This window comes from Dromiciops gliroides, chromosome 5 (genome assembly GCF_019393635.1).
Source record: "Dromiciops gliroides isolate mDroGli1 chromosome 5, mDroGli1.pri, whole genome shotgun sequence".
NCBI classification, from domain to species: Eukaryota; Metazoa; Chordata; class Mammalia; order Microbiotheria; family Microbiotheriidae; genus Dromiciops; species Dromiciops gliroides.
In genome coordinates, this window is record NC_057865.1 from 240,323,577 (window position 1) to 240,379,733 (window position 56,157).

The 56,157-nt window shown below is 39.5% G+C and overlaps 1 protein-coding gene across 2 annotated transcripts; it reads left to right on the forward strand.

The window, feature by feature from the left end:
- Positions 1-25,034: 25,034 nt before the first annotated feature.
- On the forward strand, positions 25,035-48,457 carry LOC122729658. 2 transcript variants are annotated; one of them, XR_006353347.1, is made up of 7 exons: positions 25,035-25,345; positions 31,445-31,529; positions 34,553-34,670; positions 37,626-37,724; positions 38,429-38,524; positions 40,918-41,535; positions 45,188-45,289. XR_006353347.1 is itself a non-coding variant. In XM_043968627.1 (7 exons), exons 1-7 carry the CDS (start codon positions 25,047-25,049, stop codon positions 48,410-48,412), a joined length of 846 nt encoding a protein of 281 aa, XP_043824562.1. In that variant the 5' UTR covers positions 25,035-25,046; the 3' UTR covers positions 48,413-48,457. The 2 variants fall into 2 exon arrangements, 1 of the variants encoding a protein (XP_043824562.1); XM_043968627.1 differs by lacking the exon at positions 40,918-41,535 and adding an exon at positions 48,366-48,457.
- The last annotated feature ends 7,700 nt before the right edge of the window (positions 48,458-56,157 follow it).

Below are 56,157 nucleotides of genomic sequence, written 5' to 3' on the forward strand. Positions count from 1 at the left end.
AGAGAAAAGTGGGAAAGCAAAATTTCAAGAAAATATGCGTCATGGGCTCCCACCCCAAGGAGCTGCGCCGGGACCCTGGCCTTTCCCCTTCTTACCTGCGTTGAATTCTCAACATGCCGATCCAACTGGTGAAGAAATTTAAAAATTGACCTATTGTCATTCTCCCGCTGGAGATTGACTGAAAAAGGGCTGGGATCGAAGAGAGGAGGAGGTGGGTAGAGGTGGGGATCAGGGGAGGAGTGGGTAAGACTTCCCAAAGCGGGAAAACTATCAATTGCGGGATATGTAGAATACCAGCAAAAGCTGACAACAAAGTAGCGGGGAGCGGGGAAAAAGAGCTGTCTCCGACACGGCAGCGCCAGGACGACTGCTGCCTCCACCATGGTCTTAAGGTGAGCTTTGATAGCAACTAGGGAGGGGGCTACTAATGGCACAGTGGATAAAGCACCGGTCCTGGATTCAGCTGGTCTCAGATACTTGACACTCACTAGCTGTGTGACCCTGGGCAAGTCACTTAACCCTCATTGCCCCACAAAAAAGAAAGAAAGAAAGAAAGAAAGAAAGAAAGAAAGAAAGAAAGAAAGAAAGAAAGAAAGAAAGAAAGAAAGAAAGAAAGAAAGAGAGAGAGAAAGAGAGAAAGAAAGAAAACAAAAACTAGGGGTCCAAGATAAGGAGGTGAAGGGGGAGACCGTTTTGGTCACAGGGGACAACATGTACAAAAGTAGTAGACAGAATTTAGCAAATGGAAATCAGTGAATAGGACAGTTTGGCAGGAGAATGCATGAGCATCCCAATATGTAGTTAGCCTAGAAAAATAGCCTAGACTCTGATTGAAAAGGGTAAAGGGCCACATAGGCAGCTAGGTGGTTCAGTGGATAGAGTGCTGAGCCTGGAGTCAGGAAGACCAGAGTTCAAATCCAGTCTCAGACAGTTACTAGCTATGTGATCCTGGGCAAGTCACTTAACACACTTTGACTTAAGTCACTGGAAAAGGAAAAGCTAAACGACTCCAGTATCTGCCACAAAAACCACAAGAGCAATACTGGCATATGATGGTTCACAGAATCATGAAGAGTTGGACTCAACTGAATGACTAAACAACAAGGTGTTAAGGGCTAAAATTCTAGCTAGTCTGTCTAAAATATCTAATGAGTGGTCGCCAATAAATTATAAGCTTTAGCAAGAGTTAGACTTTTAAGCATTTATTAAGGAGAATAAGAATTTGGTAAAGAGAGAGAAAAAGGCCTAGATTTCTATCTATTAAAGGGAGAGCACATTTCTAGCTCCCTTCTCCACCAGAGTCCAGAGGAAAAGAGAGCTAGACTGAGCGCCAGTCTCTTCCTTCCTCCTCCCACTAGCCCGCGTCACTTCCTGACTCCTGGTCTTGCCCTCAAAGACCTTCCCTTCATGGGCAGAACTCCTCTACAGTAAGTATCCAGCAGGTGGCGTTATTCCAATCGTTACAAAGGGCCACTCACAGGAGTTTGTATTTCCCACTGGAGGCAATAGGGAGCTAGTAAAGTTTCTTGAGGAGAAGCATGGCATAATCAGACTTGTGCTTTGAAGAAAAGGAATTTGGCAGCTGTATTTACTGCAGATTGGAGAAGGGGGAACATTGAACACAGAGAGACCAATTTGATTGTTGCAAGAGTCAAGGCAAATATAGGGGCCTAAGCTAGATTAATTGTGGTATGAGTTGAGAGAAGGGAACAGATATAAGAGAAGCAACAGAAATAGAATTAGGAACACTGAGAAACTTTCAAATATGGTTGCTGCATATTGGTGTACAGAATAATACAGTGTTGGAGTGTGTAATTTAAGATTCTAAATGTGGATTCTAATGTGTTCCCCCAGTTTGGGGGAAACTGACTAAAAATCACTGATAAAACGAGTTTAGGTTTTTAAGGGTTTATTGGAAAATAGAAAGAAAAAGATTGAGAACAGAATTCTAACAGTCTGGCATTCCTATCTTTCCTCAAATCTCCTGTGAAGTCCTCTGCCGCCCCCACCATCAAGTCCGGAAGCCAAAAAAAAGGCCCGCGCTCTCTGCGCAGGCTCCCTTTCCTCCTACCTGTCTCCTCCCAGACCATAGGAGGCTCCTCCAGTTGATTGGCTGGTAGACTTGATAGACAGCACCCATGAGCAAGCGTCATTTCCTGACGCCAAGGAAAAGCCACAATGCCTCTGAGGCATTTTCCTCATGGTGGAGCTTTCCCACAGCAAGTCTCCAGTAGGTGGCGTCATTCCAATCATTACAGGAGAGAGGTTGACATCTGCATAGGGAAGACAGTGTTGTCAAATAGCTGTTCACAATTGTGTGGGGCTTTTTAGTTAAATTTAATTTTTTCATCAATCAACAAAAATCTATTTTCCCTCCCTCCCCCCTCCCAACCTCTTAGCAAGCATGTAAAAGAGCATCAAGATTTTCTTTGGATTTAGGTAATGAGTGGAGCTGTTAATCCTTCATTTTCAGGGGACCAATGATATCACAGTGTGATGACTTCTTGGATTTAAGTGAGGCAGAGTTGCACAAAGTTGTCAGCCTTACTCTCTCTTCTAGACTCATTGATGTCTAGATAGATGACTGGAGATGGCCAATGATGTATTATTGGGTGACCTAGGCATCTCTGATGTCTCCTCAAAGTCTAAGCACTCCAGAAAGCCTGCTTCAGTCATCTTCATGGCAATTGGAACGAGTTGTTCTCATCTGCCCTTTCCACCCTGGGAGAAGTTTTCACATGCTTGGGGTGGACGTGCCCCTAACTCACTGTGGCATTTCCAAAAGATTCAAGAGAGAATAATTTTTCAGTAATTTAATCATTTTATTAATAATACCATCATTTTAATAAAAGGATGGTTATTTGGCCCTCTCAGACCAAAGACAATCATACTGGTGGACTTGAGGCTAATATTGTCTTTTGGAAGAGGAGTGTTCAAAAGGATGGCAATGAACTATGATTGGCTAATAATGAGAGGTGAACTTTCCAATGAGGGGCTCCAATAAGGGGCTGAGAGTGACATCATGTCACCCCTTGGACGGAGTGACTATCTCTATACCCAGACTACCCTCAACTTTGGGCAATTTAGACAAAAAGGTCTGTCTCCACCCAAGCTTGATTGTATGGGATGTACCTTGACATTAGAGATTCTTTCTAAGCTTAGTTGGAGCTGAATAGAGGAGAAGGTTAGCTCAACTTTTAGAGACTGAAGTCTTGAAATGAGTATAGAAAAAAAGGGGGGGGGGGGGACTCTGAATTTCTCCAAACAATGGTTCTTAATAATTATTCCTCTCATTTTCCCTTTTCATTTTATTGAGAATTGCAACCTCCTCAACAAATTGCTAATTGATATGACAAACACTTCATCAAGAGTTTCTAATTGTGGGGCCTATAAGGGGAGAAAAATGTGAGGGGAAAAGAGAAAGATGGAAAATCTCTTTGACAAAATCATAGGGGGCAATCCCCTTTGATAAGTAGATCTTACAGATACAAGGCACAAAGTGAAAAAGTAAACGGTAAAATAAAAGTCTTATTTCTCTGGTCCTTTGGAAGCATCTGATGCCTTAGTTTGGGTGTGGTCTCTGAGCAGTTCTTCTCCAGTTTAGTCACTTGTAGAAATTCTCTTCTCTACTAAAAAATTCCTATAAAATTCATGTTAGCATGATTTTAAATTTGCTTTGCCAATAATCAGACCAGATAAGGAAAATTAACTCAAACCTTATGTCTCCATTATTAGAAAATAAAATTTGCATCCTTTAAGACAAGAGAACTTAAGATCTTTATGTTAGCCAATTTTCTTGTTTATTTTATCTAAGAAATTCAAATACAAACTGAAAATTTAAACCCAATTGACACTGACACTGTTCATTCTCCCCATTAGGAGGATGAGACATTGCTAAGGAATTCATAACAGAACATTTTTTTATAAAAAGCCGGTTTCTAATACAAAAATGGATTTATCTAAAAGTTTCAAGATTAACTTCAATTTTAACCAAAAGTTTCCAGGATCAGTTATAAAATAGCACATATCAACTAAGTTATTTATAATAAAACATTTTCAACTTCTGCCCATGTTCAAATGAATAATCCCTAGTAAAAGTGCATCTCTCTTTAAGTCATTTACAAGAAAAACCACAAGCCATTCTCTTTTGAGATAACTAATTGTGCTGCTATTCTTTTCATTAACACAGAACTGAGACAGTTATAATATTAACTTCACTAAATAACAGATTTATATCCTAGTTTCACAAGTCTGCATCATTTGCCCAATTATCCACATACCATTATGAGAAATTAAAAAACCTTCACTTAGACAGGAATACATAACTTGTAACAACAGATGACAAGGTGAGATAATTATTCACTTAGTTGTTCTGAAGATAGACTTAAAGTCAGCCAGGTGGGATATTTTCCATTTAAAAGGAAATGTCCTAGAGTGGAAATTGAGCCTATGCCAAGAGCCTCATGGGATTGCTGGCATCATTGATTCAGTAGCTCAAAAGCATTCCTTGAGTGTCATACCTGAAGTTAGACTTAGAACCCACGTAAATTCTTTATAGGTATTATCATTAGAACAATAATGCCAAAATAAACTTGGTTAACAATCTCATAATTTTCATAAGTGATAGCCAAATAATTTTAAGTGAAACTTCCTCTTACATACAGGCAAAACCAGAAGTTTTAAGTTCTTCATTATACTACTTCAGAATATAACAGCATGTGTTCAGCAGGGCTGGTAAAGTGACCTAACAGCTTCCTAACTCATTCTTTTTCTTTTTTTAACAGTACAATTCTTCATCTAACAACATCTAGATTACTGTTAGGGGCTAACTAAGTCCCCCTTTTACTGTTCGAGCAAAGCTCACAGACAGAAACCCCCCTTCCAGAAAACATGCACTGATTCTTAGTTAGCCCTTGATAAGAGGGCTGTAAACCACCATGATCCTTCCTGGATGTGGATGCATTTGCTGGGCACCAAGGATGATGCATTTGCATAGGTGCCAAGGAAACTTCAAAGGACAGAAACATGCTCCTTATCATAGATAAAGCCTACATGGCCCAAGGTCTAGGAACCAATCCCCTCATCCCGCTCTTTTGGCTGGAAGACATTCCTTTTGCTCACCTCAGGTATAAATATGTCAGACTGTCCGAATAAACCTTGCCTTTTGCCTCCACCTGAGTGCATGGGGCCCTTCCAATCCCATCCTATGTCTCTGTGTCTTTTTTCCTTAACATCTTACCTATAGCGGCACCGGAACCTGTTCCAGCAGCCTACCAGATCCCAAACTGTCAGATTACAAGAGAAATTGCTGATAGTTAAGCAAATTATACAATATAAGAAAATTTAGAAATATAACAATACTATAAGCAAAATATTACGTATTTGAAACAAAACCCATTACCAATCAGTTACCTTCAATTCGGGTCGATACCTTTTCAAATTTCAATCACTCATCTCATCACCATTGGCAATGCATACTGATCACATCTAAAGACCCATGTAAAGATATCAAGTATAAAGCAATTCCATCTAATTTAAGAAATAATAAAAAGTTACATAAGGTCTATTATTCCAAGCATTTCGTGTTATGGAGTCACCATTTCCAATTAATCCATCGCAAAATATTTTAAAAGTGGTCGTAGATCATGAATTTTGATTATCACTTAGCAACATCTTGCTTATCAAATTTTTCCCAACTTTATGTATTTTACTATATTGCCTTTTAAATCGAGTTACAAATTTTTTCCTAAATCATCTTCTAACCACATTCCAGACTACAGCTTATTTTAGTGATACTAATATTTCTCTTATCTGTCTTCCTCTCATCTGCCTCTCCATCTTTGGCCATAGTCAGAGGGGAGAAGAGACTCTCCTTACCTGCCCCTGCCTCATCTCACCCCACCCAATTTATAAAAGCATTCTGAGTTCTTCTTATAGAGGGGGCAAACTTCCACATGGTAGGGGTGGGAGGTGGGGGGCTGGTTGGTCTTCTTCAGCTCCTTTACAGGTTCTTCTAAATCTCTCTTAAAACAAATTCTAAAGAAGTTACTGCAACCCCCAACCCAATCACAATTCAGGGTTGTGAAAGGAAAGGAAGGATTTTTTGAAACAATGAGGGCAATATGTCTTTGAAAGCCTTGTCACCAGAGCAGTTTTTAGATCTGCAAATAAAGTTTAAAATGCTCACTGGGGGTAGCTAGGTGGCACAGTGGATAAAGCACTGGATCTGCATTCAGGACGACCTGAGTTCAAATGGGGCCTCAGACACTTGACACTCAACTAGCTGTTTCACCCTGGGCAAGTCACTTAACCCTCAATGCCTTGCAAGAAACAAAACAAACAAAAAACAGAAAATGCTCATCTGGCTAAAATAACCAAAATCTTATCTCTTATCTGGACTTTTTATAAAAAATGTATTTAGACAAATGCATTTAAGGCCATCACTCAAATGTCCCACACTGGCTCTGGCTTTTTTTTCTTTGTGCACAGAAAAAACCAATCCCTTTTTTGGCTATTTAATTTCACTTTAGATGAATTTGAATTTCACCTCAATTGCCTACTAAAAATATCAAAGGGCTTTCTTGCAGCCCTTGCAGGCTACAGCTCTGGGACCCTTGGTTAAAAACTGGGCTTTTTACTTCAAGGAAGTGCTCAGAGAGAAAACCCCTTTGCTGAATCCACCTAGGCAGGCTATATCTTAAAGACAAAGACAAAAAGACAGAAATCAAAGTTGAGAAGTAAAAGCTTCCTTCCTAGTTTGCCCCCAGGACTAGTAGCCTTTCAGAGAGTTGGTACACTCTTCCATGCAGTGACATGGCCTCCTGACTGTTCCATGAACCAGACACTTCATCTCTCAGTTCTGGACCCTCTCTGGCTGACCCTCAGGCCTGGAATGCTCTTCCTCTTCCACTCAAAGTACTGACCGATCTCCCTGGCTTCCTTTAAGTCCCACCTGAAATCCCATCTCCTTCAGGAAGCCTTTCCCAGCCCTTTTGAATTCTAGTGCCTTCCTTCTGTTAATTATTGCCTATCAACCCTGTATACAGTTTGCTTTGTACTTATAGAGAATTGAGAAACTAAAGGTAGCTTCTCAAAGGGTAAAAGAGATTCATTCTTCTCTGAGAGGCAGTGTGGCTCAGTATCTGGCATACTAAACTCAGAATTAAGAAGGACTGGATACAAATCATTCCTTTTGTAATGGTGGGAAATGGGGTACGGGTTGAGTTAGGGGATGGGGTTCTTAGGAATTCCTCTTTAAAGAATTACACCCTCTTGCATACAAAAGTAGTTAGAATAAGGTGATAGTTTATTTAGGAGCAAGGGAAGGGAAGGATGAGGGGAGGGAAACCATGAAAGAAATCCTTGGACTTTTCATGGGGAGACAGGCACAAAGCACATGGCTCAGAGGTACCAAATCTCCTCGAACAGGAGACTGGAAGGTACTTTTATAGAGGACTGATGGGGGTGGACCATCTGCCCCTAAAAAGTTCCTTTAGTAAGAGAGGACCATCCCCCACTGGTGGTAGCTGGGGGAATTGGGTGAGGAGTGGAGGACCATCCCCCACTGGTAGTGACTAGAGGAATTGGGTGAGGAGTGGCTACAGATCCCACTTCGGAACACAAAGGCCGCAGCCACACCCAAATTTATCTCCCCAGGGTAAGGGAGACCAGAATGAAGGGTAGGAATCCCAAGCTAGCTCAAGTCCTATTTGGTTCAGTTTATCTCTCTAGGCCTTATCTGTCCTCTGGTTTAGTTTCTCAAGGAGAAGATTCCTTGGTGTGCCCCAGAGAACTTCTAGGGTGCTCTGCACCCCATGACATTCCCCACTTCTCTATATATAAGGAAAGGGGATGAAGAATCTTCTGAAACTGCTTCATGCTGACCGGGGGTTGAAGAAATCACGGAGCAAGGGAGGGGGAGGGGAGAGAAGTGGAGAAGGCCTGGAGTGCGAGGAGTTGTGAGGGGCCCAGAGAGTCCAGAGGCAACACGTAGGCACAAGGGTATCTGCCATGAATTCTTGAGCCTAGATGGAACAGACTTAAACAAAAAAATTAAAACTGACCAGAGCAAAAAACGAAAAGGGACTTTATCAGATCAAGAGTCAAGTGGGACCTTTTTGCAGGACAGGGTGTGGCCTGCTTTACTGGAGTTAAGTAATCAAATCAAGCCTAATTCTGTGATAGGCAGTGTCTGTCTACATTAAGGGTCCTTTTATCCCATCCCCCCTTTGTGCCTTGATTGCATGCTAGGACCTGAACCAGAGAGTAAGACAGAGGTCGCCCCAAAACCATTCCTAGGCTTGCCTCCTATGTCCAGCTTTGCCACAGGCCTGACAAGGTGCTGACCAGGAGAGCAAGTTGCAGAGCCCTGGATTTTCGCTAAGCCGATCTCTTGGGTGCTGCCCTGGGGACAAAGAGGTAGGAGGGCAGGCCTCACCTTCCTGAGGCATCCCCTACCTCTGTGTCCCGGTTTACTGCAGCTGCCAGAATCTCGGCCAGCCGGAGTTCTGCTGGTAGCAGATGTGGTGATGGCTGTTGCTTGGTCTATGGAGCGGGCATGAGCCATCTTTTCTCTCTCTTTGGCTACTGCAAGGTCCCTGTTATTAAAAATCTTAGAAGCAATGTCAAGTTGTGAGGATGGGATCTGGGGACCCCAGTCTAACTTCTGGAGCTCTCTCCTAATGTCAGGAGCAGACAGACTGATAAAATGAATATTGAGGACAGTTATACCTACATCTCTTTGGGGGTCTAGGTTAGTATATTTCTTCAGAGAGTCTGCTAAGCGGCTCATGAAGACAGCAGAATTTTCATCAGAACCCTGTGTTATCTCCCTCACCTTTCCATAATTGACTTGTTTCTTAACACCCCTTCTCATTCCCTCAACCAGGCAGGTGACCATATGATTCTACAAGCCCTGTCTTCCCTGTTATCATAGTTCCATCTTGGTTCTACAACTGGGACATCTGTAAATCCAGGGACCCCAACCCAATTTCCAACCTGCGAGTGTTCATCCCCAATTTGTACTGCCAGGTCCCACATCTGTTTTTTCTCGTCAGGGGTACAACAGCTGGCAAATCGGTCCAGGAAAGGTCAAACTCCAGTGTCACAGACTTAAAGCCATCTATGAACTTTGTGGGGTTCTCTGAGTAACTCCCCAATTTCTCTTTAATCTGAGATAACCTGCTTATAGAAAAAGGGGCATGCCTTAATGTTGTGCCCTTCCCAATGGGAAATTCCCTTAATGGAAGCAGGGAAGCAGTGGGAGATGCTGGTAAGGACCTGGGTTGGGGAGATAGCTCAGGTGGAGACAGAGGATTGGGCGCAGGGCCCAGTGGGGGAGGGGTGACAGCCTTTGGCTGTGGAGTAGGTGGGGGAGGGGAAAGTCTTTGGCTGCAGCATGGGTGGGGATGGGGAAAGGGAGATAGCGGTAGGTGACTGCAGATTAGGTAAAGCAGATGGGGTCGGCTGAATGGAAAAAACAGGAGAAATGGGAACATATTGGAGTTCCCCCAGATTGTAAATGGGGTAGAGCAGGATAGAAGGAGACTGATATCCACTCCCCTTGTGGCACAGGGAATTGGTTCTGAGATCAGCCGGTGGGCAAGGAGAGGTCTCAGTCATGGAGTGATATGACTGTAATTGACCCATAGGAAGCCGGCGGGGAAGAAGGAGTGGAACGAGAAACAGGTAGGGAATGAGCTTGAGGAGGAGGGGAGGCTGAGGTGCCCGAAGGGTTAGCTAATTGCTTGGACTTTCGGTGATTCTCAACCGGCAAGGGGACCTCATCCTTTCCCTTTGACTTCTGTTCTCTGGGGCACATCAAGGAACCTTCTTGAGAAACTAAACCAGAGGACAGATAACGCCTAGAAGAGATAAGCTGAACCAAATCGGACTTGAGCTAGCTTGGGATTCCTACCCTTCATTCTGGTCTCCCTTACCCTGTGGAGATAAATTTGGGCGTGGCTGCGGCCTTTGTGTTCTGAAGTGGGATCTGTAGCCACCCCTCACCCAATTCCTCTAGTCACTACCAGTGGGGGATGGTCCTCCACTCCTCACCCAATTCAGGGGCAGATGGTCCACCCCCATCAGTCCTCTATAAAAGTACCTTCCAGTCTCCTGTTCGAGGAGATTTGGTACCTCTGAGCCATGTGCTTTGTGCCTGTCTCCCCATGAAAAGTCCAAGGATTTCTTTCATGTTTTCCCTCCCCCCACCTTTCCCTTCCCTTGCTCCTAAATAAACTATCACTTTATTCTAACTACTTTTGTGTGCAAGAGGGTGTAATTCTTTAAAGAGGAATTCCTAAGAACCCCAACCCCTGATCAAACTCGTACCCCATTTCCCACCATATCATTTTCATATTTAGCATGAACATAAACAAGGCATTGAACTTCTCTGAACTTGAAATAGGTAGTTGGAGGCAGCTAGGTGGCTCACTGGATAGAGCACTTGGGCTCAGGAAGACCTCATGCCCACCCCACCTCCTCCTCCTCTCCTTAATCCCTGCCCCAGTCTTGATTTCCTGACCCTTTCTTTTTTTACCCCTCACCTGTCATTGTCTATTATCCTTTGAATCCTGCACCCACAGGCTTCTAGAGCCTCTTATCAAGTGTAGAAGGATGGACAGAGGCATCTGGTCATGTCACTGAGCCTATTTAAGATTGGTTTCCAGATATTTTGATTTTTCAGTTTCATTTCTGAATATTTCAAGTGGATGAAAAGTTCTCAAGTAACCAATAGGTAGGAAGGGGAAAGGCCAGGGTCCCATCTTGGCTCCTTGGGGTGGGGGCCCATGAGCCATATTTTCTTGAAATTTTGCATAGGTTGAGACCTTTGTTTTCCCACTTTTCCCTCTTCTGGGGAACCTGGAGCCATGAAGGGGGGAAGCCTAGTTCTTAAAGGACTATCTCAATTTTTTGCGGATCACATTAGAGTTTGTTTCCTCGCCAGGAGGCTGCATCTCTGCTGGATCACCCCCCACCCAAAAAGAAAAAAAAGGGCTTCTCTCATAGCCCTCTTTGGCAGAAGCTTCCCACAACTTGTGTGGACCCTGTTAGCCTGGCTTGAGGGGTTCTAGCCACTAGATTACCAGATTCTACTGATGCTTCCTCTACTGGTAAGAGAAAATTAAAAAGCTGCAGCATTAAGAACAGATAGACACAGAACATGTAAACTTACCCAGATAAAATTTAATTGCTGGCAAAAGAATCAGATCAGTCCTCACAAAGAATCACCCATGTGGAGGACTCTCCACATGGCCCCAGGTGGAGTTTTTTGTCAAGATAGGGTGTATGGCTCTGATCTGTTCATGGCTGCCATAGTTGTGGCATTTAAAAATGTTGAGACACAGATTTTTTCAGTAATTTAATCATTTTGGTAATAATGCTGAAGTAGCATCATAATAAAAGAATGTCATTTGGCCCTCTCTCTTAGAGCAAAGACAATCATGATGGCCAGCTCAAGGTTGAAATGTTCTTTTGGGGAGGGGGTGTTCAAAAGGAAGGCAATCATCTCTGATCGTCTGATAATTAATGAAAGGTAGAGTTTACAAAAGTAATCGTGTTTATTCTAGTGAGGGCCTGAGAGTCACATCATGTCACCCTTGGACAGAGAGACTATCTCTATACCCAGAGCAGCCCCAACCCTGGGCTATTTAGACTAAAGGGTAGGTTACCACCCAAGCTTGTCTGAATGGAATTCACCTTAAGACTAGATTCCTTGTAAGGTTCCTTGGGGTTGGACCGTGGAGGAGGTTAGTTCAACCTGCAGAGACTGAGGGCTAGAAATGACAATAGAGAAAAGAGGGAAATCTCAATGTCCCCAAATCATTGATTATTCACTGATGGGCCTGAGGCTTGTCGGCTACCCTCAACCTAGGTTAGCCTGTCTGCTGAGACACTTTACTGTGGTGTGGCAGCTATTCATGCAATAGCTTCTTGGAGCCACAGATTAGAGTTGGGTGAAGGTGGCCATCAAAAGCAGATGCGCAGCCCTGAAAAGGGCTTGGGAAGCCCTTCCACCAAAGGTGCTAGTCCTCCTTTTATGGTGCCCCCCATCCCTGCCAATCAATGGAAATCCAAAGAAAGATTTTTATGGTTTGGACTTGATAATGCTGATAACATTTTCATATATATATAATGAGAAAGTTTGATCTTAATAACTGCCTTATATGGGGGACAGCTAGGTGGCACAGTGGATAAAACACTGACCCTGGATTCAGGAGGACCTGAGTTCAAATGTGGCCTCAGACACATGACACTTACGGGCTGTGTGACCCTAGGCAAGGAACACTGTAGGGAAACTGACCATCCACCCAAATATGTACAACAAGTTAGTATTTGATTAAACTAAGAAAGTAAAAACTGGGGGAAATAACTGTCTTATAATTAGCCATTAATGTTTTCCCTATATTTTTTCTGGATCTTTTTTTTTTTTTTTTTTTGCGGGGCAATGGGGGTTAAGCGACTTGCCCAGGGTCACACAGCTAGTAAGTGTTAAGTGTCTGAGGCTGCATTTGAACTCAGGTACTCCTGAATCCAGGGCCAACGCTTTAACCACTGCGCCATCTAGCTGCCCCCCTGGATCTTTTATATCAAATTTTCACACTGAATTTTGGTCTTTTTATTACAGATACCTCAAACTCTTTCAGTTCTTTAAATGCCCTTTTTTTTTTTTCTTTCAGGATTATACTTCACTTTGCTTGGTTTAAGGGGCTAAAATTCTAGCTAGAATGTCTAAAATCTAATGAGTGATCACCTTAAATTAGAAGCGTTAGCAAGAGTTTAGACTTTTAAGCATTTTATTAAGGTGCATTAAAATCTAGTGATCAGAGAGAAAGAGGCCAGGATTCCTTCATCTATCTTTCTAAGGGAGCCAGCATCTCTGCCCTAGCCAAGCCGAGGTCCCGGGTGAAAAAAGACCTTGCTCGCTCCTTCCTCCTCCCAGAAGCCTCCTCTCTAACAGGAAACAGAGCCATACACACACACACACACACACACACACACACACACACACACACACAGCTCCAAGCTAATTGGCTGGTAGCTCTGATTGACAAGTCCCACAAGTGGTTCTATAGATGTAAATTCCAGATGCTGAAGTCACATGGTCTCTAAATCACATGCTTTTTCCTCATGGTGGAGCTTCCCTACAATATCTTTCCTAGAAGGGGGTGCCATTCCAATTCTGACATGGGTATGGTATCCTTGGATGAAACCCCAGCTCCTCTACTCTTTGAAATATAATGTTCTAAGACATACTATTTTTGAATAGAAGCCACTAGGTCTTGTGAAATCTTTACTACCTTTCCCCAGTATTTACTTTTTTTTTTCTTGTTGCTCGTAATATTTTCTCCTTAACCTGGGAGTTTTGAAACTTAGCTATGACATTCCTGTAAATGTTCCTCCTGGAACCTTTTTTAGGTGGTGAAAGATAGATATTTTTTTCTACTTCTACTTTACCCTCCTGTTGTAGAACTCCAAGGCAATTTTCCTTAATAATTTCTTGTAATATTGTATCCAGATTCTTTTTTTGATCATAACTTTCAGAGAGTACTACAATTCTTAAATTGTCTCCCTTGAGCTGTTTTCCAGATGATTTCTTTTTTCTAGGGAGATGTTTCAGATTGTCTTTGTTTTTTTTTTCAAATTTAATTATTTCTTGGTGTCTTACAATGTCATTTGATTTGTCTTGCTCAGTTCTAGTTTTCAACGAGTTACTTTTTTTCCCTTAAGGTTTTGTATCTCCTTTTCTAAATAGTTAACTCTTTTTTCTTGAATTCCTTATAATTTTTTCCCTAATTTTTCCTCATTCTCTTATTTGATTTTTGAATTCTTTTTTATTTTCTTTCTTACAATTTTGTATCTTTCTTTTAAAAAATGGTTGAACTCTTTTCCTACTTTTCATGAATTGTTTCATTTTTCTAATTTTTCCTTGTTCTCTCTTATTTGATTTTTGAATTCCTTTTTATTTTCTTATAATTTTGCACCTTATTTAAATTTGTTAATTATCTTGTTTTCTTGAATTGCTTCTATCTATCTATCTATCTATCTATCTATCTTTCTATTTTCTTCATTCTCTCTTATTTGATTTTTTAGTTCCTTTTTAAGTTCTTCCACGATTTCTTTTTGGGCTTGTAAAAAAATGAAGTTACTTTTTAGGGCAGGAGTGGCTTTTAAAAAATCTCATTATTCCTCTGAATATGAACCCAGATCTTCTTTTACATCAAAGTAGCTACCAACAGTCAGGTTCTCTTTCCTTCAATTGTTTCTATTTTTTTATTTGTCTTATTTTATTTTTAGCAACTTAATATCATTATCAGGTTTTAATCCTGACTTTTGGGTCATGTTGTCCCAGGCCTCAGGTCCTCCTGACTATTATTTTCTGAATTTTGTCTGTGGATTCAACCTCTCTTTCTTCCCTAAGCCCCAGCCACACTGACCTGAAAATGTTCTTGTTTCCTGTCCTACTGCACTCACTAGGCTTGTGCTCATTCCTCCTGGATCACAGCCAAAGTCCCAGATTTTGGAGCATGTTTGGTCTGCATCACCAGGCCTGACTTCCTGAAACAGCAGGAGGTCCTTGAGTCTTCTCCCACTCAGTGCCAGTTGTCCTTTAGATGAAAGTTGGTGTGGTAGAAGTTCCTGAGGTGAGATTTCTTGAGGCTGCAAATGAAGTGAAAGTTGAGGTGAAATTTCCCCAGGTTTCCTCTGCTTCCCTCAGGGCTCACTGTTGGTTGGTTCAATGGAGTTCTACTGAAGATGTCTACACTTCACTCAGGTCAACCCTCAGCTCTTGGAGGTCCTGTCTTTTCTGAGGTCCTTTCAAGTTGTTTTAGGATTACAGCTACTTAAGTCCTGTGCTGCTCTACATTCATTTCATGCCAATTTTCTGTCAGTTTGTGGAAGACATCTGATGAGCCTGAACATTCTTTTCATCTGCCATCTTTGCAGAATGCCAACTGTCATCACTGAGGTAGTTTGAAAGAAGGGAGAGGGCTGGAATTGTATATGATGGGATGATTCTAAAAAACAAAATTGGATAGGAAAAGGTGAAAGAGAGAAGTTATATTATTAAAATAGAGATGAAAGGAAAAACTAATACAGAGGAATCAGGTGGGGTGAAGGGCTGATATGTTTGGAAACCTACTCTCATCTGGGTTGAAGAAAAAATGTGTACATCTGGAAGGATATAGAAGTCTTCTGAAAATGTAGAAAGAAAACTGGGGGGCAAGGGGTAGGGACTCTTAGAGGGGTGTGTGCATTGAGAGTGGAGGGTGATTGAGGGATTCTTATAGGGGCAGTTGATGTGGGGAATTCTTATAGCGATGGTTGAAGTGAGATTCTTATAGGGGTGTTTGAAGTGGGGGATGGGAGGGTGGGGAAGAATTTAGAGTCACAGGGATAGAGTAAAAAGAGAGGCTGAGAAAAAAATAGTGAGTAAAAATGAGATACAGGGAAATTTATGAATAGTAATTATGATTTTGAATGTGAATGGGATGCATACAGCATCTTTCTTTGTAGTAGCAAAGAACTGGAAATTTCAGGGATCCCCATCAATTGGGGAAAGGCGAAATAAGTTGTGGCATATGGTTGTGATGGAATACTGCTGTGCTATGGATGTCTTAGAACCATGAGATGTGGTATGGTAACCTTGCCATGACATTTTCAGGTGTCATGGACACATGACTAAATTTGGCTTTGATCCAGACACATGATGGTAAGAAGTGTTATAGATTGCATAACTACCTCAACCCTGTATTATATAAAGGAGGGGAATGGAATGGAAGGCAATATGATATCTCTATATTATCTATATCTATATTGAGTCTGAGCATGAGTTATATTTTGAAGAACTCTCACTCTTTAATTTGATCATTGTGAATGCTATGCTAAGGTTTAGTAAAAATCCAGCAGTTCATCAGCTAAAGAAGGGAATCCAGCTTTCCAGACCAGAGTCCAGACAAGAGTCCAGACCAGAGTCCAGACTGGGTCCACTTCTCCTGATAACATCTTACCACTCCAAGAGGACAAAAGCTCAGAGACTTTAAATGAACAGTTTTGTTTTGTTGTTTTTCTTTTTTTTTCTTCTGTTATTATATACATCATCTGTAACATGTACTCTCTTCATTGGCCCTCCCTCTGCAGGCCAGTGTCAAAGTGTGGGTTTATGAGAGACCGCCCTCATATTGTTTGCTGGCATAGGGTTTTATATTCTGTTATTTATGGCTGTTTCATCAAGCAAACCCATGTGGGTTTTCTGAAGAAACAATGGGGGGGAATGTGGTAAAAATTAATATTGCCGTTTTTAGCTGACTCATTTGGGAGGGGCCACACCTGGTCCACCCTGAGTTTATGTATGCTACTGAGGTCAGAAGGAGAACTCTCCCTAGGCAGATTTTGAAGGACCTCCCCTTTGGGGGAGGAAAGATTGAACTCTCCCTGAAGGGAGGTGGAGGCTGCTTCCTGAATAATAGGCATTTTCTGGAACGTGGTCTCTCCATTTTTTTCCCCTTGTGGTGGTGGCGCATGGTGGTGGCGCGCGTTCGTGCTTGGTCTTGGGCGGCTGGTGTTGGTGAGTTAATTACAGAAAACCCTAAATTCCTTTGAACTAGCTTAATTGGAAACGGTCTGGGTATTGAATAGGTTAAGTTTAGAGTTAAGAGTATATATCTGTATTTCTATTTTCCCATTTGCTTATCTTTGATTTTTATTAGTTTCACCTTTGTTGTTTAATTAATTCCCAAGTAATAAAGTCTGATCCTTTTGTGAACTAAAGCTTAGAGGCGCCTTTCTTATTGGTCTGGGAGAAATATCTACAAAGGGCAGTTCAGAGGGCAGGGTGAACCTAAAATGTCCCTCATATTTCCAGGACCCCAATATTAAGGCAAGTCACACAAATATCACTCTGTATATCAAATTTTGGCCTTCACGGCTATAAGAAATCATGAGCCCAATGGTATTAGAAAGGCATGGAAAGCCTTGCACAAAATGATGAAGAGAAAAGAAAGCAGAATCAAGAGGACATTGTATATAGTAACAGCAAGACTGTTTTAAGAACATGTTTGAGAGACTAAGTCATTTTGGCTATTATATGGATTATTATAATTTATATATTTATACAAATTAAAAATAAAGGACATTTGATAAAAGATGTTATCTGCATCCAGAGAAAGAACTGATAAATTAAAGCATATATAGAATAATTTTACATGTACATACACACATAAAAACACACATATATATATGTATATGTGTATATATACACATACATACATATACATACATACATACATACATAACTAAACCTATTTGTATGTAATGGTGTTATGGCACCATAGACACAGAAAATACTCAGCCAGGAACTGGAGGTGAAGAGAGAGAGAGAGGGACTTTTTTATGTGCGGTTCCACAGGGGTCAGACCTCCAACAATGGGTTCTGAGTCTTGTAGTCCACTTGCTTATATACAAAAAGGAGTAGGAGTGTTATAGTCAGCAAGATACATACACTCGTATCAAACAAGGATGAGGTCAGTGACTTCCTTACAAAGGATGATTAGTGGTATAGTTATCATTACAGGAATGCAAGATACATACAAATGTATCAAACAATGTACCATAGAAAGGACAAAGGAGAGACAGGCCTGTAGCTGTAGCTGGAACACAGCAAGGCCAGGGCTTGTCTGAGACAGGCAAGGACAGAGCCTACATGATTTTCCACATCATTCCCACCTGTTGATGCTATCACTGATGAGTCGAAAGCATTGTCTGTCAGAGGGGGCATGCTCTGGGCTGTAATCTCCTAGGTCCCACAAAGGTGGATAAGAGTACAAAGCAAAGAGATGGACCCTGGTAGATCTTATCACGGATTCCTGGATTAACTGGGATAGGGCACGGTATACACAGGGGCCAAACAGGGCAAGGAGGAGGATAATAGCTAAGGGGCTCAAGATTGGGTTAACCATGTCCATACAGGAGAAGAGAAAAAAAGCAGGGGTTGGGATCTCATCAGCCTAGCCTGTGCATGATCTCAGAGCTTCTGTACTTTTTGTTCAATTATCCCTCATTGAGTAATGTAATAAGAACACTCTTCATTGAGGAAGAGGGACGTCCCTCCCTTCTCAGAGGTCAGGAGATCCCGAGCCCTCCTGTTCTGAAGTACAACCTGTTCCAGGGAATTAATTTGGCTCTGGAGAGTAGATAGAGCCGTGGCCACCTCCTACAATACTTTGCTCAGTTCTTTGGATAATTGGGCATATGTATAGAGGGAGTAGGAGGTACTGGTTATCCCAGTGGCTAGGGCAGCAACCAACCCCACACCCACCAGCATCTCGAGTTCCCGTCTATCCCTGGGAGAGTGGAGGAGAGATACTTGAAATCTGAGCTCAGTACAAACAGAGGCTTCTGGGACAAGGCAGGAAAGGTGACACTGGGGAACCAGAGGGTTCCTGGACGGGAAGCATTCTCAGGTAATGTCGCCACAAACTGGGAGGGAGCTTGAGGGGGCACACTTCCTTGACTCAAACACGATAGGGGTGACTGAAAGTTTCCTGTAAATCTTCATTAAGTGTGGGATTACCAGGGAAGAATTGACTTTGACCAGGGAGGTGTTATTCCCTGGGTAAATATAGGCTGAGAATATCCCCTTCCTCAGAGGATGACAGAACCAGCAATAAGGGTCTGTTAGGTTCTGAGTGTGGACATAGGAGTTAATGAGGGAAAAAGTGAGGTTTACCACATAGAAAAGGCAGTCCAAGGGCTCCCAAATAGGAGAATCAGTAGGCAATCCAAAGTCTCTGGTAATGGGAACCTCTGGGCCATCCTTGAGGTTCTCCAAAGTTTGTTAAATACTGGCGTGGCCAGGGGTCAAAAGGAAATTAAATGTGGCCATTGGCTCCCTACCAGAAATGGAAAATCCCAGTTGGAACAACCAAATAGGGGGTTGTTTACACGTAAGTCCCATCAGGCAGGGCAGTAACTTGACCCCACTAGTCTATCACAGTTGATCAGCACAAAATGTTGTTGGTACCATGCACTATGTTTTCCTGGTTCTGCTCATCTCACTCAGCATCAGTTCATGTAAGTCCTTCCAGTTTTCTCTGAAGTATTCCTGCTTATCATTTCTTACAGCATAATAGCATTCCATTACATTCATATACCACAACTTGCTCAGCCATTCCCAAACCGATGGGCAGCCCCTCAATTTCCAATTCCTTGTCACCACCAAAAAGAGCAGCTATAAATATTTTTGTACATGTGGGTGCTTTTCCCTTTTTTTGATCTCTTTGAGAAAAATAACTTATAGTGGTATTGCTGGATCAAAGGGTATATACAGCTTTATAACCCTTTGGGCAAAGTTCCAAATTGCTCTCCAGAATGGTTGGATCAGTTCACAGCTCCACCTACAATGAATCAGTGTTCCAATTTTTTCACAGCTTCTCCAATATTTATTAGTTTCCTTTTTTGTCATATTAGCCAATCTGATAGGAATCAGGTGGTACCTCAGAGTTGTTTTAATTTGGATTTCTCTAATCAATAGTGATTTAGAGCCTTTTTTCCTATGGCAATAGCTTTGATTTCTTCATCAGAAAACTGCCTGTTCCTATCCTTTGACCATTTCTCAATTGGGGTGTGACTTGGATTCTTATAAATTTGATTTAGTTCTTGATATATTTTAGAAATGAGGCCTTTATCAGAAATACTGACTACGAAAATGGTTTCCCAGCTTTCTGCCTCCCTTCTAATTTTGGATGCATTGCTTCTGGTCATACAAAAGCTTTCTAATTTAGTGAAATCCAAATCATCCATTTTGCATTTCATAATATTCTCTATCTCTTGTTGGGTCATAAACTGTTCTCCTTTCCATAAATCTGAGAGGTAAACTATTCCTTCCTGTGTCAAGATAATGGAATGGGATAGATGAGATTTAACAGATACTCAGGCGTCCACCTGGAGATTGATCTAAACTGATTGAATTGGGGAAGAGTGACTGACTGCTGACTGGCTTACTAGATTGTAAGCACCTCTGGCTGGTACTTAAGAAGGTATTGTTCTCAGAAGCTAAAAATGTTGAACTTTACATCCAGACCATCTTTGGGTCCAGTAAACCAATGTATTTGAACGACGCTAGCCAATCAGCTTGAAGAACCTCCCATTTCTGGGAGGGGAAGATGAAGGAGGAAGCAGATGCTGGGGAGAGAGTTCTTCACTCTTTTGGTGGGAGACATTGGCTTGGTGGCAGGGAACTTCAGAAGTGAGAGGTTTAGGAAGGCAAGGATTTCCAGGCTATAAGAAATCTGTTCTCAAGCTTTCTCTTTCTTTTACTATCTTTCAATAAACCCTTAAAAAAACCTAAACTCGTTTATGAGTGATTTTAGTCAGTTTCCCCCCAAAACTGGGGGGACAGGTTAGAACCCATATTTAGAATTTCAAATTACACATTCCTCTCCTAATTAACCCATGGAATCACCTTTTATATCTCAATCATGTACCCATTTTGACATTATTTTAGCATAAGGTATAAGACGTTGGTCTATGCCTAGTTTCTGCCATACTATCCTCCAGTTTTCCCAGCAGTTTTTGTCAAATACTGAGTTCCTATCCCAGAAGCTGGAGTCTTTGGGTTTATCAAACAGTACATTACTAGTGTCATTTACTACTGTGTCTTCTGTGCCTAACCTATTCCATTGATCCACCACTCTATTTCTTAGCCAGTACCAAATAGTTTTGATGACTACTGCTTTATAGTAAAGCGTCAGATTTGGTACAGCTAGCCCACCTTCCTGTACATTTTTTTTCATCAGTTCCCTTGATATTCCTGACCTTTTGTTTTGCCAGATGAATTTTGTTGTTATTTTTTCTAGCTCTATAAAATAATTTTTACATAATCTGATAGGTATGGCACTGAATAGGTAAATTATTTTAGGTAGAATTGTCATTTTTCTTATATTAGCTCAGCCTATCCATGAGCAATTGATATTTTTCCAATTATTGAGCTATGATTTGATTTGTGTGAAAAGCATTTTGTAATTGTGTTCATGGAGTTCCTGGGTTTGTCTTGGCAAGTAGACTCCCTGGTATTTTATATTGTCTACCATTGTTTTAAATGGAATTTCTCTTTCTATCTCTTCCTGCTGGACTTGGATGGTCATGTATAGAAATGCTGATGCTTTATGTGGATTTTTTTATATCCTGCAACTTTGCTAAAGTTGTTAATTGTTTCAAGTAATTTTTTAGTTGATTCTCTAGGATTCTCTAAGTATACCATCATATCATCTGCAAAGAGTGATAGTTTTATTTCTTCCTTGCCTATTTCAATTCCCTTAATTCCTTTTTCTTCTCTTATGGCTAAAGCTAACATTTTGAGCACAATATTAAATAAGAGGGGTGATAATGGACAACCCTGTTTTACCCTTGATCTTATTGGAAAGGCCTCTAACTTATCTCTATTACATATAATGCTTGCTGATGGTTTTAGGTAGATGCTGCTTTTTATTTTAAGGAAAGCACCACCTATTCCTATGTTCTCTAGTGTTTTTATTAGGAATGGGTGCTGTATTTTGTCAAAAGCTTTCTCTGCATCTTTTGAGATAATCATATGATTTTGGTTAGTTTTCTTATTGATGTGGTTGATTATATTGATAGTTTTCCTAATGTTGAACCAGCCCTGCATTCTTGGTATAAATCCCGTGTGTGTGTGTGTGTGTGTGTGTGTGTGTGTGTGTGTGTGTGTATAAATATATGTCCAGCCTGAAGTCCCATTATTCTCATTAATCCTGTATATAATAGCATTTATTTATATATTTATTTTTTAAAGTTAATATATTTACTTATTTGGCAGAATAGATAAAACAGGATGTCAATGTTTAAACAAAGTAATCAGTGGTGCTTTGGTAATTAATCTCAGGAATGCTAGAAAGATGTTGCAGACTTTTAAATTTTGTGGTTCAAGACTGCCTAAGCTATTGGCCTTTTTATTTAAAAAAAATAAGCTTTCAATTTAAAAATATTTATTTTCTCTTCCTCCTACCTACTCCATCACCCACACATTAACAAAAGAAAATGCTTATGATAAACATACTTATTCAAACAAAATCATCTTCATTATCAATCTTCTAGCATCATGATTTACTCTTTTGCTGATCAGAGTTCTCAACTGTTTCAAAATCATTCATTTTCATAATGTTATGGTATAAATTGTTTTGCTGGTTCTGCTCATTTCACTCTACATTAGAGTTCATACAAGCATTCCCAGGTTTCTCTGAAACCATCCATTAACACAATCAGATTCCATTCCATTCATCGTTCAGCCATTCTCCAAATGATGGCCACCCCTTCAGTTTCTAGATCTTTATTACCACAAAAAGAGCAGCTATACAATTTTTTCTACCTATAAATCCCATTCCCCTTTCAACCTTTTAAAAAGACTGACTTATCATTAGTCTTGACTATTGTGCCTGAAATCTGTGACAGATCTCCTTTGACACAGAAACTGTTGAAAGATGTTTTCCTTCAAACTTCCTAGTCAATGAAAGTAACAGAATTAGGAAGGAACAGAGTACTGACTTTAATACAGCAGTTGGGATTAGTGTTGAAATTGTAGGTATTGCATACTTTCTGAAAAGAGTTGGGAATTGGAGCCAATTAAAAACTCCACAGTGTGTGTAGCAAGCACAGAAAACTGTAAACTTCATTAACAGAAATGTACTGTTCCTAATGAATGAGGTGAAGGCCCTAGCATATCTTGCCTTGGTTAGACAACATCTAGAGTATATTGGAATATTTGCTCTTGGAGGGGGTGACTTTTCCATCACTAGAAGTCTTCAAGCAGAGCCCAGTTGACTCAAAGAATGAGGTGAGAGAAAATAATGGGTTTTGGGGCTCCCAGAGGCCACCACTGGAGGGCCTAACTCTGGAGCCTTGCCTGATCTCTTTGAGAGCCAGCCCAGAGTCAGTAAAGTTGGACCTAAGACACTGAATACAGACAATAGAGATTAAAACTACACCTACCTGAAAGCTTTTCCCTCCAGAGGGTCTGTCCTCTGGACTTTGATCACCCTCAAGTCCAGTAAACCAATAGATGTGAATGATGTTAGCCAAATAGCTTGAAGCAGTGTGTAAGGGCTGCCTCTCCCCTGGACAGCAGGGAACTAACTTACTCTCTCTTGGCCTGGGATGCTGAAAGAAGCAGCCAGGCACCTTCCTCTCTCTCTCTCTCCTCTATCCTAAGAGCTTCAGAACTTTCAGAGCCAGGTGCTCTCTCTTTACTAATATTTAATATGCTTTAACAAATGCTTAATGCCCCAAACTGATGCTAAAGGCTCAAATTTATAAGTAGCAATATATGAGAAACACCAGCTAAGTTCCCTAAAACTTGGGACAGAAATAGGCGCCCGGATATAATTTCAAAGGACACAGCTGGCAACCACAAAGGGCATTGTAGACCCTGAAATGTTCTGATCTTTTCTTCAAGCAAGCTGGGGAAGAAATTCTATGATTGTATGTTTTACCTGTTTTCACTGATGTTTATGTGCCTATCTCTTTAAGTCTCCAGGTGTTTGTTCTGGCCTTTTTTTTTCTTCCCTAAGTACCTGCTTTCCTTTCTAGAACTTTAATCTGGTCAATTAGACAGAGATTAAAAAAATTTATTTGAGAGAATTTTAGGCTATAATTTTATAAGATCATATTAGGGCTTTGCTTAGGTGCATTTTTTATTTTTATTTCTTTTTTTGGTTTAGTAAGGCAACTTCTGAATTACAATATGGGGTTTAAAAATGCCAAACCCTACTTGATTCTTCAGGGGTCTCCCTTAGAAAAGCCACTCATGTCTTAGATGAGGGTAAATTAGAAGTGAAACCAGAGCTGACCAAGAGAAAGCTTATCAAACTGTGTTTTAGGTGGCAAAAACCTTACTCTACCTTATTAGGAGTTCAGCCATTGTGGCCCATGTTCGGGTCATTTAATTTTCAAACACTGAGGGATCTGACACTAATCCTGACCTGTAAACACCCAGACAGTGAAGGTCTTGGTCTGTCTGGAGCTGATGAACAGGCTTGGAATCCTCATCAGGGGCCAGCAAGCAGCTTCTATCCTCCCCTCCCCCACTCATGCCTCCTCAGCTGAGCCCTCCTCTGAGCAAGCTCTGACTCCCTCTGAATTCTTTTCCAATTCCAACACTCCACCTTTCTCCCCCAAATCTCCATGTGAACACCAGTCTTCTTGTTGGTCCCTGTCACATGACCACAGTCCCTGCTGCTCAGAAGGAGAAGCTGGATGGCTCTTCTCTATCTCATTGATTTTCCAGGGTAGACAGAGTAGTAGTTACAAGGGGGAGAAGCAATCAGTTTTGCACAGGCCCCAAAGCCACTTCAACATCTAAATAATTGGAAGGGTTTTCTTTGTTGGTGTGGTTGTTGTTCCTTTGACTTTTTTTTTCTACAAAGAATGAGGGTTAAGTGACTTGCCCGGGGTGACACAGCTGGTGAAGTGTGCAGCGTCCTAAACCGCATTTGAACTCAGGTCTTCCTGAATCCAGGGCCAGTGCTTTATCCACTCCGCCCCCTAGCGGCCCGTTCGTTCCTTTGACTTCTAAAGAAGGCTACCTCATTCCCAGTGTTTTTAGCATGTGCAGACACAGCCTAATTGCCAGGCGATTGACTTGATGACAGCTGTGGACAAGGAAGAGCCATGGCTGGGACAGCAGCATGCTTCATTGTTACACCTTAGGAAAGAAAAAGTACACTTTGGGATTTGAGGCGAAAGAAAAGGGAAATAATAGATTAAGGCGGCAAAAGGAGTGGAGGAATGAAATCTCTGTCCTGCCCTAGCTAAGGCTAGGCTTGTTTTCACAACAGAAGCCCTGGCAACAGGGACCCTCTCCTTGCCTAGAGGTGGTCTCCGTGCCCCACCTTCCCTTAAGAAATGGTCTTTTCTCCCTCCTCCTCTTTGGGCGGGGATGGGGGCGGAGCTACGCCTCCAGCCAATCCGAGGCTTAAGGACTTCACAATGGGAAGTGTGACTTCAGTGCAGTAGCCGTTTTGTTGACATTGACCATGGCTGAGGCAGCAGTCGTCCTGGCGCTGCCGTGTCGGAGACAGCTCTTTTTCCCCGCTCCCCGCTACTTTGTTGTCAGCTTTTGCTGGTATTCTACATATCCCGCAATTGATAGTTTTCCCGCTTTGGGAAGTCTTACCCACTCCTCCCCTGATCCCCACCTCCACCTCCACCTCCACCTTCTCCTCTCCTCCATAACCGCACTTTTTCAGTCAATCTCCAGCGGGAGAATGACGAAGATAGGTCAATTTTTAAATTTCTTCACCAATTGGTTCGGCATGTTGAGAATTCAACGCAGGTAAGAAGGGGAAAGACCAGGGTCCCGGCGCAGCTCCTTGGGGTGGGAGCCCATGAGGCATATTTCCTTGAAATTTTGCTTTCCCACTTTTCTCTCTCTTCGGGGAACCTGGAGCCCTGAAGGGAGAAAGCCTAGTTCTGAAATGACTACCTCAATTTTTGGCGATCGCATTAGAGTTTGTAAAGAAAACTTTTCCCCACCCGGAATTTGGAACCCTTTTTGAATTTGGGATTCCTCCCCCTCCCGCGGAAAATATCGGAATGAAAAAAGAGTCAAAGACATGGAATAGCTTTAAAAAGAAGTATTTCTATTTCCCCTGTTTTGCTTTGAATTTTTTTGGAGGTGGGGGGGGGTGGTAATGCGGGAGGTATAACTCCCTGCTGTTCCTAGCAGAGATTCATCTTCACTACGTATATGTCTTATAGCCACTCTCTATATTTTAGATTGCATACCAAACTACAATAATTGCAGTAAGCATTTCTGTCCTTTTCCCCGGTTCCACTTATGCCTGTTTTACTCTTCTTCAATCAGCATATTTACACCATAGCATAATACCAAAGGCAGAAGCAAATATTTTTCTACAGTGGATAAAATTGTCATAGGTGTTTCAAGCCTGGGAGGATGGTATCATTCTATCACAAATTTAGCACTGTTACCTTAATGTGAATTACAGTTTCTGTCAGGTAAATACAGTTTATTTTACTTCGTGTGTAAATGATAAGAGAAAATGATGAGTTGTTTTAAGTGGGAAAAAAGGGTTGATTTCTGCTAAGTTTCAAATGCTGCTTTAAACTTGAATTCAGATTAAGATTGGTTAATTTCATCCTGGACTTTGCAAATAGTTTTTAAAAAACCATGCTTGGGGCAGCTAGGTGGCGCAGTGCATAGAGCACTGGCCCTGGAGTCAGGAGTACCTGAGTTCAAATCCAGCCTCAGACACTTAACACTTACTAGCTGTGTGACCCTGGGCAAGTAACTTAACCCCAATTGCCTCACTGAAAAAAAAAAAAACAAATTAAAAAAAAAACATGCTTGATGTTGCTCTCCCTAATGAAAATGGATTTGGAATATGTTCATTAATATGACTGAAATTGTATGTGTAATACTGTATTAATTTCTTACATTATTTTTATGGGTGATATTCATACCTAGCTTAATTAGTTAACATTTTACAAATGTTTCCCTAATTAATAGCACCTAAAATTCATATTTTATGAAAATAGTTTCTTTCAGAATTTCTTTGGAAACTTCTTTTGCATGGAAATGGAAATTACCATTCACTTGGCTGCCCATCTCTTCCTCCATATTCATGTACTCTTTTTATAATCCAGATCTATACTCACACTCTTCCCCATCCTTGCCTGCCTTTACACCTTCTTCCACCAAGAAGTTTCCTTTTTAGGGACCAGGATTAAAACTGACTCAGCAGGTATCAGGATCTGGAAGCAGAGTAAGCTATACTAAGTAGGTTGCCTGTAGAGTCTAAATTGAAGGCCCCCAGAGACAGAACCAGAAGTAGCCATATGAATTGATATCTAAACTTTAAGGTGATGTGTTAAGAAATCAAGTACTGGCAAATATGTCAGAAGACAGAGTCAAGCCTGAAGAATTGCAGTGGGTTTAGAGCTATCCATGAGGGAGACAAGAAGGTCATGAGTTTTGAAGGAAGATAGGATTTAGATGAGATGGATGGACTACCTTTCAAGGAGAGGAAGTGGGATTGTCCTTGGTATCTTCCAGGTTCAAAGAGTATTCAAGTTACCAGGGAGGTGTCTATGGGAGTGGTGAGAGGTTGGAGAGTTAGCTGGGGTCCAGATTGTAAAAGGTCTTTATTGCCAGACAAAGAAGTTTTGACTTTCACCTGTAGAGACATGAAGTTGTGCTGGGGGATGATGTGTGCAAAGTGGTGTTTTTCAATGAATGTCTAAGATGTATTGAAGGGGATCTTGGAAGCAGAGGATCAGTTCAAACTCTTATTTTAGGAGTGAAGTAATCAGAGCTTGAGCTGAATGGAGGGTTTGGGGAATGTAAAGAGACTTCTCTTAAAGATCTCAGAAAATCAGAACCACTATGAATTATTGAGTGAATGGATATGGGAAGAAGAGGAAAAGACAAAGATGGTTGTTGAGCTTGGATGACTGGAAGAAGGGTGATCCTGTCCACAGAAATGGGCAAATTCAGCTTTTATCTTTCTGCTTCTTTTGTCATCCTTCCCTCCATTTTCTCTTGCCCAGCTCTGAATAAAATCATAGGGCTGGAGGGACCTTAGTGATCATCTGGTTCAGATCCTTCATTTGACAGATGAACCTGAAGCTTAATTTACAGGACTTGCCTAAGCTCCTCTAAGTAGCAAGAAGCAGTGATGAGTCAGCTCCTTCTACTTTTCTACTCCACCATGCCATTTTGTATTCATGAACCTTATGCCCTCTTTATATTTTCTTTTTCTTCTCATCTCACTTGAACTTTCTTAGCCATTTTGACCTTTTTGCGCTTAGGTGGTAGCTACATAGGTGGTACCTTAGAGTAGGTGTCCTTTTTAAAAAAATAACATTTTTTCAGTACATATTTTTAAAAATAATATTTTATTTTGTCCCAATTACTTGCAAAAACAATTTTAATGGCTTTTCAAAAAAGGTTTGAGTTCTAAATTATATGCCTCATGCCCTCCCCTCTCCCTGAGGCCATAAGGTTATTCATGTGCAATCATATAAAGCATTTCCATATTAGTCATTTTGTGGAAGAAAACTTGAAAACTCTACCCCCCAAACCCAACAAACAAACAAAAAGAAAGTGAAAATAGTACTCCATCTGTGTTCAGGTGCTATCAGTTCTTTTCTAGAGGAGGATAACATTTTCCATCATGCCTTGAGAATAGCTAAGTAATTCATTCATAGTTTGTCATTGTGTATCATTTTCTGGTTCTACTCACTTCACTCTCTATCCGTTCATGTAATGTTTTCCAGGTTTTCCTGAAATCATCCTGCTTGTCATTTCTGGTAACGCAAAAATATTCCATTGCAATCATATATCACAATTTGTTCATCCATTCCCCAATGGATGAACATCCCTTCAATTTTTACTTCTTTCCCACCATAAAAAGAACTGCTATAAATATTTTTGTATAAATAAGTCCCCGACACCACTTTTCAAAATTTCTTTGGAATAAACACGTAGAAATGGTATCGGTGGATCAAAGGGTATGCACAGGCCTTTGTGCATAGTCGCAAATTGATCTCCAGATTGGTTACATCATTTCACAACTCCACCAACAGTTAGGGTCGGGGTTCTTAACCTAGGGTCCACAGACTACCAAGGTCATTGATAAATGACAGTGATGTAAACAAAATGCATCAGTGTTTAAACAAAGCAATATTCTTGTTGATTATTAAAAACTGCAAAATTTCCCCAAGATATATATATATATATATATATATATATGGGAAAACTCCACAGGTTGTCTTTTTAACTGCAAGTCAGAGAACACAGACATTCTTAATCTATTTGATTTTTCCTGTGTAGAAAGGCTAAATAATTTTTGAGTCTTCAATGCATTTGACAACCTCCTTTCACAGTTATTTTAAGAATCACTCTCTCCACTGCCTTCTGTCACTAGCTCTGTTGCTGACGCCCTACAGGACAACCCTCCGACTAGTTCAGCTGGTTTTCCCCCATATTTGTTTTCTATGCTACCATTTTGATGTCAGTCAGCCAAAAAACATTGATGAAGTACCTGTCCTCTGGGTTTCAGGCACTGTGTTAGGTGCTGAGGATAGAAGTGCAAAGGATGAAAAAAAATCTCTCCTCTAAAGCAGCACGTCTGAGACTGTCATTAGTATAGAGGTGGTGGTTCCACTGACCTTGGGGTGAAAAGAACTTGGTCTACAAATCTCCATAGATATTTTCCTTTTCTCAGCTCTATTGTCCTCCTTCTAGTTCTCCACTCTGTTTAATACCCTTAGCTTAAGTCTGCTTTCTTGGACCTTCTATCAAGCATTCTTTAAACGTGTTTTTCCCCCACTGTTTTCACTCTTGTATGAGGTGATACTTCTCATAATCTTCTATCATCTTTTCTTTGTCAAGTTCTTCTCACCTGACTTTCTATTCTAAGCTGGTTTTGGCCTGACTGCTATCACTTTAGCAGAATCTGATTGCTCCCTGAAGCAGTTTCTGGGCCTCTTGAGTTTTCTTTTTATGGCAGTTGATCTACACTCCTTAAATTTCTGTAGGAAAATGTTATCATCCATTTTGAATGAATGAATGATAAAACATTTATTAAGCACTTCCTTCCTGACTGCCACTTGGCAAAGTCCTAGGGATACAAATACAAGAAGCAAGACAGGGCCTTGCCTCAAGGAGCTCACATTCCAATTGGGAAACAGAACATATTGAGGAATGGTGGCTGTGACTGTAGGACATCTAATCTTTCCTGGAGTGTTCCTGTGGATTTGATAAGCATTTTCAGAGCAAGACTTTTAAGGAGGAGGAGGAGGGGAGGGACTGGAAGGGCAGTGAAAAGAAGGAAGGGCAGGTGAGATTTACCTTAAGCAAGATAGGGCAGGTGATGGGGGGAGTAACAGCAGTGGTCATGGATCTGGTTGGACTATAGTGAATGGTAACCATTGGAAAGCTAGATTTCATAAGCATGACATGCAGATGAGTGGGGAATAGCCATTCCTTGAACCCCCTTCTGTTTTGGGGGTTCAATAGTTTGTTTAAATAGGTCATGTTGAAGCCTTGTGCTTACAAGTTAGTGTTTTGGTTATATACTGATAGATGATTTAGGAAGGCAAAGAACGTTTCTTATTGCTTCCTATTAAACATGGTAGGAAAGCATAGTATTATAGAAAGAACACTAGACTTGGAGTCTAGAGAGTTGTCCTGCACCCTCTTCCCTCTTTGTACCCTCTCTCAACAGTCTCATAAACTTTCATGCCTTCACTTATCTTTACACAGGTTACTTTCAAATACAGATAGCAGGACTCTCCTGAGGTCTAATCCCATGTCCTCAACAGATACTGGATGTTTCTAACTGGGGGTCCCATAAAAATCTCAAACGCCACATGTACAAAATGGACAAGATTGTCTTCTCACTTAACCCTTCTGTTCAATTTCTTTCTGTTTAGGGCACCACCATCCCTTCAGTCATATAGGTTCATGAATTTGTTTAATACAGTTGTATGTGATTATCATATGGGTTTGTTGCTGGGTTTTATGTCCCATTTTGAATTATTTATTACATTAATTCCCACATGACCTTGATGAGGTTGGAAGTCAGTCAGAGTCTTCCTCTGGTGACCCAATCTGCACCTAAATTAAAAAAATCCATCTATAACCAAGCCTTTGTTACAAACCTACTGTTTGTCAAGCACTGTAGTAGGTGCTGGGACAAAAAGACAAAACAAAGCAATCCTTTAAATTCTTTTGTTTTGTTCTTGTTTTGTTTTTTTGGTTTTTTGCAGGGCAATGAGGGTTAATTGACTTGCCCAGGGTCACACAGCTAGCAAGTGTCAGGTGTCTGAGGCCGGATCTGAACTCAGGTACTCCTGAATCCAGGGCCGGTACTTTACCACTGCGCCATCTAGCTGCCCCAATCCTTTAAATTCTTAAGGAAGTTACATTTTGTTGAGGGTGTCAGCATGTACACACAGAAGTAAATAAACATATTTATATGTGTAACACAAGCCTGTGTAATATACACGCTATACACAAAGTCATTTTAGCAGAATATGCACAGTTTGGGTCATCAGAAAATGCCTGGTATAGAAGGTGTTCCTTGAGCTTTAGCTAAGAAGGCAGCCTGGGAATCTAAGAGACAGAGGTGAGGAGGAGCTGTGTTTTAAGGCTAGGACACCAAGCCCTTGAAGGGTAAGGAAACAGGAGAGAGATCATCATGTACAAAACCATGACATGGTTTAGTGTAGGACAATAATGTCCTGAAAGGTGGGACCAGCAGAGGTCAATTACAAAGAATATTTATGTTCAATTTGTTTGCATTTGAAAAAATTTAGAGAAATATGTAGATATATGTCAAGAGAGAGATTATATAAAATAATCTAAGACTTTTGAGTGAGAGATTTTTCTTCTTGCTTCATCTAACAGAGAGCCTGATCTCTTTGATGGAAAAAAAGTATCTTTTGTGGATACAGATACATCTGGCCATCTTCAAGATCTGGAGATCAAGGAGGTATGTATGATGACAGATACAATTTGTTTTTAGCCAACGTCTGTAAGAAAGCATTTAGGGGAACATGGAAGGACCACATGGAAGCAGTTACTAAAAGACAGCTAATGAGTCTGTGGATGAAGAATCAGTATGATTTTCTCCCTCGGTGCTAGAGATGGTATGGGCTAAGTGCATGTAGACAGGAGGTGCCAAAGCCAGAAAGACCTAGTCTTGTCTCAGACATATACTAGCTTTGTGACTCTGGGCAAGTCACTTCACTTCTAAGTTACCTGTACAACTCTGAATGATTCTGAGTTGCAGAGAAGGGACTGCCCTTCATTGGCAGAAGAAGCTCCTTCCTCAGTGGGAGATCCCTATACCAATGAAAAAAAATATTACAGGTCCAGAAGCTTTCCCTTTCCTCGTGAAGGTGGAAAGTGTAGTTGTCAGAAAGAGTTGAGAATGAAGTGAAGCAGAATGGGGGAATGAACATCAAGAATACAAATCGTTGCCATTGTTTCTTACATTTCAGAATTGTGTGCTTCTTCTTATGGTATTTATTCTTAAGCATTCTGTGTCTGTTCTTTCCTCTGTCTTGCCGATGTAATCCTTTATGTTAGTATGTAAATACATTTAAAATGATAAATTCTATTATAAATAGTGTTTATATTATATTACATAAATAATATTATAATAATATTATAATAATATAAATAATTGTTTTCTGACCATTTCCTGAGTACATTGTAAAGTGTTCTAAATTACCTTAAACACTTATGTGTCTGAATATCCCTTTGGAAATATAATTTCCAGTTGCCTAATCTTTTCACTGAAATGAATTTGTAGTTTGAATTCTTACACGTGTGTATGTGTGTGTATGTGTGTTTTCTGTGTGTGTGTGTGTTTTCTGTGTATGTGTGTGATCTCTCCTAGGACTGACAGCTTTCATGATCCTTTGCTCATGTCAACAACTCCTTAGTCTTGGCATCTCCTAGGCTTACTGTCTGTTCCCTGATAGGTTGCTCCCATAGCTTAAGTTGGTTGCTGCTGCTTATGCATATTGTCTTCTAAAGTCCTCCTCATTGCTTCATTACAGTTTCCCCTTGGGCAACAAGTAAGGATTCATTCCTCCCAGTAGCTGCTCTTGCTGAGATAGGAAGGCAGCTTACAGAAAATATTGCTCATCTTAGTTTGCTTGGTTATCTAGAATATTCAGTTCTTCACATACCACAGAGTTGAGTATATTTTCTGTTGCTCTGGTTACATTTTCTTTAATGGTATTCCTATGGCCTTAGTAACCTGAGTTATCATGTCTAATTTTGGTTCACTATCGTGTTCATTTTCATGTCATCTGAAAACTTTGCATCAGAGGAAAAGGTGAAGGATTATTCTATACTTCTATATAGAAGCTGATTTTGTGTGAGTACCTTGCAAATGATGGCCTTTATATACTAGGGTTAATGTTTTTTTAGAAGCAATATGCCAATAAATTACTTATATAGATAGAGTATCATGATCCATCCCACAAAACATGTTACATCCCACAGTATAAACACAAGAAACATTACTGTGGAAGGTGTTGACCTGGGCTCCATGTTAAAAATACAGAATGAATATCAATATGGGAAATGATGCATTGCATGTTTATAAGAACACTTCTTAGTCGACCATACATTAAAAAAAGAAATTATGTATGCCTTTTTTTAGGTTATAAAACCTCTACATTTTCTCTACATATATTAAAGTAGTAGTCTATGTTTTATTTTTATGCACTTTTCCTAAAATTTTGTTTAAAAAAAAGTCTCCCTCCATGAGCCATGGGAACCCTACAGGAAGTATGAGGGGAAGAGGATAAGGAAGGAAGGGTGAGAAAAAAAAGGGAGTGCAGAGTAGGAGAGGGGACAGTCAGGAGTAAAACACTTTTGAGGAGGAATAGTTTAAAAGAAGATAGAAAATAGAGTAAATATCATGGGAAGGGAATAGGATTAAGGGAAATAGTTATGATGATTGAATATAATGGCAAAACGTATGGTACCTACTTTGCTGGGCTAAGAAGAAGAAAATTCTTTGTCAAGTTTAAGTTACTTTATTTAGGTTACGATGAACAGGATACTATCAGAAAAACTTGGAAAGACCTACATGAACTGAAGCAGAGTGAAATGTACTATATACAAATTAACAGCAATAGTTTAAGATAATCTGCTGGGAAGCATGTGGTTATTTTCAAATGATCCAATATAACCCTGAAGGACTTATGAAAGAGGCAACCCATCTACAGAGAAAGAAGTAATAGTATCTGAAAATAGATGGACATACATTTTTGGGGTTTTTTTTTGGGGGGGGGACAGTTGGGGTTGGGTGACTTGCCCAGGGTCACACAGCTGTTGGGTGTTGGGTGTCTGAGGCTGGATTTGAGCTCGGGTGCTCCTGGTTCCAGGGCCAGTGCTCTGTCCACTGCACTACCTAACTGCCCCTGGAAACACATTTAAAAAAAAATTTTTTTTTCCTCTTTGACAATTCCTCAATCTGAAGTTTTGGGGTTTTATTTGGTTTTTTTTTTTACTGTTTTCTCTCACAACCTAGCTAATGTGGGAATGTTTTCCAAGACTACTCATGTATACCTTATTTTGAAGTTCTTGAGTTCTAGTGGGTGGGGAGTGGGAATGGAGGAGGAAGAGAAGTTGGAACACAAAGTTTTACAAAATTGATGTTAAAATTTGTTTTTACATATATTTTGGAAAATAAAATTCTATTCCATTACAAAAAAAGTCTCCTATGAAACAGCTAATATTCTTTCAAAGCTATTGTAATGAGAGAAAACAAATACAGGCTTCTTAGGATTTTATTTGCACTTTCGTGGGTTATATTATACCAATATGGAGTCTGGTTTTTTTCTCTTCTTTATTTCTTGAAATATGTTAACATTTAAAAAAGACTCCCAGTTTTCTCTTTTCCCTCAAAGTTATTTTAAGACATTGCTTTAGATTTTTGGAATGACATTAAACACGTTGTGATAATAAAATTATATGCTCTGCTTTTGTTAGGATGAACAAACAAAGGAAAATAAAAAGGAAGAGATTCCACCATGCCATGAAGACAACACAGGCAAGGCAATGGAACCAGAGAATGCAAATGTTCTTGAATATGGAAGTGATGAATCAGGTGATAACTCTAATATGAAAAGAGTAACTTACTGTTTACATTATGAGTAAGAACCATAATACCTCTTCACAAATTTGTTTTATGTTTTCATCTTTTTGTTCTTTCCAAGGCTTTTCCTTCAAAATGTTTGGATCTTTGTGTATTACTTATGTTTTTATAATATATGTAGAATGGGTTATGCCTTAAAATTTCCCCATGAGACAGTATTTCCTCACACTAGTTTTATTAGGCAAGTTTATCAAAACGTGTTATGCTTTTATATTTGACACCTGTTTAATTTTTTTCATTTAATTCATAAATGAATTCAAGAACACAAAAGTCTCTTGTCTATGTGTACTGAGCATTAGACTAGGTTTTGGGAAAGCTTAAAGTTTTGTTAAGATATTGTACTTGCTATAAAGGGAGCTTACAATGTGGGGTAGTGCATTGAGATAACCATACAATACTCATTTATGTAAAAGGATCATAGAATTCTTGAATTGCAGAACTGGAAGGCACTTCTAGTCATTCTACTTCAACAGTTCTTGAAGAGGAGGAACCAGTTCTACCACATCCCCATTAAGTGCCTTATAGCTTCCACCTGAACACCTCCAGTAATGAGGAACATATTATGATGTCTTCTTCTTTGGTTTCTTCCCATTTGGAGGAAGTTTTTCCTTAATTACAAAATTTATTTCTTTATAACTTTTAACCCTATTTCCATTCTCACATTTGTCTTCATGAAGATGGAGAACAATGGGTTTTTAGGAATCCTCAAATAGTCATACTTTCCACAAAATGTCACCTCAGACATCAGTTTATTTATTTGTTGGCTTATTTTTTAGTCTTTGATCTTTTTATTGTCTTAGTAACATTGCAACCGGGATTTCAAAAATATTCTTATAATTAGGCATACCTCATGTTATTCAATAATGCCAAATGAAAGCCAACCAGCCATTGTCTCCTCCTGTATGATGCTTAATTAGCTGGCTGCCTTTTTAATTTTCTTTTTGAATTGGTTGTTGGTTTGTATACCTATATTTTTTTTTTTTTTTAGTGAGGCAATTGGGGTTAAGTGACTTGCCCAGGGTCACACAGCTAGTAAGTGTTAAGTGTCTGAGGCCGGATTTGAACTCAGGTACTCCTGAATCCAAGGCCAGTGCTCTATCCACTGCGCCACCTAGCTGCCCCTGGTTTGTATACCTTCATAAACCAATTGTTCTGCCATCCTATAGAAAGAATTCCTTTCCTGGTCCATGATGCAGCTTCATGGTATTGGAGAATTTCCATGAAGTTGATAATGCTTAAGGAAATCCTCACTATTTTGTTACCTCATACCACTAATGAAGTAGTAAATATTTGTCAAGTGACTAATTTGTGAAAGGCTCTAAGTGAGGCCAAGGGGCAGGGGCGGGGACACAGAAACTGAAATGAAACTATCGATATTTTCCTAAACCATGGGAGACATATGAGTACATACAAAATAAATACAAAGTGATTTGGAAGGGACTGGACAAGTGAGGAAGGCCCCAGTTTCTTTAGACAACAACAGGGAAGGTTTCTATATTGAAGGTGTGACTTTAGTTGAGCTCTGAAAGATACAAGGGATGATAATGGGTGGAGAAAAATAAAGAGATCATTCCAGGCATAGAGGACAGCCTGTACAAAGGCATAGAGATGGAACAGAGACTATCAGGTGGGAAATAGCAAGAACTACCTGAACTTTAGAGTATGTGAAGGTAAATACCCTGATAAGGCCAGATACTTAGACTGGAGACAAGTTATAAAGGGTTTGAAATGGTTAATTTCATCCCAGCAGGATTAGGAAACTTTGGGAATTTATTTAGTGGCTGATTTTGGCAGCTGTGTGGAAGAGGGATAGCAAAGGGGTAGACAAATTGGAGACAGAAGTTTGGGCCAGGACTCAGGTAGGAGGAGAGGGCCAGGGATGGTGGGGTGGGGGAGGCATATGAGAGAGATACTATGGAGGTAGAATTAGCAGGATTTGGTAACTACCAGGATGTGTGAGGAGCGGGATAGTGAGGGGTCAGGGATGACACTGAGGTTACAGGCCCTCATGACTAGTGAGTGGTGCTGGTGCTAGGATTCTTGCTTGTAATCCAAGCTCTTCTGCCTCCTGGGATATCATATTCCAAGTCTTCTCATCCTTTAATGTAGAAGCTGCTAAGTCCTGTGAAATCCTGACTGTGGCTCCTTGATCTTTAATTTGGTTGTGCTGGGTTTTTTTTTTTCTGGCTGCTTGCAATATTATTTTTTCCTTGGCCTGATAGTTCTGTTAATTTGGCTTCAAGATTCCTTGGAGTTATCATTTTGGGATTTCTTTCAGGAAGTGATCAGTAGATTCTTTCAATAACAATTTTACCCTCTGGTCCCAGGATATCAGGGCAGTGTTACTTGATAATTTCTTGAAAGATTCTCTCTAGGCTCTTTTTTTGTTTTTATTTTTGTTTTTTTGTGAGGCAATTGTCGTCAAGTGACTTGCCCAGGGTCACACAGCTAGTATTAAGTGTCTGAGGCCAGATTTGAACTCAGGTCCTCCGACTCCAGGGCTGGTGCTCTATCCACTTCACCACCTAGCTGCCCCCTAGGCTCTTTTTTTGATCATAGCTTTCAGGCAGTCCAATAATTCTTAAATGATCTTTACTTGGTACCTTATTCTTTGGCAATGAACCTTTCCAAACTTAGCAATATAAACTTCAAAGACAGAAAGTCTGTTTCCAGGGCTGTGCTGAAAACTGTCCTAGCTTGGTAGTAGGACCCAGTAGAACTTGAATTTTGTATTCGTGGATACAAGGTCACGTCATCTACTGGTGAAATATAAGAATTGGGTAGAGGTGGAGCGTCAGTAGCTTACGCTTTAAAAATAAAATGGCAGTCATTTCTGAATAATATTAAAGTTTTTATCATAATGTGTCAATTAAGTTACTCTTGACATAATATTCATGTTCCATATAGATCTCCCTAAGAAGGGAAAGAGATTTTGGTTGAGAAGAAGGAAGCAAGTTGTTCGAAATGGTAAAAACGCTTGTGATCCACAATCATCCCCAAATCCTGGTGAGTAATTAATGGGGAAAAAAAAGGTTTTTTTCCAAAACATTTTTGAAGAATTTCTAAGTCCTAAAGAAGCAGGTTTTCTTTCACCTTTCTAGTGCTGTCTGCAGGAAGGCAGCCAGGAGAGTGAGAAGTACTAAAATCTCATCCCACAAGAATGTGTTGACTGAACTGTCATCATTTAGCCTAAACAAGAGAAGGTATAGGAAGAATGCTGGGATCTCTGTCCAAAGTTTGAAAGAGAGATTAGAATAATTATATATAACATGAGAATACAGTAGGATCAGTGGATGGGAGCTACCAATGGATTGGAGCTGCCAGTCAGGATGGTAGATCTTCTTCCCTGGCACATGAAAATCCTTCTACCCCTTAGTGTGTGGCCTAGTGAGCTGTTTTATCCAAAATTAAATTCATCACCCGGTACCCGACTCTTTGGCAACGAACCTTTCCAAACGTAGCAAGGTAAACTTGAATAGCAGAAAGCCTGTTGCCACGTCTGTCCTGAAAAATTTCTAGCTTGGTAGGTGAGGCCTAGTAGAACTTGAATTTTGTGTTCACGGATAGAAAGCCACTTCTACTCCTGATGAAATATAAGAAAAGGATAGAGATGGAATATCAGTAGCCTGTGCTTTAAAAAGTTTTTTTACTCATTTACTCATAATGTGTCAGTTAACTTATTCTTGACATAATATTTATATTCCATGTAGATCTCAACAGGAGCAGAAATTGGGTATCCAGGATGTTGAAACGTAACCAAGTCATACCAATAGGAGTTAATCCAAATCCACGAGAAATTATCCCTGGTAAGTAACTAGTTAAAAAAGACTTTTTTCCTCAAAACATTTTGGAAGAATTTCTCTGTCCTACATGAGCAGGTTTTCACTCTTGTCCAAAAAAAAAAAAGTCAGTCATGGTAACCCTAGCAAATAATCTTTCTTCTCATAGTGAAAGTAGAAGTTAACTTTGTGTGTTTTTTCCTCAAGTTCTCTTGTAAAGTCTGTGGACAGATTGCTATATATGCAATATAGTGCCTTGTTGAATTGAGATCCCAGAGAATAGTATTTTTCATGCTCATACCTTAAGAGTTCAGTTATGCTAACTTGCCTGTATCATTTGGACACATTGCAAAATATTGTAAAGCCTACTCAAAGTGTCTGATTCTTAATTTATAATTTTCCTTTGACTCTAAAATGATTGAACTTAAAGTGTATCGATTTCCTTGGACATTTTTGTTAGTAATCCCTAATTGAATTTGAAAGCTATTTCTTTTTAAGGCTGTGCCAAGTTTTTTCCTTTGATGCTAGGCAAATAAAATGTGATATATAAATAATGAGGCTAACTGCCTTTAATTAAAAATGTAACTGGAAAACATTTAAAACAGGTCTAAAGATATCTAAAAGTGCCATTCATTCTTTTTTCTTTGGCCTTTTTGTTTATTCATCAGGCCTAATGCAACAAGAATTCTGTCAGCATATGCACAGCTTGACAGCTCTGTGATATTTCTGAATGTTTTTTATTTTCCTTCATACCCCCATAGTCACTAGACTTCCAAAACTTGTACCTCTTGGTGAAATGAATCACAATGGGAATGCAATAAGATCATTATTTGATGCCTCCTCTGTATGCTCTCTATCCATTTTTACACATTTCAACAAATTAATATGCAATTTTTGAAAATTGGCTTTGATGATTTTCTTCTGATTTCAAAAATATTTTATTTTATTTTTGCTCCCTTAAGTACGTTGGTGTCTGTAGACTTTATGTGATATTCTTGAAGTGCTGTTATCAAAATATTCTAGCTAGCACTTGACCATCACAATTAGTCCAATAATGCTAGAAAAGACAAGACAATAAAATCTTTAAGTGTTTAAATTTTAAAAAGAGCTTGTTTAGTAGTAACATGAAGGAATGTTAAGTTGTTCATTGTATGTTAAATATCTGTGCCATGAGTCTTCTCTCATGTAAATAAACATCTTGAATACAAAATATTCAGATGAAGTTCTAGGCAAAAGCAGTAGAGGAATTAAGGATTAAACTCTGGAGGTCTAAAGAGGATATTCTTATAAAGTTTAACTGACCGCCCACATATTTAATTAAAGACTATGTGTTCTGAGTGGACATGAACTTTTGGATTTCCTCATTTTGGTGTGCGTTGAACTCTGGAAATAGTTTTTAAAGATGTGAATCAGGTAAGGAAATTTGTGTGAAATTATCTTATATCTATCTGAAGCTTTGCCAGATGATAATTAGGGAAAGACTCTAGAGTTTAAAATTTCATAGAAGGGCCGCTAGGTGGCGCAGTGGAGAAAGCACCGACCATGGATTCAGGAGGACCTGAGTTCAAATATCACCTCAGACACTTGACCCTGGGCAAGTCACTCACTGCCCAGCAAAGGAAAAAATAACCAAAACACCTTAATAGAGTATGAAGCCTGGAAGGAAGCTTAAAGCTTTTTCCAGGTGGAGTCAGAGGACAGAGCATCTGTTGTTCACAGCATTCAGTGTGTACAAAAGTCACAGAGGCAGGAGATAGAGGAGTGTGAATGCCTGGGGCATACACAATGGGAAGGGGAATTGTGTGAAATCAGTTTAGCAAGATAGGTCAGAGTTGGATTCAGAATGTTTTGAAATGTCAAGTTAGAGTTTAAATGTTATCCTGGAAACCATAAGATATTTCCTTGATAATCTTGTAATATATTCATTGAGTGTGAATGTGGTAAACCCTAAGCAGTTAATTTGAATTGAAAAAAGGAGTCACATTTTTTAGTAAAGGAATAAGAATTTATGATAAAGAACAAAATAAGACATGTGCTTCTTTATCTCAAATGAGGCTGAAATTCTCTGATAATGTGATGCTATTTCTCCCAAAGTATGAGGCAGTATTAGAGAGTAACTTTGAAGTAGTTGGGAGAGGTGGTAGTTACTTCTCTTGCAGGTTTGTTAGCTATCTTTTGATGCTGTCATAAAAGCCAAGGCAAATTTATCACCAGGTATAGAGTCAAGCTTTTGTCCCAGTGGTTGAAAGTTTTGTTTTGTTTCGTTTTGTAGGATTTCATAAGGAAATGTGATGAGTTTTCCCTCCAAGCCCTTCTTCCTGAAACCTAGGGTCTCCTGTGTAGAGATTGTGATTTGAAAATAGAAATCAATGTAGTAAATTTGTTTTAATTATGTCTTGGTTTCTTTTCTTTTGATATAGATTTCTGTGGAAAGTCTCTGCTACTACTGACTTTATGTCATGACCGAACAGTGATACTGATGATTTTATCCCATCATCATTCTCACTGGTGTTTTTTGTCAAGAATGACAAATTATTATGGACTGGTTTAACTTCTGAACAATTTATTTTTGCAAAGAAGAAAATATTCTGTACTTTATAACCTTCAGACATTGCATGTTTAGGTTCACTGAGATTTCTTCCAGAGATCTGATTACTTCCACTGGACCTCATTCGTCAATTTTTCTTCTTTGAACCTAAGTTATTATTTCTACTTGCTCTTCATTATTTAAAGAGGCAAGGAATAATAGCATAAGCTGTGTGGTGAGATTATTGGAATTTGGCAGACTGATTAAGATGAGCCACACCTGGCCTGCCCTGAGTGATGTGTGCTGCTGATGTCAGCAGGAGAAACCACTCTCCACAGGCAGTTTTGAAGGACCTCCCCTTTTGGGGGAGGAAGAGTAAATGCTCCCTGAGGGGAGCTCAGTGTCTTCTGGAGTGGTTTTCCCTTGTGGTGGTCTGAGCAGCAGGAGCAGACGAGTCCTGAGGGCCCTGGCTGCAAAGCTGTTTTTCCATTGAAGCTATGGACCCCAGGTGGTAAGTTAACATAAGAGCCCTGCTCTTTTGAATTAGCTGAACTGGAAGCCAGGTTGGGGATTGAATAGACTTAGGTTAGCGTTAGGAGGACTGTCTGTATTTTTCTTTCCCTATTCCCTTGTCTTTGATTATATTAATTTCACCTTTGCTGTTTATTTCATTCCCATGAATAAAACCTGATTCTTTTGTGGGAAAGAGGCTGTCAGGCTCCTTTCTTATTGGCCTGGGAGAAATATCTAAAAAAGCCAGTTCTGAGAGGAGGGAGCTTTGGACCGAGAGGTCCCTCATTATTTCCGGGACCCCAATATTACAGTGAGCCACTCCATTAACTCTCCATATGTTAAATTTGGCCCTCACAGCTGATAGCTTTTGGAACCAAGTTAACATAAAATGTTGACCATGTAGTTTACAATGAATATTTAAGGCAATAGACCTGAAGGAAGAGGACTTCAGTGCTTTTTGTATTTGGACTTGGGACACTTAAATAATTGGTTTGATAATAATCAGTATTTCTATTGTTTATATTAAAAATATTTCTGTAAGATACATGTACGTGGTGGGATAAATCCTGGGTATTATAAACTACAATTTATATTTTTTCTAAAATTTTTCTTGAGAGGTTGCATGAATATAATTGGTTTTGCTGTTTTCTATAGATTTGAAATATCCATATTTTGGTTTGATAGAATAATATAATACACTATTTTATAAAGCCCTACAGTTTATATGTCAAAAGAAATCTATTCTAACTGCACAAATAGGATATATTTTTATAGTTTTATGAAGATGGTGAGTTATTCTTAAAGCATCCCTCCTTATTTTTTATATTTTACTTCAATTTTTATACCAGAAACTGAAAACTTACCTTTGCAACACATTATGCTACATGACTTGCTTATCTAATGAGAATTTTCAGGGTCTTTTTGAACTCTTTGGCTTGAAAGATTTTTGACATTGCAGTACTTTTTTTTGTAAATAAAAATATTTTCTTATGTGAGAAGCAATTTAAAGAGTTGCCATTTGTTGAACATAGAAACAATAAATTATTTAAACGACTAAGGGTCTGGTAATACTCCTTTCAAAGCTCTACTTCCAGTTTCAGGTTTCTCAAATTCTTTTTCAGTACAACTTTTAAACTTCTTGGGTGATACCTTAATTGAATAAAAAGGGAATGTAGCTTTTTAAAATGTGTCTTATAACCAGGCAGTTGTTATGACACTGAGAAAATCTGGACCAAAAAAAGCCAGAAATGTTGGTGTAATACTACATTCTTCAAACAGTATTTCACTGAATAGACCCCAAAAATGACATAATTGTTTTTAAGATGAAAAAGTGTATGATATTGTATGATCTGTTGTTTTCTGGGAGTCTTTTAGAAAATAGAAAGAAAAAAAACAGTAATAGATAAAGTATAACTGGCAAATACTGAATTAATAGGTTTTAATATTTCTCATAAGTCATTTGGCTCTTTTCACCCATGTCCAATTTTTTTCCCTTTCCAGTTAAGAATGTCCCAGTGTTCTGCCCTTGGGCTTGTCATTTTACTGTTTATTGTGGTGTATAAAGTCTAAATGTGTGGTCGCCTTAAATTAGAAGCTTTAGCACCAGTCTTTGGGCAGTAAGCATTTATTAAAGCATACTAGGTATTAGTAAAAAGGCAGACACGTGGAGTTCAGAAAGTTCAGGAAAGGCCTATCTAGCCTAGAGTTCCAGCCTGGTCTGGTTCTTCCTCAAGTCCACTACCATGAGCCTGCTTCAACCACGAACTGCCCCTCACACTGAGTATGGAAGCTTTTGATAGGTCTGGAGCAGAGGCGGGCCTTACACACTGCTTCAAGCTGATTGGTTAGAGTCATTCAAATCCACTGGTTCACCTTCAGGTGGTCTCATGTGGGGTTCAAGTCCTTAGCTTTTGAGAACAATTCCTTCTTCAGGGCTAGCCAGGTGTGGTTACAATGTAATTAACTTGAGGTAGGCTAATCAGCAAAGTCAATCACTCTCACTTAATTCAATCAGTTTAGATACATCTGCAGGTGAGCCTTTGAATGAGGATCTGGCAAATCCCATGATTTTCTCACATGATATTAATGACTAAAAGTAGAGATGAAATGCTTAATCAAGCTGATGTATAACAGAAGCTAATATGACCAAACTGAGATCCCTAATGTTCTCAGTAAATTAGAAAGTATAGGGAAATCTAGAAGATGACACTTGCAGCAGATATGCCTGGAAAGCCTTATACTTGGGTTCAAACAATAGACACTCCAAGACGGCAATGTAAGAAGTTCAAGAGTTTGGGAGGTTGTTTTTGTTTTTGTTTTTGTTTTTGTTCAATACCTGGGGGCTTTGGGTAGACTGAACTTAGGATGAGTCAGTGGTGTGATAGCACCACCAAAGAAGTTAAGAATGTTTGAGGATGCATCATACAAGCATAATGTGCATGACAAAGGCCATGTACTCCAGTCTGGTTAGACTACATCTGGACTAGTGTATTCATTTTTGAGTGCCATTTTTGTTTTAACAACCTTGGTCTCCCCAACGTACCGAGGCTAGAAGTGCAGGAAATATTCACAGGGTGGATCCTCCTGGTGATCAGAATGCTAGCATTTAACTCCTCTTTTTCTATCCCTCCTTCGACAACCTGGTGACCCCCAACTCCCAAGGGCTCACCATATTAATGCTAAAGAGTGGCAACACCTGAGTGACATACCCCACTGCAGCTCACAACTCCCAAACTCAAGACCTCTATGAGGCTCAGCTCTCCACTCTCTGTTCCCACCCCCTCATTTAGCTAGCATTATAGGTGAGCTGTATATTACCTTGCTCATGCTACTCTGACCAGCTAGTGCTGTCTGCAGGAAGTCAGCCAGGAGTGTGAGAAATACCAATATCTCATCCCACAGGAATGTGTTGAATGAACTGTCATCCTTTAGCTTAAACAAGAGAAGGTATAGGAAGAATGCTGGGATCTCTGTCCAAAGTTTGAAAGAGTTGTGTAGAAGAGAGATGAGAATTATTATGGATAACCGGAGAAGACAGGAGGATCAATGGATGGCAGCTGCCAGTCAGGATGGTAGATCTGGGATTAGTACCTTCTACCCTGGCACATGAAAATCCTCCTATACCTTAGTGTGTGGCCTAGTGAACTATTTTATCCAAAACTACATTCATCACCTGGTACCCAGCTCTTTGGCAATGAACCTTTCCAAACGTAGCAAGGTAAACTTCAACAGCAGAAAGCCTGTTGCCAGGTCTGTCCTGAAAACTTTTGTAGCTTGGTAGTGAGTCCTAGTAGAACTTGACTTTTGTGTTCCTGGATACAAGGCCACTTCTACTCCTGATGAAATATAAGGAAGGGATAGAGGTTGAATATCAATAGCCTATGCTTTAAAAAGATTTGTAGGGAGCAGCTAGGTGGAGCAGTGGATAAAGCACTGGCCCTAGATTCAGGAGGACCTGAGTTCAAATCCGGCCTCAGACATTTAACACTTACTATCTGTGTGACCCTGGGCAAGTCACTTAACCCCAATTGCCTCACTAAAAAAAAAAAATTTTTTGTGGGTTTTTTTTACTCATTTCCATATATTATTATGGTGTTTATCATAATATGTCAATTAACATATTCTTGACACAATATTTATCTTCCATGTAGATCTAAGTAAGAGGACAATATGGATAACGTCTTGCCTCGGCAGTGTTGATGTGATACCAATGGACTATGAGAATGAAGATCCAAACCAAGCAATTATCCATCGTAAGTAATTACTGAAAAAAAAATTTTCCTGAAAACCTTTTTGAAGAATTTCTCTGGCCTACATGAGCAGGTTTACACTCTTGTCCAAAAATAATTCAGTCGTGGTAGCCCTAGCATATAATCTTTATTCTCAGAGTGAAAATAGGAAGTTAACTTTGTGTGTTTTTTCCTCAGGTTCTGTTTTAAAGATCTGTGAAGAGATTGCTATATATGGAATAGTGAACTGTTGAATTGAGAGCCCTGAGAATAGTATTTTTCATGCTCATACCTTAGAGTTCAGTTATGTACACTTGCCTGTATCATTTTGATACATTGCATAGTATCATAAAACCTATGCAACGGGTCTGATTCTTCATTTACAATTTTCCTTTGACTCTGAAATCATTGAACTTAAAGTGTGTCGATTTCCTTGGACATTTTTCTTAGTAATCCCTATTTGAATTGGAAAAGCTCTTTCTTATTAAGGCTGTGCCGAGTTTTTTCCTCTTATTCTAGGTGAATAAAATGTGCTATATAAATAATGAGGCTAACTGCCTTTAGTTAAAAATGTAACTGGAAAACATTTGAAACAGATATAAAGATATCTAGAATTGTCATTCTTTTTTTTTTATTGGCCTTTATGTTTATTCCTCATGCCTAATGAAGAAAGGATACTCTCAGCAGATGCACAGCTTGACAGTTCTGTGATATTTGTGAATGTTTTTTTCCTTCAGTTGGCTGCCACAGCCCCACAGTCACTGGACTTCCAAAGCTTGTACCCCTTGGTGAAATGCATCATAATGGGAACGCAAGAAGATCATTATTTGATGCCTCATCTATATTCTCTCCACCCATTATTACACATTTCAACAAATTATTACATAGATTTTGAAAATTGGTCTTGATTTCTTTTCTCTGATCTCAAAAGTATTTTATTTTATTTTTGTTCTCTTAAGTACATTGGTATCAACTATATCGTTTTATTTGATATTCTGGAAGTGCTGTTTTCAAAATATTCTGTCTAGCACTTGCCCATCAGCAAGTAGTCCAATAATGCTAGAAAAGAAAAAGAACAAAGTCTTTAAGTGTTTAAAATTTTAAAAAGAGCTTGTTTAATAGTAGCATGAAGGAATCTTAAGTTCATTGTATGTTAAATAACTGTGCAACATGAAGTCTTCTCTCATGTAAATAAGCATCTTGAATACAAAATATTAAGATAAAGTTCTAGTCAAGAGCATTAAACTCTGGAGGTCTAAATAGGATTTTCTTGTAAAGCTTGACTGAATGCCCAGGTATTTAACTAAATGGTATGTGCGCTGAGTGGACATGAAGTTCTGGAGTTCCTTATTTTAGTGGGTGTTGAACTTTGGAAATAGCTTTTTAGAATGTGAATCAGGTAAGGACATAAGTTTAGATATTACTTTGTGTGAAATGATCTTATGTCTGAAGGCTTGTGAGATGGTAATGCGGGAATGACGCTAGAGTTTAAAACTTTTTAGAGTATGAAATTTAGAAAAGAATATGTAATAGATACAGAATGTTTAGTTTTTCTCCTGTACTATTTAAATAAAAAGTATTTTGCTTCCAGATTCCTAGTTCTGGTCCTTTAGGGGAAATTAATTACCCTTTGGTAGTCTAATTAATTTTCCTTTTCAGACTTGACACTTTTTTATTCTGTGAGATTCTTTTCAGTGTCCTCCCATCAGTCTTTCATGGAGAGTCCACTCAATGTTCCTTTCTCTGGGATCTATCTTTTAATCTGGGCACTACAGTAGCATTAGTGGTGCCTTTGCTCTCACTACAGGACTGGCCACTGTACTTTTCTGATCATATCTCTGAAGAGTTTGGGGTTTTTTTTTCCCCCTGTGGCTTACTTATACCCACTATATCAAGAGGATTTATTACATATATTCTGTGCTTTGCTAAGCACTTAGGAATACAATGATAAAATAAAAAACAATTCCTGCCCTCAAAGACTTCACAATACATACATAAGTAGGTAAGCCCAAGATCATCTGAGTGGGGAAGAAAGCACTAGGAATGAGGGAGGCTACTCACAGGAGGTGATCCCTGAGCAAGGAGCCTAGAAGGAAGCTTAAAGCTTTTTCTAGGTGGAGTCAGAGGTCAGACCTCCTGTTGTTCACAGCATTCAGTGTGTACAAAAGTCACAGAGGCAGGAGATAGAGCCCTGTGAATGCCTGGGGCATACACAATGGGAAGGGGAATTGTGTGAAATCAGTTCAGCAAGATAGGTCAGAGTTGGATTCAGAATGTTTTTAAACGTCAAGTTAGAGGTTATATGTTATCCCAGAAGCAATAGGACATTACCTTGATAATAGTGTAATATATTCATTGAGTTGTGAATGTGGTAAACATCTCTAAGCAGTTCAGTTGAATTGAAAAAAAGGAGTCCCTTTTATTAGTCAAGGAATAAGAATTTATGAAGAAGAACAAAATAAAGCCCCGGCCCTGGATTCAGGAGGACCTTTGTTCAAATTGGCCTCAGACACTTGACACTTACTAGCTGTGTGACCCTGGGCAAGTTACTTAACCCTCATTGCCCAGGAAAACAAAAAGAACCACATAAGACATGTTCATCTTTTATCTCACATGAGTCTGAAATTCTCTGATGGTGTGGTGCCGTTTGTCCCAAAGTATGAGGCAGTATTAAGGAGCTACTTGAGTAGTTAAGCTTAGTTAGGAGAGTTGATACTAACTTATCTCTTCTTTAGCTGTGAATTCAAGAAAATAGCAAGATTTAATGTTATGCCAATTATTGTAAATAAGTCAAGCTAGACCATTGTACAGGGCTGCTGTAGTTCAACAGAAGATAATGAATTTTATGCCATCTTAATAGGCTACTTTATTAGAATGTAAATTGATCTTTGAAATAAAATCATGCAGGTTTGTTACATCACTTTTGATGCTGTTAGAAAACCCAAGCCATGTAGAGAGTCAAGCTTTTATCCTCGTGGTGAAACTTTTGTTTTGTTTTGTTTTGGTAGGAATACCTAAGAAAGTGTGATGTTATTTGTAAATAGAAATCACTGTAGTAAATTTGGATTAATTATCTCTTTGTTTCTTTTCTGTTTAATAGATTTATACGGAAGACCTATCGATGATCAGGAAGAATTTGTGGCATAATTAATTCTGGCTCGGTGTTTCATTACTGACTAATTTAGCTTAAGGACAATTTCTTTTGGATTAAACTTTTTTTGCCAAATTGTATTCATCTCTACCCTTTTTATTGAGGTTGACCAGATCCTCAACCAAATTCACCTCTAAACTGGAGTCAGCCTCAAGCTTCTCCTCAGCCCCGGGGGGAGGGGGGGGGAGCAGCACTTGGGCTGTCTGTGCAGGCTGCTCAGCCTCCAGACCTTTAGGCCTGGGCCTTCCTGTGTCAGGACGACTTCTTCAGAGAGTGGCAGGCACAGTCTCAGGGGGCAGGTGAAGGTAATCTCAGAGATACTGAATGTCCTCATTGGTACCTGTGAGGAAAATGCCTCCTGCTCAATAATTCTCTGGAACTCGGTGAGGTGATGTGTCCAAGGCTCATTTATTGTCATTCTCCAGAGAATGGCCAGCCCAGTGTGCAGCTGGTGGGTGCCAAGAATGGGGGCTCACAGGCCCCATTTTACCCCCTAGTCCCTAATGCAAATGGACCTTCCCCTTTTTCATCACTGGTCCTATTCCTCAAGGGTTAGGATCTACATGCAAACATGAGCTAGCCTGAAAGCAGTATTCCTAACCCTAATTTCCATAATTACTCTTTGGGATGGAGTGGGACAAACTCAAAATCAATACCTGGGGTTGGAGATGAAAGTAGAAAAGCAAACAATGTTTCTTCCTTTCTCGTGAAAGGGCACAAACCTGAATATGGCAAGTGCACCACACAAGCTCAGAAATAAACCATATATATATACACACACATGTAAGGCAACGCCCCATCCCATTCTTGTCTGATTCCCATTGGCTGGTCATGGAGAGGTACGATCTACACAGGACGTCTAACCCAATCAGAGAACAGGGAAAGGAAAGTTATATAACAAAACAAAACCCAAGATGTAGGTGTCCCTGAAGTTGAACAACAAAAACAGGATGCAAGTGCCCCTAAAGTTGAAGAACAAAATCAAGATGCAGGTGTCCCTAAAGTTGAACAACAAAAACAGGATGCATGTGCCCCTAAAGTTGAAGAACAAAAAGAAGATGCAGGTTTCCCTGAAGTTGAATAACAAAAAAGAGGTTGCAGGTATCCCTAAAGTTACATTAAAGAAACAGGACGATCATGTTCCTAAAGCTAAGTAACAAAAACAGGATCAGCACTTAATACAATCTGAGAAAAACACACTGCTCCCCCCATCTCTCACTATCCTCCCCCCCTCTTATTTTCTAGGCAATGTGTTCTCACTATTTAAATCTCCACTTATCATACATTTGCTCACTTAACTGTTTTTGATCCATATCTTACTTTTGGGAACAATTCATTTCATATGTCATATAGGGGAAATTGAGTCAGGAGAATCCTACCTCAGCCTGCTGCCAAAAGTCATTCTTCCAGCCTTTCCCATGACCATTCCATCACCTGCAATTCCACCCCTTAGGGTTGCTGGCATGGCTCATTGAATGCTCAGTAGTAATCTTTGATGGTCATACCTGAAGTCAGACTCAAAATAATGACAGTTAACAGTCCCCTAATGACTTTATATAGCAAGTTCCAATAATCAGTACTGCAAGTGGATTCACTTCTCAAGGATCCTATATCTGAGATAACAAACATTAGTGATACTTGCACTTATGTTAAGCACATGCTTTTCATATACTACCTTAAAGGTAGTATATAATAATGAATTTTTGCTTTAAGATGCTTAGCAACCAACAAAAGAGTTGGGATAAGTGTAAATCCTCCCAAATTGCATACAGAGAACAGATTAGAAAAGGCTTTCACCTACCAGTATATAGTTTCAGTTCTTAACCATGTAAGCATAAACATAGGATGTTGCCTTCAGAATTCCTTAAAACAATGGGAACATCTTGTAGGTGACTCAGCTAGTTTGCAGGCAGTTCCAAACATGTACTAATTCCAGATTAAATAACAAATATAGGTAAATTCAGATTTCCCATTTTAACAGAATTTTTTAAACTACTTCAATCACATGTATTTCTGCTGCTACTTATACTCTTGAGTTCCTATTCTTATCTTCCAGCAGAGACCTTAATATCTTTTTATTTAGAATTCTATTTTTTCCCAAAATACATGGAAAAACAATTAACATTTATTTTTAAAACTTTGTGTTCCAAATTCTCCTCCCTCCCTCCCCAATCAATTCTTAATTCTAGCTACTTTATAATTCTTTATTTCTCTGTTTTCCTCCCCCAGTCTCTTCAATTCAATTAAACAAATACTTATGTTCAAGGCACTGTGAAATCAATAATTAATTCACACAGTTCTGGTCCTTTTGAATCTACCCAAGCGTGCATTCACCCATTCTACATTTCATCATTTTGCCCACAAAGATATTATGAAACATTTATCCTAGTGACAACTTATGACATAATTGTTATATTTATTGTTGAGTCTCTCTTGGTCCCCTGCAGAAATAGGGAGTCACTAAATGTATCTTGATTGCATGAGAGAATGTATGAATGAATGAATGAATGAACCAACAATGAGGTTCTGGCAAAAAAAAAATTGATGAAACACATTTCAGTGGCTCTTCATCACCTCTGGAATTTACTACAGACTCATTGGCTTTCCATTTGAAATCCTTCACTGGCTCTGGTCTAATTTTTGAAACATTTCACAGTACCCCACCTACTTGATGCTCCAGTCAAATGGACTTTGATGTTCCCTGAACTCAGCATTACTTCTCCCATCACCTTGCTTTTCTACACATTGTCTCACATCCCTGCAACATTCTCCCTGTTTTCCTTCTTTACTTTTGCTTATAAGACTCCTTAACTTCTTTTAAGGCTTAGTTCATTGGAAGCTGCCGCCGCCTTCTTGTTCTTCTTGTTGTTCTTGTTGTTCTTGTTCTTCTTGTTCTTCTTTTTCTTCCTCTTCCTCCTTTTCCTTGTCTTCCTCCTCCTCCTCCTTCTCTTCATCTTCATCATTATGATCATCAATAACATTAATGTAGCATTTTAGGGTTTGCACAGCATTTTACAGATATTATCTCATTTTATCCCCACAGCAACTCTGGGAGGTAGATGCTATTATTTTAGAGATGAGGAAACTAAGACAGATAGAAATTAAATGACTTCCCCAGGGTCACACAGGTAGCAAATGTCTGAGGCTGGATCTGAACTCAAGTCTTTCCAATTCTGGACCCAACATTCCAGTCAGTGTACTACCTAGCTGCCTTGGTTGTTGATATTCTCTCTACCCTCTAATTATCCTATATTTTATGTATCAAGAAGCTACTTGAGGGACAGCTAGGTCCTGGAAATAATGAGGCACCTTTTAGGTTCACCCTCCCCTCTGAACTGACCTTTTTAGATATTTCTCCCAAGCCAGTAAGAAAGGAGCCTTACAGCTTTAATTCACAGAAAGATCAGATTTTATTACTTGGGAATTCATTAAACAACAATGGTGAAACTAATAAAAATCAAAGATAAGGAAATGGGAAAATAGAAATACAGATAAATACTCTTAACTCTAAACTTAACCTATGCAATCCCCAGACTGTTTCCAATTAAGCTAGTTCAAAGGAATTTAGGGATTTCTGTAATTAACTCACCAAAACCTGGAAGTCTACATTTGCTTGTGCCCCAGTGCTAGAGAACTTGCACCACCACCAGCTCACGGGGAGAAGTCCCAGCGACCACATCCTGGAAGAGACCTAGCATTCCGGAAGAGCCACAGCATCCCTTCAGGAAGTGTTCAATCTTTCCTCCCCCAAAAGGGGAGGTCCTTCAAAAACTGCCTATGGAGAGTTCTCCTTCTGACCTCAGTAGCATAGGTAACCTCAGGGTGGGCCAGGTGTGGCCCCTCCCTAATGAGTGGGCTAAAAATTGCAATATTAATTTTACCACAAATAATTTTTACCACAGAGGGTAGACTAGGATTGGCATAAAGGAGCCTGGAATTCCAAAACATGAAAGTGGAACACTTACATATATGACGCCAAGATCAAGGGGCAGGCATTTTGATCTTGATAGCTCAGCCATACTGTCATTTCTCTGGACGTAACTGACTGGAGGAAAAGTTAGAGACAAATTTATGGGAAGTAAGCTTTCTCTGGAAATTGTAATTATGTGATGCCAGCCTCTTTACTGACTGTGTAACCCTGGTCAAGTCACTTAGATACAGTCTACCTCAGTTTCTTCCATTGTAAAGTGGGGATAATAATAACACAGCTCCCAAAATTGTTGTAAGTTTCAAACAAGATAATATTTGTAAAGCATTTTGCAAATGTTAAAGCCCTATGTGAATGATAGCTATTATTATTGTTGTTATTGATATATATATATGTGTGTGTCTATGCACATGTAAAGATCTATATAGGTTTATACACACACATATATACACACATATATACATAGACATCGACATACATATGCACACATACATATATACACATATATATGTGTGTCTATATATACGCAGAAACACCTTTATATGTCTATACACCATATGCCTGGTGGAAGGAACTGGACTCTGAGTCAGAAAGGTGTTGTTCAGTTCTTTGACCAACTCTTGGTTGACCCCATTTGGGGTTTTCTTGGCCAAGATACTGCAGTGGTTTTCCCTTTCCTTCTCCAGCTCATTTTATAGATGAGGAAACTGAGGCCAACAGGGTTAAGTGACTTGCCCAGGGTCACACAGCTAGTAAGTTTCTGAGGCTGGATTCTAACTCCATACCCAGCACTGTATGCACTGCACCTAGCTGCCCTGTCTTCAAATCTTTGCTCAGACACTTAATAGTTGTATGATCTCAGGCAAGTTACTTAACCTTTCTGCTCCTCAGTTTCCTCCAGCTAGAAATCTATGATCCTGGACTTTATGAGACCCTCCAGTGTGGTATTATACTAATTAATATGGGGTATCCTACTATCGCATCTCTAGTTCAATCAATACTTTAATGCTGAACTCAGGATAATATAGTATAAACAAGGATGAGCTAGCAAATGTTAAACAACCAGCTGTCTGAAAAAAAAGTACACAGCACACACTTTCAATTTAATCTGTATATTTAGATTTTCTCCATCACTTTCTTAAGTCTAGATGACCAACACAACAACATATCAATCAGTGATTTGACTATTCTGAGGTGTAAATGCTCACGCTGAAAATTTAACAATCCACTCTTTCGGCAGGTTGGATCTAGCTCTAACATTCCCCTGAATAGAAACACTAAATACATTTATTGACTAAATACAAAATACAAAAACTAAATACAAAACCTCCTTCTCTATGTAGGTTTTTTCCCTTCCACTATCTTCTTTTTTCTCCCCACGGGATCAGGAGGGAAGGACACAAGGGCCTTTTAACATACTTACAAATCCTATAGTAACACAGTGTTTGGCAACATTTCTGTCCATCTTAGGGCAAATGAAACCAAAGGTCCTTCTCATTTTTAAACAATGCCTTGCTAGATTCAGAATATGACACGTTATAGGCTCATTATCCCCAAATGTCATTTTCATGCATTTATAGAATCTTTCTTGTGATTTCATAGGAGTTCACAGCTCCTCCTGAACCCAGTTTTCTTTAGTTGTAAAACTATTTCCAGATCTTTTTTTTAGACTTTTATTTCCAAATTACATGTAAAAGCAAATTTTGACATCAATTTTTTTTTAAACTTTGTGTTCCATCTTGTCTTCCTCCCTCCCCTCCCACTCCCACCCCAAGAACACAAACAATTCAGCATGAGTAATCATGGCAAACAATTCTACCTTATCCAGGCCTTGAGTGGAAACAAATAAAAACAAAACTTCAGATTAAGGAACTGTCAAAAAGAAAAAGTGTTTCAGTCTGTTTCCAGATATCATCAGTTCTTTCTCTGTAGATGAATTGCAATTTTCCTAGGTTCCTCAGAGTGATATTGGATCATTGCCTTGGTGAAAATAACCATATGCTTCCCAGCAGATCCTCTTATGCTAATGCTGTTATTTTGTATACAGTACATATCTCTCTGCTTCAGTTCATGTGGAGCTGTCCAGGTTTTTCTGATAGCATCCTGTTCATCACAAATTCTATATTAGTTTTCTGTATGGTATGTCGCTTAGAAAAAATTGTGTCTTAATATTGTTATATGCATCTGGTTCTGCATGTGTGTGTGTGTGTGTGTGTGTGTGTGTTTGATATACCAACCTGAAATAATATGAGTTATTTTCTAGATCTCATTATAGCTATAAATAGGGTGGGGTAATTGAGACTTTATCCCAGGGTGCCAAGGGTAGTTCCCATTTCAGGAGCATATTTCCTTCTTCTAACAATCCTCCAGTCAGCCGTCCCCATACTTTGTGACCTTCCAGTGGATATAGTTGGCTATGCTTCAGCTCCTGCTTTTCCTTTCCCTCACCCACCCAGGGCAACGAGGTTTCAGTGACTTGCCCAGGGAAACACAGCTAATAAGTGTCGAGTGTCTGAAGACAGATTTGAACTCAGGTCCTCCTTAATCTAGGGCCAGTGCTTTATCTACTGTACCACATAGCTACCCCCAGAAGTCTGCTTCGTCCCCTAGCTAATCAGAAAGCTCAATCTGCATTCCATTTGTTAAGATGAAGGCTTAGCCCAGGTTGGTTTCCTGGGAGGGGAAGAGAGCAGCTAACACTGACATGTCTGAGTTTCTCCTAGAAATTCATTATTAATAATTATTTTCTCACATAAACAATTCAAGTATTGTGGAGTCACAGTCAGGATAATACAAGATCTAGCAGCTTCTACATTAAAGGACTGGAGGACTTGGAATATGATATTCCATAAGGCAAAGGAACGGGGATTACAATCAAGAATCACCTATTCAGCAAAACTGATTATTATCCTTCAGGGGGAAAAAGAGAATTCCATGAAAGAGAGGACTTTCAGGTATTTTTGATCAAAAGCCCTGAACTGAATAGAAACTTTGACTTTAATATAGAGGACCATAGAGAAGCATAAAAAGTTGAACAGGATAAAGAAATCATATAGGATATTATAAGTTTAAACTGTTTAAATTCCTACATGGGAAGATGATACTTGTAAGGGATAAGAACTCTCTCATTATTAGAGCAGCTGAATGGAGTATATTTAGACAGAGGGTACAGGTGTGAGTTGAATATGAAGGGATGATATCTTGAAAAAAATGTAATTAAGGGGTGAGAGGAATGCACTGTGAGAAAGGGAAAGGGAGAGATGAAATGGGGTAAAGTATCTCACCTAAAAGAAACCAACAAGAAAGCTTATAGAGTGGAGGGGAAGATGGGGAAGGTGCTGGGGAGGAAGTGACCCTTACTCTCCTCAGAATTGTCTCAAAGAGGGACTAACATACACTCTCAATTAAGCAGAGTAATCTATCTTACCCTGCAGGAAAGTAGGAGGGAAAGGGCATAAGGGGGGGGGTGTTGAAAGAAGGGAGGCCAGATTGGGGGAGGGGGCAGTCAGAAGCAAAACACTTAAGGAGGGATAGGGTGAAAGAAGATGAAAACAGAGTAAATGTCATGGGGAGGGAATAGTATGGAGGGAAGTACAGTTAGCAATAGTATCTGTGAAAAAAAATTTGAAGCATCTTGGTCTGACAGGCCTCATTTCTCAAACACATAGAGAACAGAGTCAAATTTGTTAAAATAAGATACATCCCCCAATTGATAAATGATCAAAATGATGTGGGATGGAAATGATGATGTGGGCAGAATTTGGGGTCAAATTGATTGTGAGTCATCCCAAAAGAATCACAAGACTCAGTGAC

Coding starts and splice junctions, on each gene's coding strand:
- LOC122729658 (XM_043968627.1), top strand. CDS start 25,047: ATGGCTGAGGCAGCAGTCGTCCTGGCGCTGCCGTGTCGGAGACAGCTC. Junction 31,530..34,552: donor AAGATCTGGAGATCAAGGAG/GTATGTATGATG, acceptor TGCTTTTGTTAG/GATGAACAAACAAAGGAAAA. Junction 34,671..37,625: donor ATATGGAAGTGATGAATCAG/GTGATAACTCTA, acceptor TGTTCCATATAG/ATCTCCCTAAGAAGGGAAAG.